Source organism: Pygocentrus nattereri, chromosome 22, assembly GCF_015220715.1.
Source record: "Pygocentrus nattereri isolate fPygNat1 chromosome 22, fPygNat1.pri, whole genome shotgun sequence".
Taxonomy (NCBI): domain Eukaryota; kingdom Metazoa; phylum Chordata; class Actinopteri; order Characiformes; family Serrasalmidae; genus Pygocentrus; species Pygocentrus nattereri.
The window spans coordinates 6,647,187-6,702,775 of record NC_051232.1 but is presented as its reverse complement, the minus strand read 5'-3'; the positions used below and the strand labels follow the sequence as shown (position 1 = coordinate 6,702,775).

Sequence of the window (55,589 nt, the reverse complement as noted above, 5' to 3'; positions counted from 1 at the left end):
TCTTACTGAGTCCGGTTTATGGTGTGACTTACTGTCTTTCCTCTTACTTTAGCAGCGTAAAAGGGCTTCAGTATGTTGGAGGTCTTTACCTGATGCAGAGCAGACAAGAACAGATGCAGTGTTATCAGTATTATATCTGCAAATGAAAAGTAACATTAATTTTACGTTTGCACATGGTTACACATTACGTAACCATTATAAATGTGTGTGTGATATAAAAATCTTGTTAGCTTGACGTTCAGTGGAATTTAAGCAGGTTAGAAGGCTTTTGGGTTCTTTATTCATGTGTAACTGTCACGATTGGCCCCTCCCAGTCCTGCACATACTTGTGTTTTTGGTATAGTCCACGTGCTTCTTTGTTTTGGTATCCGTAGTCCTGCCCCTTGTTTTGTGGCTTGGCCCCTGATTGTTTTCACCTGTCCCTCGTCTTCCCGGTGTCGTATTTAAGCCCTGAGTTTGCCCTTTGTTTTCGCTGGTCTTTGTTTGAATCTTTGTTTGCTTTGTTATCTGCTGTGTTGGTTGTCCTGTTTTGGCTCAGTGACCCTGAACTGTCTCGACCCTGATTTCGGATTTGCCCTTAATAAATCTCGCCTATCTCAGCACGTGCGTCCGCCTCCTCGCTCCACGTTACAGTAACATTACAATTATTGAATGACATGGTTTTGGTGCAATAAAAAATTATACACAAACAAACACACACATACATTTTTAAATTGTGTGGAAATTTCATGATGAAGGGAACAAAAGGAACGGCCCAAAATGACTTTGATGTCCCAATGGCCCAAGATGTGTGGTTCCATTGACTTGCATTAAAAGTAAATTAGGTTTTTTCCTTCACCTGTAAAGTTACCATTTTGGAGATACATGGTTTTGTTCTGACAACAGCGATATATATTCTGGTAAGGACTTTTGGATTATTGTGAAGGCAGGGCCAGTTTAAAAACAACAATCTAACCCTCCTCATTCTACCTTGCCATGGCAGATTTTACCATTTTCACATTAAAGGCAGGAAAACCAATTCATAACAAATTTACAGATTTGCAGTGAACGCTATCTTACTGAAAGACTGTCCTCATTTTCAGTTTACTTAACGTTGCTGGTAAAATTTTATAATTAGCTTTTTTCTCCTCAAGGAAGTTGAGAACAATTAACCTTTTCAGAGCAATACATCACAGCTAGCAAAATAAAACTACAGCAAAGTCATTTATTGTACAATCACAGCAGGTTTTATTATATTTTTTATTGCATTGCAAAATCAACATTCAAAAGTAGACATTCTAAAGATGAAACACAAACATATTTACTGTTTGCTTTTCATTATACACTCACTGGCCACTTTATTAGGTACTACTAGGTTGCTAGTAAAAGGTTGGCCCCCTTTTGCCTTCAGAACTGCTTTAATTCTTCGTGTCAGACTTTCAACAAGGTGTTGGAAACGTTCCACAGAGATTTTCTTTGGTTATTTGAGTTCCTGTTGCCTTTCTATCATCTGGAACCAGTCTGCCCATTCTCCTCTGACCTCTCACATCAACAAGGCATTTTCATCCACACAACTGACCGCTCACTGGATATTTCCTCTTTTTCGGACCGTTCTCTGTAAACCCTAGAGATGGTTGTGTGTGAAAATCCCAGCAGATCAGCAGTTTCTGAAATACTCAGACCAGCCCGTCTGGCACCAACAACCACGCCACGTTCAAAGCCCCTTAAATCCCCTTTCTTCCCCGTTCTGATGCTCGGTCTGCACTTCAGCAAGTTGTCTTGACCACCTCAACATGCCTAAATTCACTTGTGGTCATGTGGTTGGCTCTAGATTAGATTAGCTATTTGTGTTAACAAGCAATTGAACAGTCTATTGACTGTGAAACTAAATATCCTTAATGATGCATAGACCTACTCACAGTGGGATTAGAGTGTATTCTTCAAGTTCTTATAAAAATGCGTTATAAAATGTTTATAAAAACATTGCATTTTTACTTCAAAAACAAAAGGTAAGATTTTTAACTCTTAAAACCAAATGAATAACTTTGTCCACAAGCCTCAAATAATTGGTTATTTAAAATACTACATTGTTAAAATTTTGACCACTTGACCCCAGAAAGTTGCTGGGCTCCAAGTTACCCTGTAGCTTTGGGCAATAACTTTTAAGGTGAATGTTCTGTAAAAAAAACAAACAAAAAAAAACAAATAGGGATGAAATAGTGATTGCTGCTCAAGTGAGTTCCAAAGTATGGTTGGTCTTGACCATTTATTTTCAGTCTCCATAAGGTGAGACACTACAGGCAAAAAAATCAGGATTTTGGTCCCGTTTTCAGATTTTTTTCTAGATGAATTGCATCTTCAAAATGTCTTCTCTTCATTTCTCTTCAGTGGTCTAGCTCCACCCACACCTGTCACAACCATGTCATGTCATATATCACACTTATTATGGAGAATCTAAGTAGAATATCCAAATATGTCTATTTCCTTTTATATTAACAAAAACATTAACACAATTAACATATTAACATTAACCGTGTGTCTAAACTGTGACACTGCACTTTGTGGCATTTTGGGTGGAATTGTACATGAACGGTAGGAGCTAGAAACACAGCTCTAGTGTTCGTTTGCAGCAGAGATCTTTATGCTGCTTATATATAAATATGATCATTCCAGCTCAAATATTTTTATAAATTATTTTGCAAAACACAAAATGTGCACATTTGTAAGAGAAGCAAGAGACGTCCAGGTGATTATGTTTGTGGTTACTTAAAAGGTTTCCTCTGCCATACCTTCCAAATGGTTTAATGGCATCTAACTCTAACCAATAACAGCTGACTGTACATTAAAATGGAGTGGTGCAGTTGGGTACATCCTTAAAAGTGGCCCTTTAAGAACTGGACAGGACCTTGTGTAATGCAAGAACTATTTTGTAGCAAAGTGTCCAAACGACTATGCCAGCAGATTTTGAACACTACTTATGGCATGAAAAAGGTGGCTTACACCCAATGGTGGACAGTAACTGAGTAACTCAATAAATGTAATTAGTTTCTGTACTTTAGTATTTTTGGTGTATCTGTACTGAAGTTTCTCCGTTCTGGGCAACTTTTCCTTTCACTCCACTACATTTCAGAGTCTTATATCCGACTTTTTCCTCCTACATTTTGAGAAATCTGTCGTTCCTTTTGGTTTCTGTGTGTATAAAATCGTAACATGTCAAAACGAAAGAAGCGCAAAGCCAGAGCACCAATCAGGGCCCAGCGGTCACTTTGTTTAGAGCTGGTTTTGACCTGTTGGTCATACCGACCCAGTGCAGCACGCGGTTCAACGTCAGCGCAGCAGCGTAAAACTTTGGGAGAGTCTGTTCAACATAAATGATCGAGAGTCGAGACTGACGCGGCTTTTTTCTGAATTTCTACAAACACCATTTCATTTTATAGTAAATTAGTTTGGGCTGGTTTATGTTTATGAACAGAGGCCTACAGATCAACATAGTAAAGGAGCTCATCTGTGATCCTGAGTTTAAAGCCAGTTTTTATTCAACTTAAACTTGGAACTAAGTTGTAAATAAATCTGAAACTGAAACTTTGCTTGTGTGTAAAAAGTGATTTCAGAGCCACTCGGTTCTCCCTGATGGAACCTGTTTACCTTCAGTGTTTTGTGCTTCTGATCATTTTAATAGACGTCAGCGTCACTAATTAATGACGTTCTATTAAAAGACTGGTTTACCAAGAGAGACGCTGGAGGACTTTCACCTGAAATGAGTTCATGAAGCCAGTCTGGTTATAAAAATGATAACAGGACATCAGAGCCAGAATTACTCTTTTAGTACTTTATACTTAAGTACATTTGAAGGTAAATACTTTGGTACATTTACTCAAGTGGAGGTCTAAAAGGGAGGAACTTCTACTTTTACTGGAGGAATATTTTACCTTGGGGGTCTCGACTTTAACTCAAGTACATGATTTGTGTACTTCGTCCACCACTGCTTACACCCAAGCAAGTTGGCAATATAACAAGATTAGCAAAAGACCATGTGACAATGGGCCTCTTTCAAGAAAACATTGGTCAGAATCTTTGCGAAATCTGCGTGAGTGGTTTTTAAAAAGAATTTCTTCTTAACTGTGAGTGAATGAGCTCCACTGTTCTTGGAGAAGATCTTTAGTTCACATCTCATTACTAACTACGAAAACTTAACAGGGTAGCTATCTTTCGTTCCTGGACTGATTAGTGCAAAAAATGTATTTTTACTCATGTTACTCATTCTAAAAGTATGAAGATGAGATTCTTTATCTACATTAATAAAGGACAGAGTTTTGTGTTTGAAGTCTAAAATCAGACCCAGGGTTTTAACGTGACCTTCAGCAGGTATCTGAGTGTGAGGGTCAGTACTGGGGTAAATACCACAGTGTTCTTCATAACAGAGAGCTGTGAGGGTCTCTTCACTGGGGAGCGTTTGAGTGACCCCCACACACCATGACAGCTTACATTTAGTTTTTAGATTCACTGTAACTTCCCAGTATTTTTGTCCTGAAGAGAACCCTTCTTTACTCAGAACAGGAGGAAATGGAGGAACTGTGTCTGCAGATTTGGATGAGCTCAGTTTTCCAAAATACACACCGACAGTTCCATCTCGTGTCACTGTCAGAGACCTGTGACGTGTGTCAGGATCCACAGTGAGCTTCTCTGAAAGAAAAAGGTAGTTTAGCTTGTTTGAAAAAGAACTGTGATGACAAAGAATGTGGAAGTTGAATGAGATTGAATGTACCTTTCTGCTTTTTCAGCTTATTCCACATCTGTAATCTCTCTTTAGCAGATACTGGAGGTACAGAGGACTGTGAGCTGACGCCTGTGTGGGGTCTAGAATCTGAAGCTGAAAAGACGTTGGCTTTTACAACAGGACAATGATCCAAAACATACTTCAAAACCCACCATGAACTTCTTCAAGAAATGGAAACTAAATGGCTCTCAAAATCTGCTAATATGAACATTGCGCTGGCCCCTATGTGGATATACACACTTTCAGCATACTCTCTTTGAATTGTAAAATAAAAGAAGAGCACAGCAGTGACACTGGGCTCTTTACACTAGCCAGTCATTGGCTGCAAGTGTCAATGTTGGATTGAGAGGACCAGCCAGCAGTGGTTCTTTGGTCAGAAACTGACCACTGAGGGCTAGAAGATAGCTAACAAAAATTGTGCACAGAAAATGGGTATAGTTTCTTACTGTACACCTATTAGGTGTGCATCAAAAAAGGACAAAAAAGGCCAGTAATTGTGCACTATGCGTAAAAACCCCCCAGCAACACTGCTGTATTTGATGCAGTCGTATTAGCACCAGACACAATACCAGGGAGCAGAAGGGCGGTGATAAACCGTGCAGCAACAGGTGAGCTACAGTCTGTATCTGTAAAGGTACAAACTGCACCTACAGTTGTATGAAAACATTTTGGTCATCCCTGGCCAAATTGTATATTTTGTTGATTTTTGATTTGAACACAAACTCTACTGCAAGCTGTTTTTAAAAATACCATTTATCTGCAAATGTTAATACAGAATTACTTTGTATTTGATTAGCTTTACACATAGGAAAAAATAAAATAGCAACTGTAGCATGTGAAAAAGTTTGGATTCCCTTCCAGATGAAAGGTCTCAGAACATAGTTAACTCATTAGGCCTTGTTTGACTTACTAGTACAGGTTAGGCAGGTCAAGAATTATCATTAGGAATTGTCAGCTACTTTAATTACTAATACAGAGTGCATTAAATTCTTTGACTCTTCAAACCTTGTACTAACACTCCACAACCATGGGTTTCTCTAAGCAGTTGGCTGATGATCTGAACATGAACTAATTGATGCTTACAAAGCAGAATAAGGCTTTTAAGAGATGAAGGTATTAAGGTATATCAATTCAGGGGAACTGTGGAAGTCAAGGCAATATCTGGAAGACCCAAAAAAAGATAGAACTGCTCAAATCCTGCAAAACCCCACCATGACAGCATATGACCTGCAGGGAAGATTTATCTGACCAGGAATGGTGGTGCACTGTTCAACTGTGCAGCATTGCTTGCACAAACATGATATGCATGAATGGATCATCAAAAGGAAAACTTACCTGTGACCTTGTCTCAAAAGTCAATGTCAAAACATCATCTAGACAGGCCAGAGGCATTTTGAACACAAGTGCTCTGAACTGATGGCGTGAAAATGAAACTCTTTGGTACAGATGTTTGGAGAAAAAAGAAACAGCATCTGATGACAAGAACACCTTGCCAACTGTTAAGTATGAGGGTGGATCTATTATGCTTTGAGGTTGTGTGGCAGCGAGTGTCCCAGGATACACTGCATGGGTAAACAGAAAAATGGATTTTGCTAAATTTGATCAAGTTCTAGAAGCAAATGTGATGACGTCAAGAAACTGAAGCTGAAAATACGTTGGCTTCTACAACAGGACACCGATCCAAAACATACCTCAATATCCACCATGAACTACTTCAGAAAACGTAAGCTGAAACTTTTGCCCTCACAATCTCCCAACTTGAACATTATTTGGTAGATCTTAAACATGCTGTGCGAGCAATACAGCCCACATCACAGCACTAGAAGCATTCTGCAAGAAAGCGTGGGTGAAAATTCCTAAACAAGAATAGAAAGACTCCTAGCTGATTATCGGGTGTTACCGAGTACCAACTTAGCAGGGAGTCCAAACTTTTGCCACACTTACCATTTTATTTCTTCCTGTTTTTTTTTTTTTTAAGAAAAGCAAATCTAAAATAATGGTGCATTAACACTTGACATTAATGTGTTTAATAGGATGCAATAGAAATTGTTTACTTTTATCACTTCAAAAATGATTAGTACATGTAGTTTCAGCAGGTGTGCCCAAACTTTTGCTAACAACTGTACATGGTAGGTGTCACTGATAAAATCGACTAGGAGTGTAGGCACAGGGTGGTGTATCCAATAAATTAGCTCTAGTAACTTGCTACATTACTAATGTATGCTACCTGTGATGTTCCCTCATGCATGTAAGTGTTGTTTTAGGCACTAATCATAGCACTTTGTTTATACTTAATAATGTATATATTAATTGATTGATTTGTGTTCACTGACAAAGATCTGTAGCATCATACTGGTACTAAAATAATAAAACTTGAGTCAAACATTTTACCTGAACATGACAACAGACATTTAACTGTTGATGATGTCCAGTATTGTGATAATCTACAAACAACCACAAATTAGTTAATATTTTAATGGGTACCAATGTATGGATGTATGGTTGTATTACAACTCAAAACTGGTCACACACTGCACAGCCACCTTTAGTAAACTCTTGCATTTTGGTGGAGTTTTGTGAACTTGGTGTATGTATAATTTTCTAAATGAACCGTCTTTTTCTATAAAATGATAGAAAAAAGAGACACAAACAGCAAACTGTAGAACTTACCTCTTTCCTTCATGGAGTCACCATTTTCCAGATATTCAGATATTTTGCTTGTGTCTGCCAAAAAGTAGATTTAAAAATTATTCAGAAATACTTATTTTTTCATTCATTTGACCTTCAACTAGTTATTTTGATAATGGTGATTAGGACGTAACTACATTATACAAAGGGGGGTACAAAATAAAAGAAATTAAAAAGAAACTAATAATGTGCAATTTAATCTCACTCCTGTTCAGGCAAGAATGGCACTGTCATCACAAGAAGAGTCCTGTATAGCTCTACTGTTAAATGTATGCTAACTTGATTTACTTGAACACTTTTTAGATTATATGTAGTAGTTATAGTAATTACAGTAATAGTAACTAATTGGCTAAATGAACTAAACATAGCTGTTTATCAGAAAAATACACTCCAGACATCAAAATTCAAGATCCAACCAAAACTACACTATCCCTATATACCCCTCTCTATTTCTACCAGTGAACAGGTGACTATATTAATCTGATTCTACCACCATGCATACATGCCTTAAACCATTAAAGCCTTAAACTCTGCCATAAACCATGGTGAACTACAAATGCTGTCCAAAACATAGCTAGAGTAGCACATGAAACAGAAATAGTACTAAAGTCCTTGTTGGACATCTTTGCAACGCCACCAGGCAGTTATTCCCAGGCATTCAATACCAGAATCCTCTCTTTGAATGGGCACAAACCAAAATACTTTCAAAACCACATTTTAGATTATTAAGTAAAATTTTAACTAGTCTCCTGTTTTGTAATGTCTCTGGTGGTAGTCAATTTTTCCAGCTGACCCCATTTGGAGAAGACCTGGCTTACCTGTAAGAGGAAGTGCTTCTGCTGGAATGGATTCTTCTGATTTGACTGTTTGACACACAAAAAAGAAAAGTTAAGGAAGTTAATATTGAACATTTAACATCATAATGCATGAGCAAACATTTCTAAATATTGTTAATAATATGCTTAATGTATACTATGTTATTACTACTGCAGCTGATTTGTTGAGTTCTAACTATAATGTGTCTCCAGTTAAATTGTATATATTGTTAATGTCCAGTACTATGACAACAACAGTTTGGTTAAATGACTTTTGAGTGCCAGGCTACTGCAGATGGGTGCCTTCACACTCTCTCTTGATAACACACTCCATTAACCATTCGTAATTATTATTATTTATTATAAAACTTGTGGTAATAAGCATATTAACACTCCATTAACCATTCGTAATTATTATTATTTATTATAAAACTTGTGGTAATAAGCATATTAACTGTCAACACAATTTTTTTCAGTACTGCTTACAAAGTTTTAGCCTCTACTTGATATGATTGTTGTAAAATCAATGCATGAAAAATTTGATATTATAGCATGTTGTTATGCATGCTGCAGTTATATAGTTAATAAGCAGTTTAATTTGACCTTTTCCCCCACATTCAATGAAATGTCAGTATATTTGACATCATAATTTCTGTAATACATTTAGAAAAAAAAATCCTGTTCGTCATATGCACACTTATCACAACATAAGTCCATTTTGGTAGATGGTGCATCTTTTTTACAATGTGAGTATTAGCTCTACACCATCTTTTAAATGAGACATGCAGATGTGTCATCAGGTCTATCTATGGTCGTCTATTAAAGCTGAGAAATCTGGTGCCAAACATTTAGCATTACTGTATGTGAATTAACTTTAAATTGGCTTGACAAAGCTGTTGCTATGCTTTTCCAGGTGGTTGCTAAGATGCTGCTAGCCTGTGGCTATGGTATAACAGATGGTAATTAAGGGGTTGTTGGTTGGTTGCTGTGTTATCCCACTCGGCTGCTAAGGTGTGACTAGGCTATTGCTATGATATTCTGTAGGTGGTTGCTAAGGTGTTCCTAAGCAGTTACGTAGGTGACTGCTTAAGTGTTATTCAGCTGCTGATATGGTACTCAAGGTGGTTACTAATGTTTTGCTAGGCCATCACTTTGGTATCCAGGCGGCTGTTAAAGTGCTGCTGGGCCATTGCTATGGCATCCAAAGCAGTTGCTAAGTGGTTGCTAGGTCATTACTGTGATATCCCAGGTGGTTGCTAAGCTGTTGCTAGGCATTTGCTATGGTATCAACAGTGGTTGCCAAGTTGTTGTGTCCCAGGTGGTTACTAATATGTATATGCTAGTATTTATGTGAGTCTGTATGTAATGTTGAGTGTCAGTGTTAGCTTTATCTAACCAACTTCATGAGCAAAAAACTTTACCAAATGCTTAATTTGAGTCATGTAATTATTTATGAAGCATCTCTAATGCCTTCAAAATTTTAGCGTCTGAAATGACAGTCAAACAATGCATCATAAATTTTATTGAAGAGAAAATTATGAAATAATAAATGGTACCTGCTGCCTTTGCCTTTTTCTGAAATGAGCAGTGAGGTAGTAAACCTTTTCAAAGAAAACAAATAATGTTGTTGTTGCCAGTATTGGAGTACATGTCCAAAACATTTATAACATTGTTTCCAGCTTTGCTCAGTACCTTGTCTTTCTAAAAGAACAGCAGTGAGGATGATGATGATGATCAATGAGAATACTAGAATTGAGATGAATGCCTTCCTCCAGAACCCTACAGAAACAAAATAATAGAAACATTTAGGCATAAGTTGCATATAATTCCAAATCCTACAGCACCTGTCAGGATCCTGAATTCCCATCAAACAAATGTAAACAAAATTTAATGCATGCAAACATAAATAAATAAACAGCTTTTGTTTGACCAGTTGGGAATTTGCTTCATGAATGTTGGGTTTAATTTGGGTTTGAGTTTTTACAGGGTATAAATGTAGCACTAAGAATGTTTTATTTATGGGCTAATTTACAAATATAGTGAGTGGAAATATTTATTGAATGACATTTTATAAGCTGATATATAACTGAACTGCTAACTGGTGTTGTGTAGTCCACCACTACTAATAGTGTTTTTTACCTACATTTTTTCTACCAGGGCATTTTGGAGAATACCACCTGACACTTGGGCCACAGACAATTAAACTTTAGAACTTTTTGGATTTTATTATATATATTATATATATGTACTCACCGGCCACTTTATTAGGTGCCAGACAGGCTGGCCTGAGTATTTCAGAAACTGCTGATCTACTGGGATTTTCACACACAACCATCTCTAGGGTTACAGAGAACGGTCCGAAAAAGAGGAAATATCCAGTGAGCGGTCAGTTGTGTGGATGAAAATGCCTTGTTGATGTGAGAGGTCAGAGGAGAATGGGCAGACTGGTTCCAGATGATAGAAAGGCGACAGGAACTCAAATAACCAACCAAAATCTCTGAGGAACATTTCTAACACCTTGTTGAAAGTCTGCCATGAAGAATTAAGGCAGATCTGAAGACAAAAGAGGGTCCAAACTTTTACTAGCAAGGTGTACCTAATAAAGAGGTGGGTGAGTGTGATATATATATACACACATACACACAATTATTTTTTTTCATATGAAGTCTAATTGTTCATTCTATGTCGCCTTAACTGGGCAGATCAGAATGGTTTCATTTGATAATAAAAATTGGATGTAGTTTGTTTGGTTTATATTTAGTTGACCTTAGGTTGTGATTCTGAATAGATTTTAGAGAAAAAGGGACACAAAATAATCTACCATCAAAGTTATAATGCAGATTATAATATATAATATTATAATACAATTTCACAACATTTTCAGTCTATATATTATTTAATGTAGATTGCATGATAACCTTTATAGTGGTTTGTGGTTTTTCCCTTCTTTCTTTTTATTTTTAAATTTTGAAAAATCTTGTCTCAGTCTCAATCTTGTCTTGGTTTCACCACCCCTGTTTTCATTTTGTGCAGGCATATAAATATATAGAAACTGTGACATTTAATATAATAAATATTTCACTTTTCTTATTTAACAGTATTTAATAGTGGAGTTGTAAAATTTGCTAAAATTGTCGCTGCCAAAACAATCACTACTGAAACGTTTGGTAGAGTTATGATTCTTTTGGTAGGAATGTTCACTCATTTATTTAATAAACAAACATAACTAAGGTATAGAGTCACTCAAAGCATAAAGATTTTAGTCTAAACTTTGAGTCAGTTAAAAGTCCGAAATGAAATCTTTCACCACTTCAGTTGAATGATTCTACCAGCATAGAATGAATTATTCATACCTTTGACTGGTTGCACTCTGCTGTCTACCATCTCCTGATCAGATAAACCCACAGAACAGGAGATCCACTCTGACTCTGAAGGAGAGAAGAGCAGCCAAGAGCTCACACTGACCAACCCTTCAGAGTCTTAATGAGAGAAAAAGAGGAAGAAGAGGAAGGAGGTTAAGTTACCAGATCTACCAAGATGTTAAGTATATAATATGTGACTTCCAACTTTAATGTTGTTCTCTGTAATACATTTTGTCTCATTTAATTAAAATAGCAAGTTTTGGTTATGAAGAGAACAGCTTGTGTGTGAAATGTTCCTAAAGCATGACATTGTGATCCAGTACCAGTTTTGTAATAAATGTGGCTGGTTGCAAGTTCTCTTCCTCGTTTGTCTCTCCAGGTAAGGGTGGGCTTTGGTGACCATCCAGTTGATGCACAGGAGACATTCACCTGATCTCCAAATTCAGCCAGCGAGAAGAGAGGAAAAGAGCCCAGCACTATGAAGGACAGTAAAGAATTAAAAATTAGTCAGTAGAAGAGACTATTCTCAACAAAGACTATGATGGCTTTCCCTATGTAATAAGATAGGAAGAGGGCAGCGCTGTGTTGGCTATATTTGCCGTGTTTTCTTGCACAGTCCACTATAGGCCTTGGAGTTGTGTAGGGCCTACAGAGTGAGGAATCCATCTTCACTTTATAATGACTTAATAACTGGTACCCTATGTGAAGAAACATGACCAACATTACGGAGCAGTGATGTCCAGTCTTACCCACAAAGGGCCGATGTGAGGGCAGGTTTTCATTCCAAACAAGCTGAAGAACACCTGATTGCACTTGTTTAATCAGTTGACCTCAGTCAAACAACTGATCATTTGAGCTCCTGCTTTGTTGGAATAAAAACTCACCCTTTGTGGATAAAAAGAGCATTTTCAGAGCATTTACATTACTTTGCAAAAGTCAGACCACTCTTCATTTACTTCCTTTTTGCTTACTTTAGTTTTGGTGTCTACCACATCTTCCAGGTGGTTGTTTGGAGTCCAGTTTCTCTAGTTTTGGCTACTCCTGGCTGATTAAATAAAACAGATGAAAGATGTTTTCTGCCTTTTGCGTAGGACTGTAAATGATGAGATAATTATCTTATAATACCAAATAAAAGATGATTTGTACTTGTCTGTTTATCTATTAGGCTTTAAGGGACAGTCATGGGCTGGAGGTTAGGGAAGCAGCCCTGTGACTAGAAGGTGACTGGTTCAATAGTATGTGAGTGAAGTGCCCTTGAGCAAGGCATCTTTTTTATGGCATTTTGGCTGAAGCTCTTATCCAGATCAACTTACAATTTGATCATTTTACACAGGTAGGCCAAGGTGGTGTTAGGAGTCTTGCCCAAGCACCCTTATTGGTATAGTGTAGGGTGCTTGCCCTGGTGGGGGATTGAACCCCAGTCTACAGCATAGAAGGCAGAGGTGTTAACCACTACACTAACCAACCATCTAACCCCTATCTGCTCCCCGGGCACCATGGAGAGGGCTGCCCACTGCTCCATGCAAGTGTGCTCACTGCCCCCTAGTGTGTATACATTCACTAGTGTGTATGTGGCGTTCCACTGCACAGACGAGTTAAATGCAGAGGTGAAGTTTTCCCATTGTGGGACTAATAAAGGTCTTAATCTTAAGACACAGAATTAAGTTGATAACACATTACATAGTAGTCTTCTTGCAGGAATAACAAGTGGATGAGTGCCAATGATGCTCGAAGCGTTTGATTCCCAGCCCTGCTCAAAGCTAGGCACTATGTGTTGGTGTTTGTTGACAGTCATTGTTTACATACAGTACTTCCCATTTTGAGAATGTAGTAGACAAAGTTTAGCATCTTACCTCTTACTATGAGATTCACACTGGCCTTCTCATACCAAATGTCACTCTTAACAAAGCATACATATTCTCCTCCATCTGCCAGGGTGAGGTTCTCCAGTCTCAGAGAGACATTCCCTTTGTCCAGTTCTCCAATCAGAGACACTCTGCCTCTGTACTGAGCATCTCCAGGGTTCTCCTGGACCTTTAGATCTTTGTACAGCAGTACTGGGTTGTTGTAATCATTCTTGTACCACCGAAGATCAAACATTTTGGCATTCAAGGCAGGAGTGAGACCACACGGCAGGACAGCTGATGACCCCTTTCGTTCTGACACTGAACCATTAGGAACAAATACAGAGAACTCTGATGGTGGAGAGACAGAAGCAGAAACTCAGAACTACACCTTATGGTAGAACAAGAGATAGACTACTTTTAGAATAATTATTATTAAAGGGTTGAAGTGTTGAATGCAGAGCTTGGTGATCTATAGAGATATTGTTGGTTTTACCTGCTGCTGAAAATGTGACAGCAGATGCAATGAAGATCAGTAGCATGCTGCAAATCATGGAACAATCCATTACTTAACAAAACAGCCAGAAAGGATCTCTACACTGCTCAACACTTCACTGCATTACAGATGCTTATATAGAATTAGCTTCTAAAATGACCACAATATGGAACAATTTCAAGAGTTTTCAGTTTCAAAGCTGAAAAGATGAAATGGCTGATGAAGCTGTAGATGTTATTTATTTAGATGCTTATTATAGCATCAAGATGTTATAATAAAATTAATATTAAGATTGAAGCTGTGATAAAATTAATATATAGAGTAGTGTTATAATAAATTAGTATCCAGAGTGTCGTAAAAAATGAATATCCAAAATAAAACGTGAATAAAATGAACAACCAAAATAACCTTATAATAAAATTATTATCTGGAATGAAGTTCCTAAAAATATTGTCCAGCGTAAAGTTTGACCTCCAGAAAGGATTTCTGAGAAAATGTATTTTCAGAATAATATTTCAATTTAAAAAATCCAGAATGCAATTAATATCCAGAATAAAACATATTCAGATAGATGTTTGGATGTAATGAATATCCTGCATGAAGTTATTATATATAAAAATTATATCCAAAATTAAGTTCTAATAAAATTAACAAGAATAAAGTTCATTAAATTGATATCCAGAACGAAGCTCTAATAAAATATTCAGAATAAAACTTTAATAAAATTAATGTCCAGAGTGAAGCTCTAATAAAATTTATGTCCAGAAAGAAGCTCTAATAAAATTAATGTCCACAATGTAGTTTTAATAAATTTAATATCCAGAATGAGGTTCCAATAAAATTCATATCCAGAATGAAGTTCTAATAAAATTAATATTCAGAATGAAATTTTAATAAAGTTTATATCCAAAATTAAGTTAATATACAGAAAGAAATTGTCTGGAATTAAGATCTAATAAAGTTAATGTACAGAATGAAATTATAATAAAGTTATTATTCAGAATAGCCTTAAAAAACAACAACTCCACAATGAAATCTCAATAACACGTCCAAAATGTCTTGTGATCAAAATCTAATGCAGATAACCTAACTAGAAATTTTAAAATAGGTAATTAGTGAATTTATCACTTTATAACAATTTGCTGTTCTTAAATGTACATAAAATATTCAATGAAAACATCAAAAATATATTTTAAACTATGCATCTAGACTGTATTAAGTACAACAGTAGAATAGAAAACTTGTAGCATGACATTCAAGTAGTCTATGCTCCTGTGTGAATCAGGAAGGTGAACTTTGTCCTGTCAGTACACACTTCAAAGCAACTACCACCAATAAAAAAGACTGTACAGTTTATAGAGAGAAACAGAAAACAGACATTTCTAACAGCTTTGATACTAAAATTATACTTTTTAAAACCTTTTTTAGCAGATTTTATACTAAAACAGATTGAAGTGACTGGAAATCGTAGGTGAACACTAACCACTACATGTACATGTACGACAAACTTGACACTGATCACAGTCCTTGATTTGAACAACAGCCTCACAACGATGTATTATTGCTTCACATGACTGTGTTTTCAGGATTTGAGAATGTAAACAGACAGCATACAGTCTTTGCTTTTGTATTAATGGTCTTACCTGTTACTGAGAACAGAAGAACGGGTGATTGTCCTCCTGACTTTTCACCTCTCGTCCTGCTGTGGTCTGCTCAGGCAAGGGTGTACACTTTCAATGCAGGGAAGGAGAGTCTGATAAGAAGGTGATATGCAAATTTTTATCGCCTTATATAGTGACATCTCCTCATTGTGTTTGGTCAGTATTACAGCAAATTAGTTTGCTTTGCTTTACTGTATGAAACTGGTTAAACTAGCAATTCTGGCACATACCATTTCTTGTACAGTGCCTTAGGTGCTGAGGTAAATCTAGTTAAGATCTGTTCATTTGGATACATCCTATAGACTGAAGAGTCTTTTGCCCAAAAAGCTCCCCAGCTTTCTGGGCTTCTGTTAATTAACTCTTAATTTTTCAATAGTTTTCTTTGCATAATTAAGCCTAGAGAGGCAGGGCATTACTGGGGTTTTACCACAGGAAAGGGCTGTTCTTAGACACGCTGTGAAGAGGAGTAAAACCCCTTTCCCTGTGATAAACTCACAGAATCACAAGGCCTCAAGTGGCTTATTCCTTTTTAAAATCACAAACATAAAATATGATAAAAATACACACTTTCAGAAAATAAATGTTGTTATTAATAATAATCAACATAAACTAGTATTCTGCCCGGAAATATGGTTCTTTTAGAAAACTGCTGATATTTTGGTTCATCTTACTGTTTTTGAACTTTATTTAAATTTAAACTTTATGTGGTAAACTTTTTACACAGAACATCGTATTAATTACAGATAATCCAATGCAGCACCAATCAACATACTTTATACTGGTAATTATTATATAATCATTTGTTTAATGCAAATGCTTTGCTTTATTTTAAACACCCTGAAGTTTCAGCACCAGATCATCAGTTGCTGCTGATGGGAGTTGGTGTAGGCCAATCAGGTCAGGTTATTAATAATAACAATAATAATAAGCCTTTGAAACAAAGTATTCTGTTCCTCATGGAATCATAGTTCACCTTTTGTTGATTGTTGATTCTGCTCAGCGTTTGGGAAAAATTATAATTCATTAGAATGATTATCACAACTGTCAAGTTTAGCTGTGTTTATTTTGATCTGCAGTCTACAAAACTACAAACGGCGCTGAAATGACAACCATATTTTACCACCAGAAGCTTTATTTAAAATGCAAAGCAGTACAATTTAGCAACAAAGTTAAAAATCAAGTGTTTTTCTTACATTGAGATCATGATGATAATTCCCTAAAGACCAGAATGAGTAAAAGATTTCAGACCAGATATTCACCAGTATTGTTATTACCTCTCAAACAATATACGTCCATGAGAGTAAGTCAGACTAAATCATCCACAAAAACATCTAAACAAGGATTATTTTTACTGAAATGTCATAAACCTGATGAATCAAAGAACAAACATCATTGAAAAAAACACAAACGGTTGAAATTGTCACATTAAGATGTTTTAGCTATCGGGCAGGAAAGGGAAGACAATAACAGTAGCAAAAGCTTCTGGACACAAGTGTCTCACTATGAAGCTACTTCAGGTCCTGCTCCTTATCCTCCTGCTCCCAGGTCGTGATCAGCTCCTCTCCAACTCCTCACTCCACACCCTGCTGCTCTTCAGCCCTGGACAGCAGGGAGACCAGCTCTACTTCTCTTTCTGGACAGCAGCTGTTGTCGCCTCCTGCTGACCTGTAGACACCAATGCACCACAGTGATGACCAGAATACTCTCAATACTATTAATGATTTACATTCTCTGGCCCCTGGTGACCCCTGGACCCTCCCATGGTAGTAATAGAGATGGTGAGCTGCTCCAGAAGACCTGTGGAAATACATTTAAAAATATAATTCATTCTTTACCATGTTAGTTTTGGTGATTTGGAGACCTCTGTGGTGGAAATGTGTAACTGCAGGCCAAACGTGGAATAACACTTCGTGACCTGGCTTGTGTTTTGGACTCATCTCTGAGCAGATAACTAACTGATGATGTGAGTGCGTTGAAAGAGAATTCAAAAAGAACTCAGTCAAAACTCAGTGAAGGCCATGTCTTCTGTAGATTTGAGTGAATTATCTACTATAATAACAACAATAATGTGGACTTAAACCCAGAACCAGGCCTCTTTTATTAACTTGTGCATGTGATGTTAATAGGCATGGTCAGGAAAACTCGACTGGACATCTCTGACTTTTAAATGATTATTTCAATATTTAAGCAGCACAACACTGATTCAGCACTGCTCTTACTCTTGATGCAGCTTTAATTTTTCAGAACACAGAGCTCTGGATGCTCCTAAAGTTCCTAAAAGTTTTAGTTTTTAGTTTCAATCATTCTTTTCTCCAGATGTTCTCCAAACCTCCTTTTGAGGCACTGAATTACCTGAACAGATCACTCCAGCAGAAGATAAGGACCAGGGAACATCATAAAATGCACATTCCTTCAGTCCAGATTCAGATCCACTGCAGAAAATCTGGACATTATCTTCGTATGTGGCCATCTCCAAATATTGACTTGTAACTGCAACTGCAGAGCCACAGTCCAGCTGTCGGCACACAACAGCAGCATCTTTCATTGACCATGCATTTCCTTCCACTGTCCTCCACTTCTTGTCATAAAGCATCACGGTTCCAGCACAGCGGCTGCTCCCGTCCACCAGTTTCACATCTTAGAGAGAGGATAAAATGTCAGAGATGAAGAGCTATAACTGTGTGTTTAAGCAAAATGTTAAAATTGGACTCTTTCACATATTCTGCATAATTCCTACATTGACAGGTGAGTCCCACAGCTTTGCCACGTGTGCAGTTCTGCTCCTCTCTGTCTGAGGTGCTACAGTTAAGGAGACGGTTCTCTGTTCCATTACACTGGAAGTCTTTGGTTCCAAATGGGTGTTTCCCTTCTCCAAAGAGCGCCCCCTGTAGAGTCAGTGGAGTACCACAGCCCAGCTCCCTACAGACTACCTCTGCATCCTGCTGGTCAAAGCCAGTCTCACATACTGAGGTCCAGGACTGATGGGTCTTCACCTCCAATCTCCCAGAGCAGAGTCCATCTCCATCCACAAGCCTCACAGAGTCTGTGAACATGCAGGTCAGTGAGAAGTAAAGATCAAAAATAAAACTGTTTTCTTTAATGAAATGTCATGTTGAAGCTCAGTATGATATCATACAGATACATAAGTCCACATTTGTGCATGTTGAGCCTTTCAGCTGTATAAGAAACAATGTGACACCTCATAATGTTCATAATCATTATGGGATATAAAAAAAGCTGCCAATCTGCTGCCAATTTCATCTTCACCTGACAGTTTTTGTGGAGAGACATGAATTGTTTTCGGGCAGGAGGTTTTCACAGCTCTCCTTTCATCTCTCATTACTCACTAGCAGCTCAATGCAGAGTCACAGCATTTCACTCACAGAGAGCCAACGGTGTCCTAATGATAACAATTCCAGGGACTGGATATTTTAGTGCACTCATTAGTGTAGTAGGTGAAGTACAGAAGTGTGTGGCTTGGGACGTGGCGTTAAATCAGCCAGTGACACATAAGCAACCCCTCGAATGGCTGACACAGCTTTGCTGCGCTGTTTGGTTAACATCTGAAAATTGGAGGTACACTATAGTTCCAAAAGTCTTCACTCACCCATCCAAATCATTGAATTCATGTGTTCCAATCACTTCCATGGCCACATGTGTATAAAACCAAGCACGTATGCATGCAGACTGCTTCTACAAACATTCGTGGGGTTGTTTTTCAGGAGTTGGGCTCGGCCCCTTAGTTCCAGTGAAAGGAACTCTTAAAGCTTCAGCACCAAGAGATTTTGGACAATTTCACGCTCCTAACTTTGTGGGAACAGTTTGGGGACGGCCCCTTCCTGCTCCAACATGACAAAGCAAGGTTCATAAAAACAAGGAGTTTGGTGTGGAAGATCTTGACTGGCCTGCAACCCAATAGAACACCTTTGGGATGAATTAGAGTGGAGACTGTGAGCCTGGCCTTCTCGTCCAACATCCGTGTCTGACCTAATGTCACTAATGTGCTTCTGGAAGAAAATTCCCATAAACACACTCTTGTGGAAAGCCTTCCCAGAAGAGTTGAAGCTGTTATAGCTGCAAAGGGTGAGCCGACATCATATTAAACGCTATGGATTAAGAATGGGATGTCACTCAAGTTCATATGCGTGTGAAGACAGACGACCGAATTACTTTTGGAAATAGAGTATAGTACTACATTAAATACTACGCAAAAAATAGCACATATCCCATTAGAAGTGCACTCATTAGTGTCGTAGGTGAAGTACAGAAGTCTGTGGTTTGGGACGCCACATTAGATCAGCCTGCAAGTTGTGATCAGCAGCTCCAATGGCTGAAACAGCTTCAATGTGCTGCTTAGTAAACATCTCCAAACGAAGGTTTGAGTTAACTATTGTTATTGATGGATTAGGGATCATTTATTGCAGTAAATTAATGCATTTACTGAGGGAAGCCAACATCAGCTTCATATTCGCCACGGTGTTATATGAGATCCTAAAATTTGAAGAAACAGATGAAATGAAATATGTTTAGTCTCAGTTGATAGTCAGTTTTTCCTGTCTGTGTCTTTTAGTCAAAGATAATTTTCTACAGAGCCTTGCTAGAAAATCACTCCAACATCTATCATTGGCTGCATTACCTGAACAGATCACTTCAAGTTGGTATCCTCTATCATAGGTATTCCAGCATTCCCTCAGTGCTGATTCAGATCCTGTACATTTAACCCCAATATTGCGTCTGCTCATATCCATTGCAGATCTTTTATTTAAAGCAAAAGCAACAGAGCCACAGTCCAGCTGTCTGCAAACCACAGCAGCCGCTCTCATGGGCCATCCAAATGATCTTGTTTTCCTCCACTCTCCACTATTAAACATCTCAAGATCTCCAGCACAGCGGCTGCTCCCACCCACCATTCTCACATCAGCAGGTTCTGCCACGTTCCTTCTTATTCATTATCTTGTGTAATTCTTACCTGAACAGGTGAGGCCCACAGCTTTGCCAAGTGCACAGGTGTGTTCCTCTCTTTCTGAGGTGCTACACTTAAGGAGGTGGTCCTCTGTGCCTCTACACTGAAACTCTTTGGTCCCAAATGGGTGTTTCCCTTCCCCAAATAGCGCCCCCTGTAGAGTCAGTGGAGACCCACAGCCAAGCTCCCTACAGACTACCTCTGCATCCTGCTGGTCAAAGCCAGTCTCACATACTGAGGTCCAGGACTGATGGGGCTTCACCTCCACTCTCCCAGAACAGAGTCCAGCTCCGTCTACAAGCCTGACAGAGTCTGAAATAACACAGGACAATGCAGAGTGGGAGTGAAAGAATGTGGAGGAAATGAAAACATAATTTTAAAGATTTTAACTTCATTTTTATCATATTTCATCATTTTGAACAGGTCTTTTCTTTTTTAAAGATGGTCTAAAACCCATTTCACACAGCTCAGGATTTGTCTGACAGCACTGAAAGAAACACTAAAGCCCTGACAGTGATGGACCTACTTCTCATTTAATTTTTAAATTAATAAAAAAACTTACAAGTTACAGAATTCTAGTCACAGGCATAGTCTTATTTTAGCCACACTCCTGTGTTTTAGAGCAGAACTGCATCTCTGTCCATCATGTGGTGAGCAGTTAGATCCCATCAAATGTATTTTTGGCAATTACATAATTTTTTTGCGTTAATTAAAAAAATATGATTTTATTTGTGTTTGCTAGTCATGTGCTGGCTACCATTTTTGAGTTGTGTTTTCAAAATGAACTAAAATTCAGTCCAAGTCAGTTAAAAGTCAGAAATGTGTTTTCAACTCTGACTTTCAACTCATTTACCAAAATGATCCATATACACCAACCCCTATATTGATTGTATAGACAAGTATTCTATTTGCAGCAATTTGATTACCTTAATAAAAGAGTTACTGGACCAAACTAAACAGTTATTCGTATTGTGAAATTTCCTTAAAGACTTGGATACACTAGAAACCTATAACTAGAGACAAGATACACTAGAGTCTCACAGTCTAATTTGCTAAAAGAATGAGGCACAAATACAAGTGATCTTTTAACACAGTGAAGATTAATTTTGTACAATTTCTGTAGAAGATTTCTCGTTAAATGAACCTTCCACACTAAAACAAGCTCAGTAAATACGGACCTTATAAGCAGAAAAACAAACGGAAGAGATTTACCTCGCCAACAATTTCCCAGAGCACTGCTACACAAACTCATTTGCACCACAAGTGATATCACAATGCACATATCTCACACAGACACTCATAAAAGTACACAGACTCACATGGTTACAGCCAAATGTTCAGCAATAACAGCACAAATAATGGATTTAAAGTGGCAAACCATTTAAGGTAGCACTAACTTTAAGGTGGCAGTGCATTTAAGGTAGCAGTGAAATTAAGGTATCAGAAACTAAGTGGCAGTAGATTTAAGGTAGTTCAAGAATTACCTGAACAGATTACTTCAGCACGGTACCAGTCATGTTGATTATAATAGCTCCTGCATTCCCTCAGCGCCGACTCAGATCCTTCACACTCAATCTGAACACTCCATGGACTTGGTCCACTAGAACTCCTCCGTGAAGCTACAACAGCAGAGCCACAGTCCAACTGTCTGCACACCACAGCAGCCTCTTTTATGGACCACTGAACTGCTGTCACACTTCTCCACTCTCCAGTATGAAACACCTTCACTGTCCCAGCACAGCGACTGCTCCCACCCACCAGTTTCACATCATCAGGCTCTGGCCAGAGGGGAGGAAAACATCCAAAATCAGACAAATTCATTAAAACATTAAAAAAAATACTGATACAGTATGTTTTATTATTCCTACCTGAACAGGTGAGTCCCACAGCTTTGCCAAGTGCACAGGTGTGTTCCTCTCTTTCTGAGGTGCTACAGGTGAGGAGACGGTTCTCTGTGCCTTTACACTGGAAGTCTTTGGTCCCAAATGGGTGTTTCCCTTCTCCAAAGAGCGCCCCCTGTAAAGTCAGTGGAGTACCACAGCCCAGCTCCCTACAGACTACCTCTGCATCCTGCTGGTCAAAGCCAGTCTCACATACTGAGGTCCAGGACTGATGGGACTTCACCTCCAGTCTCCCAGAGCAGAGTCCAGCCCCATCCACGAGCCTCACAGAGTCTGAGAACATGCAGGTCAGTATGGAATGAGAAGTAAAGGTTAAAATATACAGAAATGTCACAATTTGTTGTTTCAGATAGAAAATGTTTTTTTTCCTTCCAAAACTCTCACCTGAGCAAATGGCATCTGTACTATGGATGATGTTATTGATGCGATCCAGTGGATCCTGATCACGTTGTTTGCACTGTGAAAAAGCTGACTCTTTGCCTTCACATGTGATAGAAAGAAAAGTATCGTTTATATCTTCTTTTCTAACATTCTCTCTAAAAGTAACATTGACTGCATTCCCACAGTTCAGCTCTCTGCACACCACCATTGCATTTCTGTAGTCAAACAGCACACTGTCCACTATACTCCAATTTCCCTCATAAAGGACCTGTGGCATCCCAGAGCAATGGCCATCGCCGTCCACCAGTCTGACCCCAGCCATCTCTAACCAGAGAAGATCAAACAGAGAACAGAGAAAGTGTTCAGTCACAGAGTTCTGATATGTACTGTGTCAATATCAACTTACGGGAATTTCATGTGAATAAACGCAGGATTTTTAGTTTCTTCCCATTGTACCAAAAGCCTGGCTGAGACATGCTAGAGGGTTGCAAACATGTTCATTTCACAACTGTATGAGCAGCTATCTTTGATGGAACCCTCTGAGAAGAGATCTGGGGAGGACCTGTGTCCTCGACCTCCCTCTCCTCAATTGAATTTAAAGCTACACTTCTCAGTCCTTTTCTCAAAACCAAGCTTCTTTTCTGCATCTGCATCTGCATCTGACGACTGTGGCAAACACCACTAGAGGCATCTAGGCACTGGACAGGGCCTTCTTTCCAGGGGTGACCTCAAAAGCAGAGTCAGCCCCTGGGATCCAGATTAATCTTTTGGCACCCACTTTTTTCAGAGCACAGCGATACGGCTACAGTTACGAAAGAAGTGGTGATAGAAGTTTGCAAATCGCAGCAAATGCTGCTGATACTTGGCAAGAACAAACTCACGAGAGCAGAAGCTTGGAGAAGTCCAGCACAGCAGGTTGAGATGTGCTGTGTACCTGCTACCCGAGCTCAGCTGATTTCACCAGCATTAAATGGTTCAGATGTAAACACAATCATTCAGAGTGGTTTGCTAGGATAGTTTTGACCTAAAACATATTTTTGAAATCCATTCATGGTGGAAGGATAAATGTAATGTAGAAACTCAGAAGACACATGTGGGTTCACTGGTAGTTTTGCATAGTGAATAAAATGATTATATTTATTATTATATATGTGTTGTAACCTGGCAACCCTGGTTTTCATCACTGTAAAAGAATACAATTTGCTTAACTTTCCCCAGACAGCAAGCATGTATTGGTCTGCTGTCTTGATAAGCACGACTGTTTGCCACTGCTGGGCAACCCTTGGACCACCCAGATTGCCTCCATACAAGCTCTACCTAGTTTTTAATCTCTTAAATGCACGTAGATTATATTCTAAAATAAAAGGCTAAGACAAATATTACAAACAACAGATCAATGACTAGGCCTGATATAAATGATCAGATAGAAAATGTTGCTGATGCTGTGCTAAATTTAAATTATTTACTAAACCAATTTAGTATAACTAAAGAAGGAAGTACAACTAAAGAATCAAGGTAGGAAAACACTGGACTGTGAGTAGAAAATGAGTGATAAGTGGAATTTTCTATATTACTCTGCTTAACCACCGGTGGGCCGCCCGGAAAATGCTGAGCAAAACGCCAGTGGAACGTTTGCTTTGCCATCAGCAAGCCAATTGTAACAGTTCTTGCAATTTTAATATTGTTATTGCTAGAACCTTAGACGAGGGTGTGGGATAACGTGGATTTATTCGAAGTCTACAGACCAGTGTAAGAGAGAAAAACGCTCGCACCAAGGGTGCTTCAGCAAAAGGGGGGTTTATTGGTTAAATATCAAACTACCTTTGGACTACATTCAATGACAGACAAGAGAAAATAAAACAAAAACACGACAAAAAGAAGAATAAAAGTTACAAGGACCAAATAGCTCACATAAAGTGATTCACAGTTAACTGGTATGAGGCAGTATGGTTCTTGGTAAACCACTCAAAACTTGGATTAACCTCTAAGTATGGCTGGATGTACCTATTAAAAGTTCTCTTGTTAAATAAATTGGCGTCAGGGCCCTGACTGCAAATTGATGGAACCAGCTTACATGGGAGTCGGGGCTGACTTCCAGAGGGGCCATCTCTGTTCTGCCTTAATTGAAGGCTTGAGCCCCCCCCCCCACTCAGGGGTCAGGCTCAGTTGAGACCAGGTCCAGGTGCAATAAACCCAGGATTGAGAACCTAGAGGAATCCACTACTAGTAGATGCTTCCAGTGAATGCTACAGCAAATGCTACAACAAAAAACTTCTGACAAAGGCACAGGTCAAAAGCCTTATACTAAAATAGGCAGAGCACTGTTCAGCCAAACCACAGTTAAAATCCCACGAGTGTTTATCGGTCTAAAAACAAGGTAACACAGAAACAAACTTCCAAAGTCCAAACTTAAGCTTCATCCGACTCAACTCACTTCTGTACTTAAGTTGTGATTCTCAGGTTATCCTCAACAGTGTTAATCACACCCAAGATGCTTCCATTAATGAGGAGATGCTGCGAGATTAACTTCTACTTGCAGGGCATTAAATTTAACAGGCGCCCAAAGAGCACTTTTAGCTGTAATATGCTGAATCGGACAGCGGAGGGCGCCAAATATATATATATTTTTTTTTTACAAATACTTCTATTTGCAGTGCACTGATTCAAACACCAGATAGCAACTTCAAATAATACTGAGAGTCACAGACCCCAGCCTCCGTGGTGCTCTGCCACAACGAATTAAACTCAAATACACACCGTAGTCTGAGCCCAGAGCTCACAAAGGAACTATTGCACTCAGTGCAGTTCAGGTTGTGGGTGGATCCCACCTCGCATACAAGTTGTATCCAGTAACAGATACTTCAACAAACCTGATTTTTTTCACGGTAGATTTAAAACTTATTTCCATCTAGAGTTACACTCTGACCTTTTCAGCTGAGTTTCACAAACAGTTATTACTAAAGTTATGATAGAGATACTGAGCTAAGCAGTATCTGAGCTTGCCTATTTCAATGGACAGGAATCTCGCTGTCAGGACTAAATGCAAGTTTACAGTGCTCCCTTATCACTAAAGTGACCGCCTCCAGGAAGATAGCGACCATAAACTCAAAGACAACAGGAGGTTTCAAAAGGGGAGTCAGATCGCTGGAGTCTCGCAGCCGATCAAGTCCACAATTTAGAGTGTAGTGGGCAGTAACAGAATCTCGTGCGGCCGGACTTTACTAAAGCCTTCTTAAGGAGCATGTAATACACTAATGCATGCAACAATAAGGCACGTAGCGGCACAATCGACTGTACGGTACCTTTTTAAACAAACACTGGGCACACAGAAGTGCCAACAGTAGTGTGAAATCTTGGCAAATAAGAAGCTTGTTCAGACTAGTAAACCAGAGATAACACAACACACAGAGTTTCAATGAAGTAGTTTCACAAAATTACTAAAAAGTGGGGAAGTTACAGTCACTCAAAGCTAGTGTTAAAGAAATGACTGCCACCAAGACACAATAGCTCACGTCCAAATCAGAAAATTTAGCTGAGGTAACCTAGTTTCCCAGAGTCAGAGGAGAAAGCTAATGCTAGGCTGTGAGAACAAAGGGGCCTTGGCTATGCTAACAGCAGGCGAAGCTAACAAGGGGCCTTTGGTTAAGCTGAACTGGGCTTCAGTTGTACTAGCAGCAGGCACAGCTAACAAGGGGCCTTCGGTTAAGCTAACAACAGTATTAGATATAAACAAGCAGCCGCTAACTCTATGCTAACATTGCGTTACTATCGCGGAAACAATGTGAACTATTGTGCTAGTCACAATAGTGAATACACACCAGGAGCTGCTTGCCCAAGGCTAATGCTACGTAGCTAACACAAGCTCCTCGCTGGAGAATTTGAATGCAGAGCAAGGAGGAATTAACTTGGCTTGCTTACAATGGTCTGTAAAAAATAAGAAAATCACTGGGGCCATGTTCGGGCGCCAATAAATTAACGGGTTTTGCGATTTTAATATTATTATTGCTAGAACCTTAGATGAGGGTGTGGGGTAACCTGGATTTATTCTAAGTCTACAGCCCAGGGTAAGAGAGAGAAACACGTTGGTTTGTCTCCTCGCTGGTCGTGGATGTTGCCTCTCCATGCAGGCACGCGCCTTTCCGTCAGTGACTGGGCGGAGGCATCTCATGGCCCTCAGAGGGTGGAGCTTGGGGCAGCCTTCCAATGGTTAATCTGCTCACAGGCTCTGGGTTTGATGCCGGGTCTCCGTGGCGTCCAAACTGCTCCCGCTCCGGGGGCGAGGTTCCGATTGCAATCAGGGTTCTGAGGCTGGTGACACTAATTTAGCTAACTACCGCTCTTTAGCAGACAAGAAACATCCACCTTTTTTCTCTGAGGGTGGTTTAAACATAAGGTGTGTAGACGAACAGACAAGTTACAAAAACAACAAAGGTTTCAGATCTGATCTTGTACTGTTCAAATAATTCTGATCTGTGTTTTTGACCAAGGTCGGCACAAACTTAGAAATTGAGCTCTCTTCTGGTTGAGAACGCAGAACTCCAACTAACTAAACACAGACATTCAGTAGCCTAAATTCAGTCATATTACACATGGAATACAAACACTCCCACCTGAACGGTCAGTAAGTGTGTGTGTGAGGGAGCTACAACAGTTAGAACTTCTACTGTGAGTTCTAGCACTGCTGCCTGAGTGCACCTCCGCATACCTGCAGTGGAGCAGACGACCATCAGTATTACAGCAGTTAGCAGGGCTGCTGGACGCTGGAGCTCCATCATCTACAGTCCAGCGTCTCTGTACGTCTGTATGAGGTGAGAGTGTCTGCTGGACTGCACCCCTTTTATTTGTGGTTTTGGATTCACTTTATCTGCTGTAAAGTTAAACCTGTGGCCTTAGAAAGTACACAGTCAGGGGGGTGGGGTGGGCTGGGATCGGGGGGGTATTGGAAACTGGGAGATAACAAGGCCCAATACTATTTCAGATTTTTACTCCTGACCCTTGTATTCGAGTGTTACCTTGCCCCTTGGAACTGAGTTACAGGGGGTAATGATTGAAATCTTCATCTATGTAATGGGACATCCCTCAAAAAGTGCTCTGTAGGCGATTCTGCCAGTCTGCGGTGATGACAGAGGAGGGGAAAGTTAATCAACCTTACTGTTGACTTTACCCAGTAAACAAAGATGGTCCGTGGACATCCACAGAATGTGTGTAAATATGGTCAGTCTGTTGGGTCATGTTTGGAAAACCAATGAACTTCCAAAATCCATTCTAAAAAAAGTTCAGTGGTGATTCATTAATAACATCAATAGACGATTCACTTTTAATATGATGGTCATGGTAATAACAGTACCATGATCATTGCTGCTGGCCTACTATTGCTCCCACTAATAATAATATGATGATGAAGTAGAACCAATGAAAAGAAAGCTGTATTCAGGGTAAAGCTTAGCGAACTTGCTGAGAATTTAGGGAATCTTTTTTTTTTTTAAACATAGAGGGGGGTGTCACAATTATTCATCACCGACCCCCGATTCTTCAGTCATATGAAGCTGAAGTCACCAGCTTCTTTTACTTTTATGTTACTGACACTGAGATGAACTGAATAGATTTACTGAACTATTTGACAACGTTTAACTAAACAAAGGAAGGAAAAATCAGTAAATTGAGCTGTGAGTGGAAAATGAGGTCTGATAAGTGGAACTTTGTCTAATACTCTGCTTAACCGCCAGCGGACCACCTGGAAAACACTGAGCAAAATACCAGCTGATTTGCCATCAGTGGGCCGACAGCGGACCACTATCCTCTTGCTATCAGGGGTGATTGCGAGGGCAGAATAGATCCAATTATAAAGAGAACGAGTAAAAACTGTTAAAGGGACTTTGTTAGGAACAAACAGTGACGTTCAACTCAGTCATGAAGCCAAGAGTCTCAGTCCCAGTGACGTCACGTGCACATGCACTCTCTGCCGCCCAACAGCACGATGACTTTTGGCGGCTGCTGTTTAATCCATATTTCATCCATATCTCGGTTAGAGAGTTACGTTTAATGTACCTTCCTGATGAAAAAGATCACAGAACCCATCAAAAGTGTCTGCTGGTTCCTGGTGGTTGCTAATATTCTGATGTCACGGTGTAAAGGATTCTGATCGTTTAATCAGGTGTTCTGGGACCGACTTCACACACATTTGATCATTTCCTAATGGCCTCTAATGGCAACCATCAAGCCAATTTAGCAAAACCATCAGGTTTTACTCCTAATAGCCCTGCAAACACAGTTACGTTGTGGCAACATGCTGTTTTGGTGCCCGCGATGTCGTCTGCAATGTAATTCGAAACGTCGTTGTTGTGATGATGTTGACGAGACGGCAAAAGTAATCTGTACTCTGTTGACAACCTCCTAGAATCCATAATAAGTTCAATCTCAATCAGTATCAACATTTTTGATAATATTACAAATGTTGATAAATCGTTGTCAGCATGGATTTCATGAGTTTCCACGGTAGCTGTTTTGTTTTTTCTGTGAATGAACCCGACATTCATGTCTGAACGTCGTGGTTTTATTTAGAAAGTTTCTATATTTAATTACCTTATTATCGATATGGCAACGCTAATATACATCCAGTGTAGCTCTTGTTGCCCAGCAGCACGTGGTTCGCTGACAAAAAATACTGGCGGGGCAGACCAGCACTGACGGCATCGATAAGCTGGTGGTGCATGTCAGGCTGAGAGTGCATGGCTGCAGCCAGACCCTTCTTCTTAATAATCCTGCTGCTAGAATGGGTACAGAGGCTCCAGCTGCAGAAATGCCTCAAGAGATCAGTTGTCCACAGGCCACAATGTCTGAAGTGGACAGGTGTTTGAGGACTGGCTGAAAGGTGCTAGAAACTCCCAGGTCTACCAGGACATAGTTGGGTTACCTCTGTCTCGACTGATGTCTCACTAGCCTGATTTTGTCCAGTTACTCTGTATACATGCTCATATAACCGAAACCATCCAAACCAGTAAACTACAGTTTGTGTATTTCCCTGTTATCATTCAGAACGGGAGATGTAGCACAATACGAGTTAAGAAATGCTAATGAACACAGAAAGCAGTATTTGGGTCAATTCCGTTTGATCTGGACTGAATTTAAAGTACTACAAAAGCACGACACTTGATGTTTTCCGCTATGAACTATGACTTTTTTGTATGTGCCCATATGTATAACTATATAATTCTGAATGAGATTGATAGTACATTTGGTTATTAAGCTGTAAATCAAGTGTCATTTTCAGGTTGTTTGACTGTTACGCTCTGATTTACCAGTTGCGGGTTTAGATCGTTCAGACCCCAAGATGAAACCGATGAACAGCAAAACGGTTGCGTCTGTGTACTTTACGCTCAGATTTGACTGTGAACAACATTGATGAATAATTGTGTTATAGACGTTTGAATGGCCCTTGATACTTTGCTGTAGTTTGTTTTAGTCCATTTATATTACAAAAAGGAATGGATCTCATGCCTCGACCATGCAAAAGCACTGATCTAGCCCGTGTCAGAGTTAGGAATGTGTTTTGTTGACAACTTATTGACCTGCCCACATTGTCGCTTTCTCTTAGGAGCTGTTAGAAAGAGTCAGACAGGTGTTCTAGACTGTGAGACAGACTCTTATGCTGTCCGCTGGTTCAACTTGGCATCTGATCACGGATCTGGTGCGCAGAAATATCAGGCCAAGGCTGAAAGAGGGCCAAGGGCCCAGCTTGTTGAAATGTAATGTAAGTATATAAGCCTGATTCACTAAATACGTTTTTTTACTTGCCTACACCTTGTTTTAGTAGAATTCCCTGGCATGTGAGCAGTGCTTTATGTGTTTGACTTTGTTTGTTAAACAATTATTGAAACAACTTTATTTGAAGAATAAAATGGTGTGTGTGTGCGTGTGTGTGTATTTACATATATGTGCACACACACACCCTGACTGGCCACTTCATTAAGCATAACCACCTCTATGTATCCACACTCATTGTCCATGTTATCAGCTCCACTTACCGATTAGGAGCTCTTTATAGCTCTACAGTTACAGACGGTAGTCCGTCTGTTTCTCTGATACTTTGTTATCCTGTTCTTCAATATCTAGGACTCTCACAGAGGACTTATTTGGGTAGTGGGTCATTCTCAGCCCTGCAGTGACACTGACTCACCAACAGCGTCCTGTGACCACTGATGAAGGTCTAGAGGATGACCAACACAAACCGTGCAGCAGCAGATGAGCCATCATCTCTGACTTTACATCTACAAGGTGGACCGACAAGGTAGGAGTGTCTAATAGAGTGGACAGTGAGTGGACACAGTGTTTAAAAACTCCAGCAGCAGTGCTCTGTCTGATCCACTCAGACCAGCACAACACACACTAACACACCACCACCACCATGTCAGTGTTGCTGCAGTGCTGAGAATGACCCACCAAGTTTATTAATAAGTCTCTTATTAAATTATTAATAGATCACCAATGAACTGATGTTTTAAAATGGATTTTGGACGTCCATTGATACTCCTAATGTTCCTGTCCATGTCTCCAACATACTGACGTTTTAACATTTTTGTTTACTGGGTAAAGTCCAGCAACGAGGAGCTGAGCTTTACCCTCCTCTGCTGTCACTGCAGACAGGCAGGGTCTCCTACAGACCAGCGTTAGCAGCTGTTAATGAAGTGCTGCTCTTTTTATTTGAGGGTCCCATTTTGTGGGGAAAGATTTCAACCACTACTTCTTGAAACTCCGTTCCAAGGTGCAAGGTGACCCTTGAAAACAAGGGTCAGGGGTAAAAATCAGAAATGGGATTGGGCCTTGTTATCTCCCAGTTTCCGACCCCCCCCCTCAAACGCAGCATCAGAGCTGGAGTTCCACCTTCCACTGACCCTGTTCCCTACTAACACCACCACTGGGAGGGGCTACAGCAGATAAAGTAAACCCAAAAATACAGATAAAAGGGGTGCAGTCTGCTCAAACACTCTCACTCAGTCCAGCGGACACACTCATACAGACGTGCAGAGACGCTGAACTGTAGATGATGGAGCTCCAGCGTCCAGCAGCCCTGCTAACTGCTGTAATACTGATGGTCGTCTGCTCCACTGCAGGTAGGACTCAGGCAGCAGTGCTGGAACTCACAGTAGAAGTTCTCACTGTCGTAACTCCCTCACACACACACTTACTGACCGCTCGGGGGGAGTGTTTGTATATATGATTGATATTTAGGCTACTGAATAGCAGCTTAAAGGGGATCTCCAAATGAATCATTCAATGGTTTAGATATAAACAAAGTCGTTCAGAGCAGTTCGATGTGAAATCAGTCTTTCTAGACAGTCAGAATTGTTCACCATTGTAGTCGTAGGAACCAGACATCCAAAGCATTTAATGGCTCTAAAAGCTCCATCCCATCATGTTATTAGAGGACATGGTTCTAAATGTGGTGTTTTATCTCTGAGACATTGTTTTGTTATAAAGTTTTGGCCTAAAATGCATTTTTAGTACAAACTGTTATTCCAGGATTACTGCCATGTTTTCCCTCAAAGCTGCAATCTCAACTGAGGTCAACGCGTGTGAGCTAACATGTAGCCTGTAGCTACAGCTGTTCTGTACAGCGAGCGCCAGCAGCAGCTTTTGTTTACAGCTTATTTTTGAGTTTTCTTACCTGTTTTGGTCGATGGCAGAGTACGTAGAGGACTTTCGAGGAGGTCTGTTTCCATAATGTTGTAGAGCCATATTGATTTGAGCCAAAGCAAAGAGATGGGGAGGGGAGGGAAGGGTAGAGAAGGGGGAGAACCCACTGGTGCCGAAGCAGAGCAACCCAGGGCGAATGGAAAGGTACGTTCTGCCCTGCTTACCAGTCTGTAAGCTGAAGGCCAACAGTGATATTTGTACGGTGGCAAATTGCCAACTAATTTATTTCCCTCAACGCTTTTCATACAGTGTTTTTACCTTGATTCCAGTTTCTGTGGTGAAAAATTCAGCAGAAGGGGCAGCAGTTTTCTTAAGCAGCCGGCATTTGAAGAAATCTGCTTTGCCTTTCTCGCTCGTCTTGAGTTAGACCTTCTTCACAGGTGAAGTTGTTCGACTTTGGTATTTGTGTATAGCTTCAAAACAATCAGCCGCGTACCTAATAAAGATCTCTTGTACGTGTAACGGCAACTGAATTTTCTCCATTTGAGTTTACGTCCTGGTCCAGCACCACTCTGAACAATTACCCAGCAATGTGCAGCAGCAGTTTATCACGACACACCACAGCCGACCCAAACCGTGTGCAGGGCAGTGTAACAGTACCCACAGACTGAACACTGTTTCACCATTAATAGTATCACTTATAAAAACTGCTAAGATACATGTTCACCGGCACTTGCAGAATTGCAGATAAAATAGTGATACGTGTAGCGTAGACAAGGACGTCTGGTTCCTAGGATTACAATAGTCAACAGATTTGACCAGATTAGAAAGGTGCATTTTACACCAAACCACTCTGAATGATTGTGTTTACATCTGAACCATTTAATGCTGGTGAAATCAGCTGAGCTCGGGTAGCAGGTACACAGCACATCTCAACCTGCTGTGCTGGACTTCTCCAAGCTTCTGCTCTCGTGAGTTTGTTCTTGCCAAGTAACTAAGTAATGCCAAGCATTGTTGGTACTGAGAGATACTTGTTTACAGGTCTGTCTGGCTGCAAGACAGATGGGAACCGTATGTTTCGAGTCCACTCGCTCTGTAGATCCTGTTCTGGACTCTGAACTATGCCTGAATCGATACTGAACTCCATGATGTCTGTTTTTGGATTTAGTAGCTTTGTGTATATCATGTAGATGCTCTCTGTATTGCTAGTCTTGTTTCAGTGGTTGGTTTGCACAATGCATTTCCACTTTGCTTTAATCCAGAGCTGTTTTTGCTTCATTAGTCCATATTTTACACGACAAATTCACGTCACTTACCTTGTACCATTGTTTGGTAACCTACATCTGATCTGAAGTGGATCTGGTTGGTACAGTGTTCTTAGGTACTTGCTATGCTGGCCCAGGTTGTTGCTAATTGGATGCTATGCTATTAAATACACTGGCACTTTAAACCTACTGCTTTTGTAAATTACGGACACCTCAAATTTACGGACACCTTGAATTTACTGATAAGAAACTCATTACCGTGTTAAATCTGTTGTTACCTTAAATTCGCCGATAACTTACGTGCTCCTGTAAATCAAACTACTTCTTAATTCTACTGCTATGTTACATCCACTGCGTCCACTTTAAATTTACTGATGCTTTAAATGCACTGCCCTTTAATTTCATTGATACCTTAAGGCCCTTGCCACCTTAAATTCACTACCACTTTAAATTAATTGCTACCTTAATTTCACTGCTCCCTTGAATCCACTGCCACCTTAATTTCATTGATGCCTTAAGTTCCCTGCATCCCTAAATTCACTACCAGATTCAATTTACTGATACCTTAAATCCACTGCCACCTTAAATTTTCTACAACCTTAAATTCACCACTGTCTTAAATTTGCTAATACCTTCTATTTACTGATACACTATATTGCTCGTCTGCCTTCACATGCACATGAACTTGAGTGACATCCCATTTTTAATCCATAGAGTTTGATATGATGTCGGCCCACCCATTGCAGCTATATCAGCATGCATTCTTCTGGGAAGGCTTTCCACAAGGTTTAAGAGTGTGTTTATGGGAATTTTTGACTATTTTTCCAGAAGAGCATTGGTGAGGTCAGACACTGATGAAGGCCTGGCTCACAGTCTCCGCTCTAATTCATCCCAAAGGTGTTCTATCAGGTTGAGGTCAGGCCAGTCAAGTTCTTCCACACCAAACTTGCTCATCCATGTCTTTATGGACCTGCTTTGTGCACTGGTGCGCTGTCATGTAGGAACAGGAAGGGGCCGTCCCCAAACTGTTCCCACAAAGTTGGGAGCATGAAATTGTCCAAAATCTCTTGGTGCTGAAGCTTTAAGAATTCCTTTCACTGGAACTAAGGGGCCGAGCCCAATTCCTGAAAAACAACCCCACAGCATGATCCCCCCTCCACCCAACTTTACACTCGGCACAATGCAGACAGACAAGCCATTCTCCTAGCAACCGCCAAATCCAGACTCATCCATCAGATTTCCAGATGTGGAATGTGAGTGTGATTGGTCACTCCAGAGAACACGTCTCCACTGCTGTAGAGTCGAGTGGAGGCGCTTTACACCACTGTATTCCATGTATTGCTACAATGCAGCTGCTCAGCCATTCTATGAAGCTCTCTACGCTGTTCTTGAGCTGATCTGAAGGCCACATGAAGTTTGGATGTCTGTAGCGATTGACTTATTGTTGGAAACCACTTCACATTATGCGCCTCAGCATCTGCATCACAAATGTTTGTAGAAGTAGACTCCATGCCTTGGTACTTGGTTTTATACAGCTGTGGCCATGGAAGTGATTGGAACAGCTGAATTCAATGATTTAGATGAGTGAGCATTTGGCAATGCAGTGTACCTTAAATTCACTACCACCTTAAATATCCTGCTTCCTTAAATATATTGCTATCTTAAAATCACTGCACCCTTGATGCCACTAATACATTAAATTCATTGCTACCTTAAATGCACTGCCACTTTAAATTTACTGCTACCTTAAATTCACTGACACCTTAAGTTTACTAATACCTTAAATACATTCTTCCATCCACATCTCCTGCTGCTGGTGCTTTTTTCTTTGTTTCCAAAAAGCATGGGTTTTTGAGGCCTTGCATCAACTATAGGCAAATCAAATAACCAAATCTTACTCTAATCATTCAATTAGACCTTTGTAGTGCCTACCATTTGATGAGAATTAAAGTGAGTGATGAATGAAAGACTGCATTTCTCACCACTTGGGGGCACTACAAATACTTGATCATGCTATTTGGATTGTGTAATGCTCCATCTGTATTCCATGCATCTATTAACAATGTCCTCTGGGACATGCTTGGTCACTTTGTTATAGCCTACATTGATAACTCCCAGATCCAGCACACCTGTCTGGTTCTGTCCCATTTGCTACAACATTAATTATATGTAAATGTTTTAAGTAGCAAGTGCAAATTTTTGTTGTCATCTTCCTCTTTTCTACGGTACCTTATTAGCATAGAAAGGGTAGTCATGGATGATGGTAACATTGACGCAGTGGTTAACTGGCCAATTCCCACTTTGGTTAAGGATCAGAAGCATTTCATGCGATTTGCAAACTTCTATCACCACTTCTTTCGTAAATATATCAGTATGGCTGCGCCATTACCAGCTCTGAAAAAAAGGGGTGCCAAAAGATTAATCTTGATCCCACAGGCCAACCTCTGCTTTTGAGGTCACCCCTGGAATGAAGGTCCTGTCCAGTGCCTAGATGCCTCTAGGGCATGAGTGGTGTTTGTCACAGTCGTTTTTGTATCTCAGCTGTCCCAGACTCCATGGGTGGGATGGTGGGTTTATGTTCTGGGTTTCCCTTCTGGCTCAATCAACTCACTACAACGCCCATAATTCTCTGGACACTCAACCGACTCAACCAATCAGGGACACTTACCCAGATCCACATCACCGGACTACTGAACTGTGTAGACCTGATGTTAATTTCCCATTTGATTAACCTGTCTGTTTGTAACACAAAATATTGCCAACCCTTTTAGCTGTGTACCAAGCGTTCTCTCCTGGATTGATTTTTTCATGTTTATTACCTTTTTTTCTCATTATTGTTTCTCATTTTTGGACCTCCTCCTTTGTGCTGTGCACCCATCCTCTGGGCCCTAATGACAGCTTTTAGAGTCTGTTAGCTGTTGGGTGGGGCCCAAAACGCTGAAAGGATGCAGAGGAGAGAAGGAGAACAGCAAGGTAGTAGTGGATGGCATGCCTCCTGTTGTGCAGCAAGGCTGCTGGATTACACCTTACGTTCAACCCAGGAAACAAAGCTGGGGAGTTATGGAAGTGTTAGGGAGGCGAAGCAACAAGCTCTCTGTCCGTCTCAGCTCAGGAGCTCCTGCTACCTTAATGAGAGCCAGCTGATGGTGATTCAGGGGTGGCAGCATGGGCACCTTTACAAAGGGCTGAGAAGCTGAAAAGCTTGGTTTTGAGAAAAGGACTGAGAAGTCTAACTTTAAAGCCACTGAAAAGTGGTCAACAGTGGTTGTGTGTTTTATTTGTTGGTGTGGAAATAAAGTTTTAAATGGTTGCTGCAGCTGTCAACCTTGCCTCCAGCATCTTTCCTGAGCCCGGGGTAGTACAAGCCATGCTACACCCTTTTGTACTGTTGTTTCAGCACGTTTGCAACTTTGGTTTTGACTCCTTCATTTAGCTTAAACTTGCACTTTCTCTATCAATAATGAACTTATTTTTGAGTTCAGTGGTAATTGCAGGATAAACCATTCCCTCATGCAAAAACTTTAAAATTCTAACATCATTTTATGTTATTGTCTCCTCCATGGAGTTGTTAAGCAAAGTCGTAATGCCAAAATAATGATAACTGAATATCTGGGACAAACCAACCATTCAAAATGGATTTCTTGGAAGATGTTAATCCCTTTCTGCTGCAAATCGAGAGTTATATTAAAGTCATCAAAATAGGGCTTTTAAAGTTAATAAACAAAATAAATTAGCCCCTCAGGTTAAGTTTATATTGTGCTGATGCTAAAGTATGCAGTGATTGTCTAGCAGGGCATCCCAGGGAGCCACATGCACAGAGTTTGAAATATAAAAACCAGGGAGAGAAAAGAAGTCATTTATGTCGTAAAAAGTTAAAGATAAGCTAAAGATATTGTTCAACATGTAGACATTCCTCCAAGACCAAGGGGTGTAAACAAAGGGTCTAGATGCTCTCAAAAGAAGGTTGTTGTGCCATTTAGAAGAAGATTGATGGAACAGTTCCTCATCTCTCTGGAAACACACATCCTCAGTCGCAGAAGGTCCAACTTGTTGTCCAGGAACAGTGACGGAATCGGCGGTCTGTTAGCGTTATCTTTTAGCCTTGCTAGCATGCTGCCCCACTTGCCCCTCTTCTGCCCCCACCCACACACCTTCCTCTTGCCCTTTGTCCGCTGCACTCTGGTTTGCCACTTCGGTGTCCGTAGTAGCTGCAGTCTACTTAGCATAGCTCTGAGATTGTGGTCCATAGTTGCTGTTTCTACAGTCGAACCATCCTTTTATTATAAAGGATATTATTTTTTATGTTAGCTTGTAAATCAACGTCACTCAGATATCTGGGGGATTCTTGAAGATTCAGTTGAGGAGAGGGAGGTCGAGGACACAGGTCCTCCCCAGATCTCTTCTCAGAGGGTTCCATCAAAGATAGCTGCTCATACAGTTGTGAAATGAACATGTTTGCAACCCTCTAGCATGTCTCAGCCAGGCTTTTGGTACAATGGGAAGAAACTAAAAATCCTGCGTTTATTCACATGAAATTCCCGTAAGTTGATATTGACACAGTACATATCAGAACTCTGTGACTGAACACTTTCTCTGTTCTCTGTTTGATCTTCTCTGGTTAGAGATGGCTGGGGTCAGACTGGTGGACGGCGATGGCCATTGCTCTGGGATGCCACAGGTCCTTTATGAGGGAAATTGGAGTATAGTGGACAGTGTGCTGTTTGACTACAGAAATGCAATGGTGGTGTGCAGAGAGCTGAACTGTGGGAATGCAGTCAATGTTACTTTTAGAGAGAATGTTAGAAAAGAAGATACAAACGATGCTTTTCTTTCAATCGCATGTGAAGGCAAAGAGTCAGCTTTTTCACAGTGCAAACAACGTGATCAGGATCCACTGGATCGCATCAATAACATCATCCATAGTACAGATGCCATTTGCTCAGGTGAGAGTTTTGTAAGGAAAAAAAAACATTTTCTATCTGAAATAACAAATTGTGACATTTCTGTATATTTTAATCTTTACTTCTCATTCCATACTGACCTGCATGTTCTCAGACTCTGTGAGGCTCGTGGATGGGGCTGGACTCTGCTCTGGGAGACTGGAGGTGAAGTCCCATCAGTCCTGGACCTCAGTATGTGAGACTGGCTTTGACCAGCAGGATGCAGAGGTAGTGTGTAGGGAGCTGGGCTGTGGTACTCCACTGACTTTACAGGGGGCGCTCTTTGGAGAAGGGAAACACCCATTTGGGACCAAAGACTTCCAGTGTAAAGGCACAGAGAACCGTCTCCTCACCTGTAGCACCTCAGAAAGAGAGGAACATACCTGTGCACTTGGCAAAGCTGTGGGACTCACCTGTTCAGGTAGGAATAATAAAACATACTGTATCAGTATTTTTTTTAATGTTTTAATGAATTTGTCTGATTTTGGATGTTTTCCTCCCCTCTGGCCAGAGCCTGATGATGTGAAACTGGTGGGTGGGAGCAGTCGCTGTGCTGGGACAGTGAAGGTGTTTCATACTGGAGAGTGGAGAAGTGTGACAGCAGTTCAGTGGTCCATAAAAGAGGCTGCTGTGGTGTGCAGACAGTTGGACTGTGGCTCTGCTGTTGCAGCTTCACGGAGAAGTTCTGGTGGACCTGAAAGACCATGGAGTGTTCAGATTGAGTGTGAAGGATCTGAGTCGGCGCTGAGGGAATGCAGGAGCTATTATAATCGACATATCTGGTACCGTGCTGAAGTAATCTGTTCAGGTAATTCTTGAACTACCTTAAATCTTCTGCCACCTTACCTACCTTAATTTCACTGCTACATTAAATTCAGTACTACCTTAAATGCACTGCCACTTTGAATCCATTGTTTGTGTTGTTATTGCTGCACATTCAGCTGTAAAAATGTGAGTGTGTATGTGAGAGATGTGCTTTGTTTAGTTTGGTTCAGTCACTGTTTTACTATGGGAATCAAATTACACAGCTGCAAATAGAATACTTGTCTATGCAATCACTATAGGAGTTGGTGTATATGGATCATTTTGATAGGCAAATGAATTCAAAGTCAGAGTCGAAAACATACTTCAGACTTTTAACTGACTTGGACTGAATTTTAGTTCAATTTGAAAACAACTCAAAAATGGTAGCCAGCACATGACTAGCAAACACAAATAAAATCATATTTTTATTTAACAGACAAAAAATTACATAATTGCCAAAAATATTATTTCTGTAGTGACAGTTATTAATGTTCCACACTGTTTCAGTATTTGGGGCACATTAACTTCAAAACAATGGGATCTAACTGCTCACCACATGATGGACAGAGATGCAGTTCTGCTCTAAAACACAGGAGTGTGGCTAAAATAAGACTATGCCTGTGACTAGAATTCTGTAACTTGTAAGTTTTTTTATTAATTTAAAAATTAAATGAGAAGTAGGTCCATCACTGTCAGGGCTTTAGTGTTTCTTTCAGTGCTGTCAGACAAGTCCTGAGCTGTGTGAAATAGGGTTTAGACCATCTTTAAAAAAGAAAAGACCTGTTCAAAATGATGAAATATGATAAAAATGAAGTTAAAATCTTTAACATTATGTTTTCATTTCCTCCACATTCTTTCACTCCCACTCTGCATTGTCCTGTGTTATTTCAGACGCTGTCAGGCTTGTAGACGGAGCTGGACGCTGTTCTGGGAGAGTGGAGGTGAAGCCCCATCAGTCCTGGACCTCAGTATGTGAGACTGGCTTTGACCAGCAGGATGCAGAGGTAGTCTGTAGGGAGCTTGGCTGTGGGTCTCCACTGACTCTACAGGGGGCGCTCTTTGGAGAAGGGAAACACCCATTTGGGACCAAAGAGTTTCAGTGTAGAGGCACAGAGGACCACCTCCTTAAGTGTAGCACCTCAGAAAGAGAGCAACACACCTGTGCACTTGGCAAAGCTGTGGGACTCACCTGTTCAGGTAAGAATTACACAAGATAATAAGGAAGAAGGAACGTGGCTTAAATGCTGATAAATATATCTGGATTAATGTGTTTTTCTCTGAAAATGGTACATCATGCAGTATCTTTCTCTCCCGTCTGTCCAGAACCTGCTGATGTGAGAATGGTGGGTGGGAGCAGCCGCTGTGCTGGAAATGTTGAGATGTTTAATAGTGGAGAGTGGAGGAAAGTGATATCAGACACATGGCCCATGAGAGCGGCTGCTGTGGTTTGCAGACAGCTGGACTGTGGCTCTGTTGCTTCTGCTACAAATAAAAAATCTGCGATGGATATGAGGAGACCCAGTGTTGGGGTTAAATGTACAGGATCTGAATCAGCACTGAGGGAATGCTGGAATACCTATGATAGTGGATACCAACTTGAAGTGATCTGTTCAGGTAATGCAGCCAATGAAAGATGTTGGAGTGATTTTCTAGCAGGGCTCTGTAGAAAATTATCTTTGACTGAAAGACACAGACAGGAAAAACTGACTATCAACTGAGACTAAAGAAATTCCATTTCAGCTGTTTCATCACATTTTAGGATCTCATATAACACCGTACATGAATTACGCTCCTTTTAAAAATCAGTGATGTAAAGTTAGTCAAGTTCGTTTGTTCATTGTATGTCTGATTAATTTGTTGTGTAATGAATATAACACGGAACTATTCCTAGTATTCGATTATGTCAGAGAACACCACCTTGCCATGTTAGTAGGCAGCAGTAACTCTGCATATCTCCAGAGTTTAGAACATTCCAGTGTGTGATATTTTACAAAAACTAATAAAAGTGGCTACCAAAGCTCTTAAATAATAAACTCATACATGCACTGATCAGGCACAACATTCTGACCACCTCCTTGTTTCTACACTCATTTTCCATTTAATCAGCTCCACTTACTGTATAGCTGCACTCTGTAGTTCTACAGTTACAGACTGTAGTCCATCTGTTTCTCTGATACTCTGTTACCCTGTTCTTCAGTGGTCAGGACCCCCATGGTCCCTCATAGAGCAGGTACTATCCAGAAGCACTACTGTGTCTGATCCACTCAGACCAGTGCAACACACACTAACACACTTACTGCAGTGCTGAGAATGACCCACCACCTAAATAGTACCTGCTTTATGAAGGTCCCATAATGATTATGAACATTATGAGGTGTCACATTGTTTCTTATACAGCTGAAAGGCTCAACATGCACAAATGTGGACTTATGTATCTGTATGATATCATACTGAGCTTCAACATGACATTTCATTAAAGAAAACAGTTTTATTTTTGATCTTTACTTCTCACTCTGGACTGACCTGCATGTTCACAGACTCTGTGAGGCTTGTGGATGGAGATGGACTCTGCTCTGGGAGACTGGAGGTGAAGTCCCACCAGTCCTGGACCTCAGTATGTGAGACTGGCTTTGACCAGCAGGATGCAGAGGTAGTCTGTAGGGAGCTGGGCTGTGGGACTCCAGTGAATCTACAGGGGGCGCTCTTTGGAGAAGGGAAACACCCATTTGGAACCAAAGACTTCCAGTGTAAAGGAACAGAAAATAGTCTCCTTACCTGTAGCACCTCAGAAAGAGAGGAACATACCTGTGCACATGGCAAAGCTGTGGGACTCACCTGTCAATGTAGGAATTATGCAGAATATGTGAAAGAGTCCAATTTTAACATTTTGCTTAAACACACAGTTATGGCTCTTAATCTCTGACTTTTTATCCTCTCTCTAAGATGTGAAACTGGTGGATGGGAGCAGCCGCTGTGCTGGAACTGTGATGCTTTATGACAAGAAGTGGAGGACAGTGGAAGGAAATGCATGGTCAATTAAAGACGCTGCTGTTGTGTGCCGACAGCTGGACTGTGGCTCTGCAGTTGCAGTTACAAATAAAAATTTGGAGATGACCACATCCAAAGATGATGTCCGGATTTCCTGCAGTGGATCTGAATCTGGACTGAAGGAATGTGCAGTTCATGATATTTCCTGGTCCTTATCCTCTGCTGGAGTGATCTGTTCAGGTAATTCAGTGCCTCAAAAGGAGGTTTGGAGAACATCTGGAGAAAAGAATGATTGAAACTAAAAACTAAAACATCTTTAGGAGCAACCAGAGCTCTGTGTTCTTAAACTCACAGCTACGCTGAGATTTTTAGCTAAAATTGAATAATAAAGTTGCTTTTCTGAGTCAGTGCTCTGCTGCTGGAACACTGAAATAATAATTTGAATGTCAGATATCCGGTCGAGTTTTCCTGACCATGTCTATTAACATCACATGCACAAGTTAAAAAAAGAGGCCTTATTCTGAGTCCAGAATGCAAAATCAACATTACTGGACAGCCCATTTCCAAAAAAAGTTGTGAAACTGCGTAGAATGTATAAGGGTCCAGCTGGCCTTGCCTGCTGCCAGCAGAGGGCAACGGCAGCAAGGGGCCATAACTTCAGGGAACTCCAAATCCCAGAAGCTGATTACAGGCTGATTAGGTCCAGCTCGACACACCTGAGGACTCAACTACTTAAGGCTGCAGCCAACAGTATCATTTGTCACAGCTTTGTAGAGGGGTGACTGGTATGGTACTTAGTGTAATTATAAAATAAAAATAAAAAAAGGACGGCTGAGAAAAATATTGCTCCACAAGGTGGTGTGAAGGTGTTTCCTCGTCCTTTTATTTCAGCTTCCTAGTTCAGCCTATGTATGAGCGTCCCAGTGGCACAGCGGTAACCCCACAGACCGCCGATCAATACACCGGTGGTTCAAGGCCTGGCTCTGGGTCATTTCACTCGCAACATCCCAAACATGCTTTCCATTGCCCAGTGAATTTATTTAGACCTCCTTCTCACTGGTTTTAATTTCTGCACTTGGGTCCGCCTCCCCGCTGTAACAGAATGTAAATAAAATGGGAACGAAATGATGTACAAATCATGGAAGCCATATTTTTACAAAGGCAACATGTCAAATATTGAAACTGAGAAATATTTTTGTTTTTGAATTTGATGCCAACGTGTTCCAAAAAAGTTTGGACGGGGGCCTGTTTACCACTGTGTTTCATCACCTCTGATTTTAAAAACACTGTGTTTGGGAAGTGCGGAGGAGACTTTATTGTAGTTTTGAAAGTTGAAATGTTTTTGTTTGATACAGGATTTCAGCTGCTCAACAGCTCCTCCTTTTGTCATATTTTTCATTTCATATTGTGCCAAATGTATTCAGTGGGTGACGGTTCTGGTCTGTAGGCAGGCCCGTTTATCACCTGAACTCTTTTAATATGGAGCAATACTGTTGTAATACATGCAGAAGTGGGTTCTCATTGTCTTACAGTAATAAGCAAGGCCTTCCCTAAAAAAAGACATCATCTGGACAGTAGCATAGGTTGCCAAACCATATATTTATCATTCAGCATTAAATGATGCCTTCACAGATGTGCAGATCACCCATTCCATGTGCATTAATGCTCCTAAACCATCATGAATCCTGGCTTTTGAACTGTGCACTAATAATAAGCTGAGTGGTATTTATCCCGGAGAGAACAGCATCCATGATTTCCATAAAGAATTGCAAATCTTGATTTGCTGGACCACAGGACACTTTTGAACTTCCCCTCAGTCCATTTTAAATGAGCTCAGGCCCAGAGAAGGTGGCAGTGTTTTCTGGGTCCTGTTTGTATTTGGTTTCTTCTTTGTATTTTAGAGTTTTAACTTGCCTTTGTGGATGCAGTGATGAACTGTTTTCACAGATTGTGATTTTCAGAAGTGTTTCTGAGCCCATGCAGTGATTTCCACTACAGATTCATGTCTGTTTTTAATGCAGTGCCACCTGAGGGCCCAAAGATCATGGCCAGATAATACTGGTTTTCTGCCTTGAAGCTTAACAACTTAACAATTTCATAGTTGCACCAAGCTCATCTGTAAAAAATCTGGGTGTCGTGATAGACCCTGATCTTTTTCATACAAAGCCCCCCAGCTCTGGAATAATCTTCCTGTTAATGTTCAGGACTCAGACACAGCCTCAGTCTTTAAGTCTAGGCTAAAAACTTACTTGTATAGTTGAGCCTTTGGTGATTCGTCTTCCCTGTCAGGTCTAGACCTGCTGGAGTCTCTGCTGCTCTGTTATACTATAATCTGTGGTCAGTCACTCTTTACAGAACTGACTCTGTTTTTGTTCTTTGCCGAATTGATCAGCTGCCCATCCTGTGCTTCTGATGCTACTGGCTCTTCTGCCCTGATCGGGTGCCACTGCTCACCAGCCTTCTGGACCGGCTTGACCACCACTGAGCTTCTTGCTGTACAACTCTGTGCAGTCCTCAGATGCTTCTGCTTTCACTGCTAATCATAAACTAATCTAAACATGCTTGCAGTTATCCGAGTCATCTGCCTAGGGAAAAGTCCAAGACACAACCACGTTACAAAGTGTTATTCTGCATGTGGCCTGCAGTTACACATTTCCACCACAGAGGTCTCCAAATCGCCACAAATGACATTTAATGATCTTTTCAAATGTATATCCACAGGTCTTCTGGTGAAGCCCACCATCTCTCTCTCTACTACCATAAGAGGGTCTAGGGATAACCAGGAGCCAGAGGTGGTCAGGGGTGACAGCTTCACCATCACCTGCTCCACTCAGCCACAGTACCCAGGAGGCTCCTTCCACCTCAAACTGCCCTGGAACAACAGAAGCCACACTGAGACAGCTGTCAATCACTCAGCCTCCTTCCTCTTTCCTACTGCCGATGATTCCCACCAGGGGACCTACAGCTGTGTCTATCAGAACCAAGTGATCTTTCAAACTGAAAACTATCGAGTTACGGAGGGTCAGTGGCCTAATATGAAATGGTCTCATGGAAGTTTCATCCATAATTTCACCTCTGAGAGTGAGCCTCTCTCCCTCATCGTCACAGGTAACCTGCTGGTTTAAAGCTGCATGTTTTTGATCCTACAAACACACCAACATATCAAGCTCTCTGATATGAAGCTAATCTGGAGCTTTCTCAGCTTTTTCCAGAGCTGAAGATCAGAAGGATGTGGAGTGAGGAGCTGGAGAGGAGCTGATGGCAGACTGACAGAAGGAGGAAAGGGAGGCGCAGGACAGGAATGAGCTTCACGGTGAACTTAGGTTGCGTCCACAAACTTTGGCTACAGCCATTGTCCTCCATGTCCCTTTCTACTGTTCTTCTTCTTACTCTGAAGAAAACTGAGGGATTAAGAAGAGGAAACAGGAGGAGGATAAAATCTTTAATAGAATTCCCGAGTGGTGTACACTCATGTGCCTGAAGTAGCTTTACTTATTTCCTTTGATATTCGGAATCTGCCAGTAGGTGGCACCATGATAGATTTCCAGCCCACAGAGGAGAAGAGGAAGATCTGTAGGACACAGCAGAAGCTTTTAGGGTTTCTGGACGCAGCCTTAGTGAGAGTGCGGAGTGGAAAAGAGAATCTGCTGCTCTTTCAGCTCTAGTTACCAGAAGAGAGAGATCAGCGCGAGATTAGACTTGGCTCTGCTTTTAGTTCTTACTTTTAAAATTTAAACTTTAAAAGAAGTTTTAGAACTTGCATTTTAAAGTTTCTATAGATTCAATATATTTGATTGATTGTATGTTTTAAATAGGCCAAAATAAAACACTGAAACTCATTTTAGTGACAATTTTAACTGTTTGTTTTTTCCAATAATTGTTCTTTGATTTATTAGGTTTATGATTTCAGTAAAAATAATCCATGTTTAGATGTCTTTGTGGATGATTTAGTCTGATTTACTCTCATGAACGTATTTTGTTTAAAAGGTAATAACAATATTGGTGAATGTCTGGTCTGAAATCTTTAACTCAGTCTGGTCTTTTGGGAATCGTGATCTCAGTGTAAGAAAAACACTTCACAGACTTTTTTCTTGATTTTTAACTTTTTTGCTAAATTGTACTGCTTTGCATTTTAAATAAAGCTTCTGATGGTGAAATATGGTTGTCATTTCAGCTCCGTTTGTAGTTTTGTTGACGGAAGATCAAAATAAACAGTTAAACTTGACGGTTGTGATTAAAAAATGAGCTAATACAGTTTCGTTTTTTTAAACAATGAGCAGAATAAATTATCAATAATGTGAACCACAATTCTGTGTTTTTCCTTTGTCTGTCTTTTACTGAACATGGAGGAACGGAATGCCTTAATTATGTTTTAAATGCTTATTATTATTATTATTATTATTATTATAACCTGACCTGATTGGCCAAACCCCCCCTACCCCTCCTCCCCCAGCCCTCCTTTTCCACCTTTCATACACTGGTTAGGAAATGAATATCGGAGGTAAAACCCCTTAAGGGCCAGGGACCACTGGTGGCCCAGTTTTATTGCACACGTCTATAAGAGGAGCTCAGGCGGTTTGCACTCAAGTTCCTGTAATTACTGAATAATATGCCTTAGTGGGACTTTAAGGGGATAAAAAAACAAAAGGAAATAAGTATTATTTGTTTGTGTTGTATTTTTTAATATAAGGTTGATTGGTATGTGTTTAAGGGTCAAAAAGCTGACCGTCACTAAGGTCACTGTGTTTTGCGTCATCTATCTTGCTTCAATCTTCAATAAGGACTAGAATTTAACTTGGCCTCTGTTCAGAGCAGTGAATGAAATTAGAGGGAAATTGAACTGAATTTGGCTGTTGTTGGAAAAACTTTACAGAAGAAGGAAAAACTTACTTTACTTTTAAAGTAAGTCAATGGAACCAGACATTTTTCCAAGTCATTTTAGGTCATTTCTTTTAGTCCCTTCATCATGAAATTTACACACAATGTAAAGAACAGCAGGTGTTTTTTCCTACAATAATATATTATTGTTACTGAAAACTGCTTAACAAATGGTTAAGTGGTAACTTAGTGTCACGCTACCCGTTTCCCTGAAGTCCTCTCCACACCTGTGAACTCCAACTACCATAATGCATCTGGTTTTGATGTTACATTCACAAGTCCACCCTTAACCAATCATGGACAGATACACAGATCCTCCTCTCCTCAAGTCTAATTACTCTCACTTGTTCTCATTAGTTCTGTTTGTATTTACATATCAGGCCTAAGAGTATGATCTCCAGCAGCATGGCTGTGTCTGATCCACTCAGACCAGCACAACACACTAACACACCACCACCACGTCAGTGTTACTGCAGTGCTGAGAATGATCCACCACCCAAACAGTACCTGATCTGTGAGGGTCCATGGGGGTCCTGCCCACTGAAGAACAGGGTAACAGAGTATCAGAGAAACAGATGGACTGCAGTCTGTAACTGTAGAACTACAGAGAGCAGCTATACAGTAAGTGGAGCTGATAAGATGGACAGAGAGGTGGTCATGATGTTAGGCCTGACTGGTGTATACCGATTCAGTCTGTTCACTCTTTGTGAAGTGCTGCCAAGTGCCTTATCTGTTGAGTGTTCTCTCTGTTTTCGCCTCCTGTGTTTTGACCCTTTTTGGCCCTTGGATGTTTGCTTCTCTGGCTGCTGACCATTGCTTGTTTAAAGACATTGATCTTGGTTTCCCGGTGGTCCTGTTTGCTGCTCTGTTTGTTCTGGCTTGCAGCTTTTCAATTGTGTGTTTCTTTCTGGCTCAGGATTAAATGCAGTGTCTTGTTCACGGTCATTTGGGCTTGTTTGCTGGGTCGGGTGGAAATTCACAAACATTCTGACTATTTTGCTTTGAAATTTGCTATTTTGCTACTCATTTTTCAGTAGAGAGCCCAAACCTGTATATAGAGCTAAAGATCATGTGACATATGATGCACCATGATATAGATTTCCAGTCCACAGAGGAGAAGAGGAGGATCTGTAGGACACAGCAGAAGCTTTTAGGGTTTCTGGACGCAGCCTTACTGAGAGTGCGGAGTGGAAAAGAGAGAATCTGCTGCTCTTTCAGCTCTAGTTACCAGAAGAGAGAGATCAGCGCTTGGGTATTATAGAAGCATCAATCAGAGATTAGACTTGGCTCTGCTTTTAGTTCTTACTTTTAAAATTTAAACTTTAAAAGAAGTTTTAGAACTTGCATTTTAAAGTTTCTATAGATTCAATATATTTGATTTTTTTTGGTTGTATGTTTTAAATGTTTTGGCCTATAACACATTTTAATATGACTATTTTAACTGTTTGTTTTTTTTCCAATAATTGTTCTTTGATTTATCAGGTTTATGAAGCTTAAGTAAAAATAATCCTCTGATCTCTGTTTTTGCCTCCTGTGTTTTGACCCTTTTTGGCCCTTGGATGTTTGCTTCTCTGGCTGCTGACCATTGCTTGTTTAAAGACATTGATCTTGGTTTCCCGTTGGTCCTGTTTGCTGCTCTGTTTGTTCTGGTTTTGCCTGGATTACTGACTAACCCTTTGCTTTTGCCCCATCATCAATAAATCTCCCTCATTTTACTCCTGCAAGCATCTGGTTTGTCTGCCTGATGTAACACCTAGTCGCTACACTGTATTTCCAAAAGTTTCCCAATCATTAAATTCATGCATATTGCGTACGGCATAGTGCGCAGAGGTCACCGACTTTCTGCAGAGTCAATCACTACAGACCTCCAAACTTCATGTGGCCCTGAGATCAGCTCAAGAACAGCGTAGAGAGCTTCATGGAATGGGTTTCCATGGCCGAGCAGCTGCATCCAAGCCTTACATCACCAAGCACAATGCAAAGTGTTGAATGCAGTGGTGTAAAGCGCCGCCACTGGACTCTAGAGCAGTGGAGACGTGTTCTCTGGAGTGACCAATCACGCTTCTCCATCTGGCAATCTGATGGACAAGTCTGGGTTTAGCGGTTCCCAGGAGACGGTACTTGTCTGACTGCATTGTTTGTGTGTTTGGGGACGGCCCCTTCCTGTTCCAACATGACTGCGCACCAGTGCACAAAGCAGGTCCATAAAGACGTGGATGAGCCAGTTTGGTGTGGAAGAACTTGACTGGCCTGCACAGAGTCCTGACCTCAACCCCATAGAACACCTTTGGGATGAATTAGAGCGGAGACTGTGAGGCAGATACAGAAATATAGTGTATCTCATATCACCCAACTAGCTTTATAGGGGAAGGAAAATGCTCTTCACATGTAATAATGTTCTTTGTTAGCTTTAGCTTGCTTTAAACTTTTTAATTTCCTCTTTATTGACTTATTGTAGGTTAGTTCAACATTTCATACTTCTTTTAACGTTGTTTCCGGATCAGTATAAATGTGTGCTCTGTGGTTGTGGACTAGTGTATATTTTCTCCTCTGTAGATTTGGGCAGTTCACACGTTGCAGTTCATTTCTCATAAGAGCTTGAATATTGCTTGTTGCATTCCCTAATGTGGCCACAGGGTGGCGCCAAATCACTACAAATGTAACGCCAAGTGACTGCAAAGAACAGCAACCTCTTTTTCTGGATTGTGTGTGTGTGTGTGTGTGTGTGTGTGTGTGTGTGTGTGTGTGTGTGTGTGTGTGTGTGTGTGTGTGTGTGTGTGTGTACACATTCCCTGTAATTGTGCTTAAATTTTCAGAATGTTTTTTAAAAAAAATACTGTGCAATATTTAAACAGCCACAATCACGTTTTATTTTATTTATTGTCTGTTATTATTCATTAGTATATACTGTAATTTGAAAAATATATATTTACATATCATATATTATTTACATTTATATATTAGTTAAATGTTCAAGCAGATTCAAAAGAGGATACACAAGATCCCATGCAAATTGTAATATTGTGAGCAATATAGAAAAACATTTCACAATTAATGTAAAGAAATAAACATTTTTCATTATACACGACACAGATCCCAACAAGTTCATACAAAATGCATCGTCACAATTAAAAGATCCAATCGAACCTGAGTACAATTAAAATCCTTCGTATACAGGACTGTTCTAATTCCAGTTAACCAGGGCTGATTAAGCTCTATTTGTGGTAAAACATGCAGTTGGTCAGTCAGGGTTGGGATAGCTACTGAAATAGTAGTAGACATTACATTGTACATTGTAGCTACTTTCCCAAAATTCCCAAAACTTGTCCAGAGTCCACACCACCATGAACGTCAAAGATTTTTCATGCCTTTCTGTTTTTTCATCTTATTCCACATCTGCAGTATGTCTTCAGCAGATTCTGGAGACGACTGTGAACTGATACCTGTATGATGAGCTCTCTTTAACACCGTTCTCTTTTAAGGCATTAAAGTAGAAATGTTGGCGGCTTAAACTGGAGACTAATTAGTGCATTTTCCCCTCTAACTAGAAATGACAAGTCAAATTACCTGAAATGGTCCTCTCATCAGCTTCATCTGGAACTTTAGAGAAATGAAAGAAATGATCAGAATCTATTAGATCTAATGAATATACTACAGTAATTGATTCAATACAGAATACGAAAATAAACATTTAAAAGCGTTACATTTTATTTATTCTGAAATATTTAATAATACTGATCCAAAATCATGCATCTAGTACAAATAAAAAAGGTTACCTGAAAGCGGAAGGGCTTCCTCTTTGGTGCGTTCATGAGAATTGATTTCATTATTTTCCCATAACAAAAAGGAAAAAAGTCAAAATACAAAAATAAAAATGTTACAGTTTTCGTAACAAAACCTTTTCTCAATTTGACATTTTTGAGGTTTTAACATAATTTGAGAACTTGTTGTCTGTACATTGTATATGCATTTCATAATGAATGGGTTAAAAGAAATGACCAAAAATTCTGGTTCCATTAACACTGAAAGTAAAGTATGTTTTTTCCTTCTCCTGTAAAGTTACCATTTTGAAGATGAGGTTTTGTTTTTGACAGCATTGATTATTTATTTATTTATTTATGAATAAACACACATTATTTCTGCTGGAATTGATCCAGTAGAATTGGTTGCATGACAGACATACAAATTTAATGTCATACACTACCATCCTGACATGTAGAGCAACATTATTGACTCATCTGTAATTATCGTATCTGAGACCAGTGATAATGTATCTCTTCCAGCCGTTTTCTTTCTCACTCACTGACACACAGGTTTCCAATTGCATCTCGGCATGTCTGTCTGACATCTCTTCATGGGTGGCAGCTCACCACCTGAAGCTCAATCCTAGCAAGACAGAGCTGACACTCATCCCTGCAACTACAGGTCCTCATCATGATCTCACCGTCCCATTCGAGAACTCTCTGATTGTTCCGTCTGTAGAGGCGAGAAGTCTTGGTGTGACTCTGGATGGCCAGTTATCGTTCTCGACTCACATCGTGAACCTGACTCAGTCATGCAGGTTTCTCCTGCACAACATCCGGAGGATCCGACCCTTCCTCACCCAAGAGGCCGCCCAGGTGGTCGTGCAGTCTCTGGTCATCTCAAGGCTTGACTAACGCAACTCGCTCTTGGCTGGTCTTCCCATGCAGGCCATCAAGCCTCTCCAGCTCATCCAGAATGCGGCAGCACGGCTCGTCTTCAATCTGCCCAAGTTCAGCCACGTCACCCCACTGCTGCGCTCCCTTCACTGGCTCCCTGTAGCTGCGCACATCAGATTTAAAATCCTAATGCTGGCCTACAAAGACCAAACAGACCAGCCCCTTCCTGCTTAATGGCAATGGTGAAATTTCTAACTGAACCACGAGCTTGACCCGCCATCCTTCAAGGCGCGTGGAAGACAAGCGTCAAGAATGTTCTCCGTACTGGAGCCCAGGCGGTAGAACAAACTCCCACTGGCTGCCCGAACAGCAGAGTCTCTCACGGTCTTCAAACGCAGACTGAAGACCGTCTCTTTACACAGCACTTAAATGAGCACTGAATCATATTTTATTGTATTGCACTGTGTATTGTAGTTTACTATACTGTATTGTATTGCATGGTGCAGAGTTCTGCGCTCAACTCTGTTCCTTTTCTCTCGGTATCAACAGGGACTTTTGTTTCTATCAGTATCTGAGCTCAGGACCGTCTTTCTCTCTAACCTACTGGTAACTAGCAGAGACACTTTCTCTAGACAGACAAAGCACTTCTTATAAGTCGCTCTGTATAAGAGTATCTGCTAAATGCTGTAAATGTAAATATTACAGAATTCTATATTTACACATCTTTATATATAAAATGTTACAAAAGGTAAGAAAGGTACTTGCTGCTTTTGCATTTTTATGAGATGAGCACTGTGGGAATAAACCTATTTAAGGAAACAAATATGATAAATAACTGCATTTCTGCTGTGGAATGTCCAAAACTTTAATTATACATTATACAGTTTCAAATGTTAAACAGTACCTTGTCTTACTAAAAGAAGACGAGTGAGGATGATGATTAGTGAAAGTACTAAAGTGGAGATGAATGCCTCCCTCCAAATTCCTCAGAAACATAAACATGGATTCAAAGTGGCTCTAAAATGATCAATAAGTTAATTGGGTTAGAGATCACAAAACCCAGTTTTCCAAAAATACAACCCCATTTCCAAAAAAAAAGTTGGGATGCTGTGCAGAATGAGAATAAAATAGAATGCAGTGATGTGCAAATCATATGAACCACATTTTAAAAAGGAAATACTACAAACACAGCATATTAAATGTTATTTTTCCAAAAACATCTGCCCATTTTGAATTTGATGCCAACAACACGTTCTAAAATAGTTGGGAGGGGAGCCGGTTTACCGCTGTGCTTCATCACCTCTTCTTTTAACAGCACTCTGTGTTTGGGAACACGCTGCTGTAGTTTTGAAAGTGGAATGTTTTCCTGTTCTTGTTTGATACAGGACTTCAGCTGCTCAACAGTTCAGGGACTTCTTCGGTCATATTTTTCATTCTATAATTTGCCAAATGTTATCAGTGGTGACCGGTCTGGACTGCAGGCAGGTCAGTTTAGCATCTGAACTCATATTACAACAGCATGGCTCTGTAAAAATGCACAATATGGTTCATCATTCTCTTGCTGAAATAATCAAGGCCTTCCCAGAAAAAGACGTTGTCTGGATGGCAGCATATGTTGCCAAAGCACGTATATATCATTCAGCATTAATGGAGCCTTCACAGCACGACACCCATGCCATGTTCTCTAATGCCCCCCTACACCATCATGAATACTGGCTTTAGCCAGTAGCACTGGCACTGATAACAAGCTGAGTGGTCTTTAGCCTGGAGGTCACAGTGTCCATGATTTCCAAAAACAATCAGATGTTTGTCAGACCACAGGACACTTTACCATTTCCCCTCCATTTTAAATGAGCTCAGGCCCAGAGAAGGTGGCAGTGTTTCTGGATCCTGTTATGTTTTTTGTGTTTTAGAGTTTTAATTTGCATTTGTGAATGCAGCGACAAACTGTTTTCACAGACAGTGGTTTTCCGAAGCGTTTCTGAACCCATGCAGTCATTTCCACAACAGAATCATATCTGTCATATCTTGTCTCAGTGCTGCCTGAGATCACAGCCAGCAAATACTGGTTTTTGGCCTTGTCCCTTGCATCCCTTTCTCCAGCTTCTCTGAGTCTTTCAATGATATTTTGTACCATAAAAGAGGACAAGCAGAAGTTCTTTGCGATTTCATATTGAGAAATGTTATTCTTGAATTATTGCGCTATTTGATGGTGCAGTCGTTCACAGAGTGGTGAACCCCTCCTCATCTTTACTTCTGAAAGACTTCACCTCTCTGGGATGCGCATTTTATACCCAATCATATTACTAACCTGTTGCCAGTTAACTGCCAGGTGATTTTTTAAGTATTACACAACTTAACCAGCCAACTTTTTGTCTTTGTCTTACTTTCAATGAAATATAGCTTATAGAGAGCTGTTCTCACCTTTTGAGTGGCAGCACTCTTCCCTCCTTCAACTCCTGATCAGACAAACCCACAGAACAGGAGATCCACTCTGACTCTGAGGGAGAGAAAAGCAACCAAGAGCTCACACTGACCAGCCCTTCATGTCTAATGAACAAAAACAGAGACCACAGTGAGGTGCAAGAACTTTCAACATTCATTTTTTCAGTGAAGTTCCTCCATGATATGAAAAGTTCAATTAAATTTCTCAAATAACAGTTACTTTTATGACTTATCAAATTCAAAATGAGTGAATATTTGCAAAAAACAAAAGTTTATCCGTTTGAACACTAAATATCTTGTATTCTATTGAATACACTACAAAGACAAGTTGAAAAGGATTTGCAAATCATCGTATTCTGTTTTTATTTATGTTTTACACAGCATCCCAACTTCACTGGAATTGGGGTTATAACTTCTAATAGTATATAAACAGAACAAAAATGTGTTTTCGGTTCTGTTAATTAATTATTTGAAGTTCAGTAAACTCAAAATGTTACAGCAACAAGTTTGTTTACTTTTATGAAGTAGGACACCCAAAACATTTTTACAGTGATCACTCAGAATAACTTTATATTGATTTGCAGTGACCCATAAAATGCCCTCCAATAGTATAATAAAGCCACTGGACCTCCTCACTGTGGGGGTCCATCACTCAGGTTGTACAGTTCTCTTGGTGTACGCTGCACATGCACTTCCTACTCGTGACTCACCTGATCACTGTTCTCCACATCTCTGAGGAGCAGTGCTGACTGTCGCTGCACTGACCTCTTAAATGCTCATTTGCCTTGTAATGAGCGGTTTATGGACCGTAGCTCTGCTATTATATCCCTCTCTACGTAGTTGTAGATGGATTGTTCCCACTGACAGTCTAATTACGTACTGCTCTGACGTTCTCAGTCAGCTGAGGTACAGATTTTCTTGCATATCACGCTAACGCACAGTCATCAGGCTCACTGAACGTTGGCTTTCCGCCACAATTTCCAGCCTTATTGACGTCTTTGCCATAAATCAAATGTGGATGTCACTTTTTTCCAATATTTTCAGAATAACATTCTAAAGTGGGCATTTGCAAGGCTCTCAGGTAATCCATCTTCATCATGGTGAAAAGATTCTGTAAATCTCTATATGT

General features: G+C 40.3%; 3 protein-coding genes across 4 annotated transcripts; 1 reads left to right on the top strand and 2 right to left on the bottom strand.

Annotated features, from left to right (window-relative positions):
* Positions 1–3,848: 3,848 nt before the first annotated feature.
* LOC108411401 (butyrophilin subfamily 1 member A1-like) lies at positions 3,849–15,670 on the bottom strand. Of its 2 annotated transcripts, XM_017682954.2 has the most exons (11): positions 15,605–15,670; positions 13,962–14,008; positions 13,475–13,816; positions 11,945–12,097; positions 11,613–11,738; positions 9,952–10,038; positions 9,816–9,860; positions 8,263–8,307; positions 7,427–7,480; positions 4,745–4,849; positions 3,849–4,662 (listed from the first exon to the last, which is right to left on the bottom strand). In XM_017682954.2, the coding sequence occupies exons 2-11, from the start codon at positions 14,005–14,007 to the stop codon at positions 4,160–4,162; spliced, it is 1,506 nt and encodes a 501-aa protein (XP_017538443.1). In that variant the 5' UTR covers position 14,008; positions 15,605–15,670; the 3' UTR covers positions 3,849–4,159. The 2 variants fall into 2 exon arrangements, with proteins under 2 accessions (XP_017538443.1, XP_037388659.1); XM_037532762.1 differs by lacking the exon at positions 13,962–14,008 and having other exon boundaries at positions 15,605–15,656.
* A 1,064-nt stretch (positions 15,671–16,734) lies between these two features.
* LOC108411399 (scavenger receptor cysteine-rich type 1 protein M130-like) lies at positions 16,735–27,676 on the bottom strand. The gene is made up of 8 exons (XM_017682949.2): positions 27,573–27,676; positions 22,871–23,191; positions 22,454–22,759; positions 22,070–22,363; positions 20,592–20,897; positions 18,360–18,665; positions 17,975–18,259; positions 16,735–17,287 (listed from the first exon to the last, which is right to left on the bottom strand). The coding sequence occupies exons 1-8, from the start codon at positions 27,640–27,642 to the stop codon at positions 17,244–17,246; spliced, it is 1,932 nt and encodes a 643-aa protein (XP_017538438.2). The 5' UTR covers positions 27,643–27,676; the 3' UTR covers positions 16,735–17,243.
* Positions 27,677–31,864: 4,188 nt separating this feature from the next.
* Positions 31,865–46,654, top strand: LOC108411398 (deleted in malignant brain tumors 1 protein-like). The gene is made up of 10 exons (XM_017682948.2): positions 31,865–31,977; positions 38,388–38,708; positions 38,821–39,126; positions 39,217–39,513; positions 40,401–40,706; positions 40,833–41,123; positions 42,047–42,352; positions 42,453–42,737; positions 45,219–45,605; positions 45,700–46,654. Exons 1-10 carry the CDS (start codon positions 31,908–31,910, stop codon positions 45,735–45,737), a joined length of 2,607 nt encoding a protein of 868 aa, XP_017538437.2. The 5' UTR covers positions 31,865–31,907; the 3' UTR covers positions 45,738–46,654.
* Positions 46,655–55,589: the final 8,935 nt, after the last annotated feature.

Bases quoted from the DNA above. Each gene is read 5' to 3' on its own strand.
- LOC108411401 (XM_017682954.2), bottom strand. From the start codon at position 14,007: ATGCTACTGATCTTCATTGCATCTGCTGTCACATTTTCAGCAGCAG. The intron at 10,039-11,612 runs GTATGAATAATT...TTGTTTCTGTAG, and splicing joins CAGAGTGCAACCAGTCAAAG to GGTTCTGGAGGAAGGCATTC. The intron at 4,850-7,426 runs GTAAGTTCTACA...ACGTCTTTTCAG, and splicing joins TGACTCCATGAAGGAAAGAG to CTTCAGATTCTAGACCCCAC.
- LOC108411399 (XM_017682949.2), bottom strand. From the start codon at position 27,642: ATGATGGAGCTCCAGCGTCCAGCAGCCCTGCTAACTGCTGTAATACTG. The intron at 20,898-22,069 runs GTAATTCTTGAA...GTGTTATTTCAG, and splicing joins TGCTGAAGTAATCTGTTCAG to ACTCTGTCAGGCTTGTAGAC. The intron at 18,260-18,359 runs GTAGGAATTATG...CCTCTCTCTAAG, and splicing joins TGTGGGACTCACCTGTCAAT to ATGTGAAACTGGTGGACGGG.
- LOC108411398 (XM_017682948.2), top strand. From the start codon at position 31,908: ATGATGGAGCTCCAGCGTCCAGCAGCCCTGCTAACTGCTGTAATACTG. The intron at 39,127-39,216 runs GTAGGAATAATA...CCCTCTGGCCAG, and splicing joins TGTGGGACTCACCTGTTCAG to AGCCTGATGATGTGAAACTG. The intron at 39,514-40,400 runs GTAATTCTTGAA...GTGTTATTTCAG, and splicing joins TGCTGAAGTAATCTGTTCAG to ACGCTGTCAGGCTTGTAGAC.